The sequence below is a fragment of the Xiphophorus hellerii genome, unplaced genomic scaffold (genome assembly GCF_003331165.1).
Source record: "Xiphophorus hellerii strain 12219 unplaced genomic scaffold, Xiphophorus_hellerii-4.1 PGA_scaffold_73__1_contigs__length_124999, whole genome shotgun sequence".
Classification (NCBI taxonomy): Eukaryota; Metazoa; Chordata; class Actinopteri; order Cyprinodontiformes; family Poeciliidae; genus Xiphophorus; species Xiphophorus hellerii.
Window position 1 is genome coordinate 52,590 of NW_022587648.1, and position 72,089 is coordinate 124,678.

At 36.6% G+C, this 72,089-nt stretch overlaps 3 protein-coding genes and 1 long non-coding RNA gene across 4 annotated transcripts; 2 read left to right on the forward strand and 2 right to left on the reverse strand.

Annotated features, from left to right (window-relative positions):
- Positions 1 to 18,847: 18,847 nt before the first annotated feature.
- Positions 18,848 to 20,446, reverse strand: LOC116716608 (gastrula zinc finger protein XlCGF8.2DB-like). The gene has a single exon (XM_032557431.1). It carries the CDS (start codon positions 20,378 to 20,380, stop codon positions 19,454 to 19,456), a length of 927 nt encoding a protein of 308 aa, XP_032413322.1. The 5' UTR covers positions 20,381 to 20,446; the 3' UTR covers positions 18,848 to 19,453.
- A 592-nt stretch (positions 20,447 to 21,038) lies between these two features.
- LOC116716609 (uncharacterized) lies at positions 21,039 to 22,039 on the forward strand. Its single transcript, XR_004338560.1, has 3 exons — positions 21,039 to 21,292; positions 21,376 to 21,767; positions 21,953 to 22,039. It is a non-coding gene; the product is annotated as an uncharacterized LOC116716609 (long non-coding RNA).
- Positions 22,040 to 33,948: 11,909 nt separating this feature from the next.
- On the forward strand, positions 33,949 to 35,271 carry LOC116716607 (uncharacterized). The gene is made up of 2 exons (XM_032557429.1): positions 33,949 to 34,161; positions 34,347 to 35,271. The coding sequence occupies exons 1-2, from the start codon at positions 34,051 to 34,053 to the stop codon at positions 35,160 to 35,162; spliced, it is 927 nt and encodes a 308-aa protein (XP_032413320.1). The 5' UTR covers positions 33,949 to 34,050; the 3' UTR covers positions 35,163 to 35,271.
- A 1,467-nt stretch (positions 35,272 to 36,738) lies between these two features.
- Positions 36,739 to 38,534, reverse strand: LOC116716606 (gastrula zinc finger protein XlCGF57.1-like). Its single transcript, XM_032557428.1, has one exon. The coding sequence runs from the start codon at positions 38,532 to 38,534 to the stop codon at positions 36,825 to 36,827; it is 1,710 nt and encodes a 569-aa protein (XP_032413319.1). The 3' UTR covers positions 36,739 to 36,824.
- Positions 38,535 to 72,089: the final 33,555 nt, after the last annotated feature.

Consider the following 72,089-nt stretch of genomic DNA (forward strand, 5'->3'; position numbering starts at 1 on the left):
TTTAACATGTCTTTGCTTAGTGGTGTGTTTCCTTGTCTTTTCAAACATGCCATTGTGGAGCCACAGTTAAAGAAAACGGGACTGGACTCTTCCGAACTCAAGAATTTCCGGCCAATATCCAAGACCCCTTTCTTGGCCAAAGTCCTGGAAAAGGTGGTCTGCACCCAACTTAGATCATTTTTGCAGGTAAATGACATTTATGACACTTTTCAATCTGGGTATCGTGAGTTTCACTCCACTGAAACAGCCCTGTTGAAGGTGTTTAGTGATATTATGATGGCAGCTGACACCGGTAAATGTTCTGTGCTGGTTTTGTTGGATCTGTCATCGGCGTTTGATACAGTGGACCATGGCATCCTGATAAACAGGCTCCAACATTTGGTTGGAATGTCGGGTTGCGTTTTGAAATGGTTCACCTCTTACCTGGTTGGCAGAACTTTTAGTGTGTCAGTGAGAAATGCAGTGTCTGATTCTGCAGAGCTTTTGTGGGGTGTGCCGCAGGGATCGGTCTTGGGACCTGTTCTGTTCCTGCTGTACCTACTTCCTCTGAGCAGGGTCATCCAGAAGTTCAGTGATGTGTCCTATCATCTGTACGCCGATGATCTGCAACTGTACTGCTCTTTCAAGCCAAGTGAGCCACATAAACTTTGCACTCTCACTAGTTGCTTGGCCGAAGTGACAAAATGGCTCACTGAAAACAGCCTGTTATTGAACTCCAACAAGACCGAGACCTTGATTGTTGCTCCTGACAGTGGTGTGCCTGGAATTAAGCAGCACCTCGGAAACTTGAGCTGCACAGTTAAAAGCAACCTGCGCAACCTGGGTGTTTTCATGGATGGAGCGATGTCTATGGAGCGGCACATAAATCAGCTTGTTAGGAACTGCTTTTTCCAAATTCGGAACATTTCTAAACTTCGTAAGATGGTGACTTATGGTGAGCTTGAGATGATTGTTCATGCTTTTGTCTCATCGAGATTGGATTATTGTAACAGTCTGTTCACATGTCTTAACAAGAGGGAGTTTGCGCGTCTGCAGGTTGTACAAATCTCTGCTGCACGCCTGCTCACTCGCACTCACAGGAGGGAACATATTACACCCATCCTCAAAAGCTTGCACTGGCTGCCTGTATCTTACAGGATGCACTACAAAATCCTGGTACTGACTTTTAGAGCTCTTCATGGACAGGCGCCAGACTATATTAAGAACCTCATCCAGCCTTATGTTTCGACTAGGAGCCTCAGGTCGTCCAATCTGAACTTGCTGATGGTTCCTCGGACCCTTTTTAAGACTCGAGGAGACAGATCTTTTAAAGCTGTGGCGCCTCGCCTCTGGAATGAGCTACCTTGTACCATTCGATCTCTGGATTGTATAGACACTTTTAGGAAACAACTTAAGACCCACTTTTTTAAACTTGCTTTTTAGCTTAATACTGTGTTTTATTGTTTTGTATGTTGCTTTTAATTTATTTATTTTTTATACTTTGTGCAGCACTTTGTGACCCTGGTACGGTGGCCGACAGGTGCAAATGCGCAGCAAAAGAGAAAACATGCAAACAAAAAAAAAACACGCGCACAAATTAAATGCGGCAAGCAAAAAGCGAATAAAATGCAGCAAACAAAAAGAGAGACGCAAACAAAAAAGAAGACACCCCCGAATGAAATGCAGCAAACAAAAAGTGAGACACAAACAAAAAAGACACAAAGTCTATCACGCTACCCATAAATTATTCTGTTATTCTTTAATATTATAAAAAACGGCATATCTGAAAAGAAATATAGTAATACGTACCTTTACTTTCTTTCAAATTTCTTTCTCTGAATCTTGCATCTGGTCCCATAGAAATGAATACTATTTTCTTTGACTCCCCCTAGTGGTCTGGAGCACTTCCGTTTTCAACACTTTTTGTTTGCTGCATTTCATTCGGGGGTGTCTTCTTTTTTGTTTGCGTCTCTCTTTTTGTTTGCTGCATTTTATTCGCTTTTTGCTTGCCGCATTTAATTTGTGCGCGTGTTTTTTTTTGTTTGCATGTTTTCTCTTTTGCTGCGCATTTGCACCTGTCGGCCACCGTAACCTGGTCTGTGAAAAGCGCTATAGAAATAAAGTTTACTTACTTACTTACTTACTTACAACCAGTTTAGTTGTAGTACCACCATCTACTGGGTTCAAGTATGAGGCATAACATACACTAAAAGAAAACTCAAAACTTTTAATCTTCAATGAAATGTTACACTTTAACTTCTTTCTAAAATACATATATAAATACACATAAAAATTGTTTCAACATAAATGCATGCAGCAAAAAAGAGCAAAATATTACAGCTAAAACTAGAGAAAAAAAGCAAATAATTGAAAATAATCACATGTACTTTGTGCAATCAATGCATGAAAATTAGTTTGTGGTGAATCTTGCATTTTCTTTAAAGTACAAATGCGTTTTCTTTCATTTGAAAAGATTTTAATTAGGTAGAGTAAAACTGGTCACAATAATTTGAAAGAAATCTCATTTTACTTTAAAGACAAAACTATCACAAATACTTTTTTTGCAGATGTTTTGAAAACACTCAATTCTGTACATTCTATTGTTGATTTTAAAAACTACAAAAATAAACCCCACAAACTCTCTATGGTACAGAATAATACAAATCAATCCCTCAAGTCCAATCATGTGAGAATGTTCTGGAAGGGAGTCCATGTCCGGTCAAACTCTGTTAATGCATGAAATAGTCAGTGGGCCCCCAAGCCTCTTCATCTATCAGCATCAGTACTGGCACTCCTCAGGGCTGTGTGCTGAGCCCTCTGCTCTTCACGTTGTACACACACAACATACAGTTTGACATAAACTGTATGTTAATACAATAACATACAGTTTATCATTATTGTTTATTGATACAGAATATACCAGAAAGAACAAGAAAGCATCTCTGAAGGAAAATGTGTCATGGTTGCACATCTACAAGTATCCAAATGATCACATTTAACAAATACAACAATTTTCAGCTTTATAGACATGAAACTCCTCCAGTCTTTCATTCTAGTTTTAAACCAAATCAGTTCTATAGTGAACCTCAACATAGAACATGTATGGAAAATACTTCTACTGCTTTTCACCTGTGTGACGCCTCAAGTGGTGAATTAAACTCACCTTGTGACGAAAACTTTCTCCACAGGTCACACATGAAAACGGCTTTTCACCAGTGTGAATCATCATGTGCTGAGTTAAAACCTGTTTTTGACAAAAACCTTTTCCACAGGTCACACATGAAAACGGCTTTTCACCAGTGTGAATCATCATGTGTTCAGTTAAACTAAGTTTTCGACTAAAACCTTTTCCACAGTTCACACATGAAAACGGCTTTTCACCAGTGTGAATCATCATGTGCCGAGTTAAATGCTGTTTGTGACTAAAACTTTTTCCACAGTTCACACATGAAAACGGCTTTTCACCAGTGTGAATCATCATGTGTTCAGTTAAACTAAGTTTTCGACTAAAACCTTTTCCACAGTTCACACATGAAAACGGCTTTTCACCAGTGTGAATCATCATGTGTTCAGTTAAACTAAGTTTTCGACTAAAACCTTTTCCACAGTTCACACATGAAAATGGCTTTTCACCAGTGTGAATCATCATGTGTTCAGTTAAACTACGTTTTCGACTAAAACCTTTTGCACAGTTCACACATGAAAACGGCTTTTCACCTGCGTGAATCATCATGTGCAGAGTTAAATGCTGTTTTTGACAAAAACCTCTTCCACAGGTCACACATGAAAACGGCTTTTCACCAGTGTGAATCATCATGTGTTCAGTTAAACTAAGTTTTCGACTAAAACCTTTTCCACAGTTCACACATGAAAACGGCTTTTCACCAGTGTGAATCATCATGTGTTCAGTTAAACTAAGTTTTCGACTAAAACCTTTTCCACAGTTCACACATGAAAACGGCTTTTCACCTGTGTGAATCATCATGTGCCGAGTTAAATGCTGTTTTTGACAAAAACGTTTTCCACAGGTCACACATGAAAACGGCTTTTCACCAGTGTGAATCATCATGTGCCGAGTTAAATCCTGTTTTTGACTAAAACCTTTTCCACAGTTCACACATGAAAACGGCTTTTCACCCGTATGAGTTCTCATGTGAGCATCAAAAACAGATTTCAAAGTCAAACGCTTTTTACAGATGACACATGAGAAAGGTTTTCTTCTTTCCTGATTTTGGTTCTTAGCTTCCTGGAAGATGACTTGGTTCCTGTTTGGTTCTGATTCAATTTGGTCTGTTTGCTCATCAACAGGAACCACCATGCAGGTATCAGTCTCCTGTTTCAATTCAATCTGTTCTTCAGCCTGACTGCAGAAAACTTCTTTCTCTTCCACTTTTATCTGATGATCTTCTGGCTCTTCCTGTTCTTGTTTCACCTGCACAGGTTCTAACTCCTCCTGGTCCAGAGTGGATCTCCTCTCCTGGTTATAAACGCTACACTTCAGGGAATCTGGAGAAGAAAATAGAGAAAAAGAGTAATTGTTAACTTTACTGAAGTAAATCGTTTAAGGCAGAAATGAACAAAAAACCCTTTGAAAATTCAAGACCGTAGACAGAGATATAGATGAATCGACATATCCAGCTGACATTTGGAGAATTCTCAAATGAACGGATTTTAAACAAATACTATAAATTATATTCAAATTTCATTTTAGTCCACTTTTTTAAAAGCCCTGAGGAACTCCATCCAATCATTCGACTCATGAGCCGATGCACCGCGGTGCTTCATTTGCTCTACTGCGACATCAACTGGACAATATATGTAAACTAGAAAATTTCTGAAGAAATTTAACCGGGGCCTGCCAAAGCGTGTCCGTCGGTATGGGCCCGGCGTTATCATGCTAGAAATTAGCATCGATGCTAAAGAACTCTGCAATGTAATCAATAGCATGTGGAGAATCACAAGAACGTTAAGTAAGGTGGACGTGCACCATTCAGTATGATTTAAAATTTGTCAAGGCTTTTATTTTGGAATTTTTGTTAAACTTCATTTCAAAGGGCCAAACTAATCCCATGTGTAATAGTCATTGGGTTAAATCAGTTATATAATGCTCAAAACACAAGTAGTTGATGTAAAAATATTCAAGGCTTTTATTTTGAAATTTTTGTTAAGCTTCATTTCAAAGCACCAATCTAATCCTATGTGTATCAGTGCTTTGGATAAAAAATTCACATAATGCCCAAAAGAGCAAATACCTGATCTAAAAATTTTCAAGGCTTTTAATTTGAAATTTTCAGTATGCTTTATTTGAAAGGGCCAAACTAATACCATGTATAACAGTCATTGGATAAAATCAGTTATATAATGCTCAAAAGAGCAATAATCTTATGTAAAAATTATCAAGGCTTTTATTTTGAAATTTTTGTTAAGCTTCATTTCAAAGGGCCAACCTAATCCCATGTATAACAGTCATTGGATAAAATCAGTTATATAATGCTCAAAAGAGCAATAATCTCATGTAAAAATTGTCAAGGCTTTTATTTTGAAATTTTTTGTTGAGCTTCATTTCAAAGGTCCAAACTAATCCCATGTATAACAGTCATTGGGTTAAATCAGTTATATAATGCTCAACAGAGCAATTACCTGATTTAAAAATATTCAAGGCTTTTATTTTGAAATTATTATTATGCTTCATTTTAAAGTTTTGAACTAATCCCATGTGTAACAGTTACTGAGTTAAATCAGTTATATACAGCCCATAGCAGCAAGTAGTTCTAAAGGCCAGTTCAGTCCTGATCTGTTTCAACTGAGTATTCCACTATAGTTAGAACTACAGTGATGCGTATTTGTAGTCCTAATCAGCAGCCAATAGCCTCTTGAGTTCCGTTGCTATGGTAAATAATTTTCTCAGCAAAGTGTGAACTGTTAGTGAGAGAGGCTGGGGCAGAGAATACTCTCTTTGAGCCAGCCAGTTTTACTGAAAAAAGCATTGGAAACAACTCCTTTCCATTCGGGAACCGTAATACATATTCAAAAACCGTTTGAAGCGTATGAGAGGGCAATGTGTCTTCTGCGATAGTCCCGAGATTCATATCTCTACCTCACTCAGAGCATTTACAGCGATGAGAGAAAGAAATGGTTTGCCCAGATCTGAAATGTTTGAGAAATATATGGGAGAGAGCCTGAGACAGCCTGAGAAAATCCTGTCGAAATGACTTTGCTCTGAAGCACCGTGACAGAAAACCGTACGGTCTAGATAAATTTCGAAAACATTTTACCGGAGCAGACATGCGTATCAATGTCAGGACCGATTTTGATACCAATCGTGCAATATTTGTGGGCGTGATGGCGATTTCAAAATTATTTTGGGGTGAAAAATTCTCTTCATTTCTCACTCTAGCGGAGATCTAAAGGCCCTGACTCTCACTCTAATTTTAGGAAAAATGAAAAACTTTGGGTCGCTTAGAGACAAATTGTGGACAAACCGTAATTGGTATCGACGAGCCGTCTTCACTTTCGAAGAGATCACAGACGTATCTACAAAATGAAATTTGAATGGCATTTCTACGTGAATTCGTGACGACACAGAAAATCCTCAAAAATAGGGTATTTGAAGGATTTTTCCCATTGACTTATAATGGGGTTTTTTTCGTAGTTTTTTGCGAATTATGTCGCCATGTTAACCCCGAATCCCACCAAAAGTAATAGCTCCAATGGCGTGAATTTTCTGCACGTTTTGATACCTCATTTGTAGGTGTGCACGCAGCGGTATGAGCCGCATTAACGGTTACGGATGAAAAATAAAGAATTGGGAAAATAGTAATAGGTTTCTGCCATTGCTTTGCATGGCAGGCCCCAAATAGGCAACGTGAAAACAACATGAAGCTTTACAATGAATAAACAAGTTTAAAATCTTTGTGATTCTGATACATAAATTCTGATTAATCTGGTTGTATGAAACAATGGCTGGATCCAAAAGAAAACTAGAAACAAAAAGAAAAGAGGGTTGTGATTGGCTTGTTACTCGCTATGTCACCAGGGACAACGATTTATTACTAAAAAATAAAAACTTTAACTGCTCAGGTTTAGGTGAGTTCTCTGTCTTACCCGCTTCATTACTCAACACATCACTAATGAAAAGTTTGATCTTTGTTATTTGCTTGTCAAACGGGAAAAAATAAACTATAAAAGCAATTTTCAAGTTTTTTGGACATTGAACTTCTTTTATTTATGTAACTGGGTGGGATATTAGTTGAAAAATGTGTTTACATGAAGTAGCTGTAAATTCCCACCCATATTGGGCCCATGAATGCACCTTTGCCCATAGTCATTGTGCCCCTTTTCCCCATAGACTATAAATAAACGCCTCATGGACCGCTCTTGCCTATTGTTACTGAAGAGATTTAAGGCGGCCATCTTGGAGCGGTCGACCGTTCCACTCAGCTTTATGTTTAACAGACTCAATGACGTATCAGCGCATTTATCAATCATAACTCGCTAAATACTAAACAGATATTTACCAATTTTTCTGTAAACCTTATTAAAAGGTTAGCAACATTTACAAGGAAATGATTTTTAAAGTATTTTTGAATGACTGATATAAGGTTGAGCATATTTAACTATTCTTAGTGGGGAAAACAGATTAAAGTCAGAATAGAATGTGTTGATATTTCTGTATTATGATTATTTTACAAAGCACACAACCAGTCATAATTTTTAAATATGTTATTTAGTAATATCAATACATATTCATATAAATATACAAACACAAAATAATACAATCAGAGAGAAATAAAGATGCTTAAATAATTATTAATGCTGAATAATATGCACTAAACTACACATATTTATATGGACATGCGTATATACATAATATCTATATAGGTTTTATTCATGTTTTCCAGCTGAGGAGGAGCTTAAGAGAGATTCAGCAGCTGAGATTCATCAGTGCAGTGAATCCGTCTCTCCTTAAAGACATTCCCCACTTCTTCCTCACATGGTCTTTATGAAACATTCAAAACAAAAACAGGAGCTATTTTACTTTAGACAGAGTGAAAGAATTCCATATAAATAAGAGTCTTTGCCACCTTGTGTGGAATAATCTAAATCAATGTTAGGGAATATTTAAAACTTTTTAAGATTTACAAAATCTCGGTTAGCCTTCATAGCGGGGCTGAACCCCGGTATTACACTAAGCTGATAGCTAATATTAGCTGTTGATTTGTCAGTGGACATAAATACAGTATATTAATATTCTAATCACAAAATATAAACTGTAATATGTCCATCGTACTTGTGAAACGTTATCGCCCGAGATCTCGCGTCATTAGTCTGTCGATCTGAACACAAATATCTGGCAGTGCTGAGGCATCTTCTGCTGTTTTGGTTTAGCCAAGTAGGAGGGACGACCGCTCCAAGATGGCCGCCGTATTTCCTTTTTCGCCAGAGCAGCCATGCGGTGTCTACTCATTATATTATGTCTATGCTTTTCCCCACCTTCACTTCCAGTTCACAGCATTGTCGGGCTTATTAGTGCAGATAGGCACCGGGTGTGGCAGCCAAGCTATGAGTGTTGTTGTGTGCAGTTGGATGTCTGTCGGATGAGCGCTGGCGCCGCAGGATCATCAATATATGTGCTGCTGGTAGGATAAATGGATTTTTGATGTGTAACTTATGGCTGGTTCTGTGTAACGTCAGTGTCGCTTTTTATATTGTTGCTACTAGGCCTGTCACGATAACAAATTTTGCTGAACGATTAATCGTCTCAAAAATTATTGCGATAAACGATAATATTGTTTGAAGACCATTTTACACTGATTTAATGGAAATGACGTAATAATGCATGCGATTTTCTGCCAAAGATAGATACACTTTATTTTCAAAAGAACACTAAACACTGGAACTGATGAACAAAATAAACAAAACAACCAAAACCATAAATAACATGGATTCTCAGTCTCCATTAATAAAAAATCTACTTGAACAAAAATTAAACAACATAAAGCCAAAGTGGAAATAAATACTGCATTCAACCAAAAGAGTGCAGATTATAAAGTCTGTATATCATGTTGCCCTATAGTAATAATTAGATTTAAATAGAGAAGATGGGCACATCGACTACCCGATGCAATAGTTCACACTACACAATCCCCCCCCTCTCCATACGACAATTTTAGAACGTTGATCGTTCTCTAAGATTGTCGCTTGCGATTTCATAACCGATCATCCTGTAGTGTGTGGTGTGTGCTACTAATTTGGTTTGCAGTTGTTTTAAGTCTCAGACTGCTCCTAGTGTTTGTTCTGGGTTGCTGTGCTTCATTGGGTTTTAAATTAGAATAATAAAGTCTATTTTTAATATTATAAAAGTATGTATAAATAAAATATATTTTGTATACTACTTCTGTTTCATAATTTCAAGCCAGACTTGCCTGGGTACTTTTAATAGGGAGAGCCTAGGCCACTTGATATTATTTGAAACTCCACGTCGTCTGTCACGATCCGGGTTTTCTCATGTGTTACACCTACGTATGAAACATCACCTCAATGCTGCAGTGGCTTGTTGATTGGACTTTTATATGAGGTTTAGTTTGACAGATAATAACACCTCTATTATTGTTTCATGCAGTTTGCTTTGCAAGGCTTTACTAGCTTATATATGCACGTTCCAATTAGTAATTACCTGAGATCATTGGACGAAGCTGAAGTTGGTTTCCGATTCCAGCTTCTGATTCAGGAAATGGCTAAAGGGCGAGTCCACTTAATTTCTCACTACCTTCCACATCTTTAATAGACTCTAGTTTAAAAACTACAACAGCTAGACTCTTCTGACCTGGACTGGGTTAATCTGCTCTCACAGCAGAATATTTATAACCATGTTTCTGATTTGTGAAACTTTTATCCGATTTGTGGAACTTCAATAAAATGCCATTTTTACCCATCTTAGCATCCAGCTCATATTAAAACTGCTCTAATGCCAAAACTACAACAACTACGTATTTCAAACTTGGACTAGATTATTCTTCTCTAATAGCAGAATATTTTAATTCATGTTTGGGATTTGTGAAACTTCACTAAAGCTTAGATTACTATTCACACTTGTTCCATGCAGTTTTTTAAAATTCCAATTCAATTCTAATTCAAAACCACTTTATTAATCCTAATGGGAAATTAAATGTTGGTGTAACTCATGAATTCTTCCAAGAGTTATTGTAGATGGAGATGGTTGTTGGAAGGAAAGATCTTCTGCAGCCGCCTGTTACATAAAGTTTCACAAATCAGAAAAAAGTTTCACAAATCCCAAACATGGATTTAAATATTCTGCTATTAGAGCAGATTAATCCAGTCCAGGTTTTGAAGAGTGTAGTTCTTGCAGTTTTTAAACCAGAGTCTATTAAAGATGCGAAAGGAAGTGAAAAATTAGGTGGAATCGGAAACCAACTTCAGCTTCGTGTAGTTAAAGGAGGAAAAGCCATAAAAAAGGTTATTGGCTCCATTTTCTCTCTACATCAATAAGCCATTTTCACAGCGTAATTGTGATTCCTGCGTTCATTTACCGGTTAACAAAACATTTATACGGGAAAAGAACATTTACTAAAATGATCCTCATACAGAAAGGTGCAGACATTTAGACCTTAACCTGCATCCAAACGCTGGTAGTTCCTACCTATTCGGTGTAAGATTATCTGGGGCCTCCGGGAGAAATCCAGCAGTCTGCGATGATCATCCATCTCTTCCTCCGACTTGACGATGATTTCTTTAAACTCTGTGAATGTTTCTTCAGCAGCAGTTAACGGCTCGTTGATAAACTCGTTTAGAGAAACAGTCGAACATTCAACCAAACAGACCATGCGCCATTTTCTTTGTCTTCTTCTTCTTCTTTGGGATTTTATGACTGTCGTTCATTCATGTCATTGCATTACCGCCACCTTGTGGATCTTACGATCATCACATCTAAAGATTTCTCATACAGTGCCAGTTCTCTTTGAAAGACGTAAAATCTTTTCTTCCACTTTATCTAAATAAAACAAATACAATATTAGTATTCCAGTTTTCCACAAATCCAAAGTTAATATTGTCTTCTGATTCGTATCTCCTACATCCCGCAACATGTTTCACAGTTTCTTCACTCCACCAGATCAGAACCTTTCCTATAGTTTCCGTATATCCACAATGATCGCTGCTGCTTTGTTCGGAGTTACCGCTGGTTCCGCCCATCCTGTGGCTTATTGAGAGCCGATCAGCACCGGCTTGTTCACTGAATTGTGCGGTGCTGGTGGTCGAGTGTAAAAGACTTTTAACGGTTTTATCTATTTGATTTTTCTACCGGTATTTTAATAATAGTTTGTATTTTTTTTCTTATTTAGCTCTGAGGATTGAAGGTGGTGCGTTTGGCCCAGATGGTGGCGCCCCCTGTTGCTGTGGCTGTCCCGTGATCAACATAAATCGATTGAGGGAAATCCAACGAGTGTGTGACGTCACGGTGTTTGGTGATTCTGTTTTTTTTTTTTTTTCTTAAACTTTATTTATTGTAATAAACAATACAAATGTACTGTGAACAAATCTCAGGAAGATAATAACAATAATTTTCCAGGGGGAGCATAAAATAAAGCAAGAAGATAAGAAAACGACAATAAATATAAATATGTATAAAGGAAATAGCACAAATTGTGATATGTGTGCCAGATGTCACAGTGCATTAACTTAAAAGATAATCCAAAATTCCAAGTTGATTACAAGCCCGTATTGTTGATTCTGCTTTTTGATTAGTGGAGGAATGAATTGTTGATAAATAATGTTTAAGTTCGATCAAAAAAACTAAAAAATTTGGTTTTTTCTTCAAAAATTTGCATTTATGTAGGTGAAATTTAGCCTTAATAATTAGTAAATTGATAAGGAGACTCTTTACATTCATTCCTCCATTTTGTTGAAATCCAAATAAGACATTTTCCCAATATAAGTGAAAGCCTGCTGAAATTTTGGAATCAACAAAGTTACAAAAATGTTGCCAAAATATTTTAGAATGAGGGCACAACCAGAACAAATGAGTGACCGATTCTGGGCAAACAACACAGAAGGAACAGTTCACATCAATGTTAGAATTGAATTTCTTTAAATAGACTTTAACGGGGTAGATTCGGTGAATGAGTTTAAAAGAAACTTCCTTTATCTTGTTAGAGAGAAGAAAGTGATTAGGGAGCAGCCAGATAAATTTCCAAGACACAGTAATATGAAAGCGATTCCAATAATGAACGACCACAGGAGTAGAGGTCACGTCCTTCAGAAACAGGGATCTGATTGACTTATTATTGTTACAAGGAAAAGGATTCAAACAAATTTTGCCAACAGGAGAATGTATGGGAGATAAAATGGGAGAGTGATAAACGATTCTCGGCTTCTGCCGAAATAACATACAGATCTTTGTAGAAATGGCACCAAAGACTTTGGCATATTCTCCAGGAGAGACAGGAAAACTGAACTTACAGAGAAATTCTTCATAAGTCAATAACAGACCATCACTGTTGAACAATTGGTCAACCAAAACAATGTTATTATTAAACCAAGAATCAAAAAATATAGTTTTCCTCTTATATAGAATGTCCTTATTATTCCAAATAAAGTATCGGTGAGGAGAGAAGTTATGCTTGTAGATGAGTAACCATGATAAAAAGGCCTGCCGATGAAAATTAGAGAGTTTAATTGGTAGTTTCGTTATATCAAAATTACAAATTAGAAAGAACTTTAGACCACCGAATTTGGAAAAAATATGAAAGGGTATAATATTCCAGAAAGACGCTGGAGAATTAAAAAAATTACGGATCCAATTTATTTTAAAAGTATTATTTAAGATAGAGAAAGATAAGCAGTTAAGTCCTCCGTTTTCATATGAATTCATTAGAGTAGATTTTTTAATATAGTGAGTCTTATTTTTCCATATGAAGTTGAATAGCAGTTTGTCAATTTCCTTCTCATTTTTCTTGTCAATGTCTAATGACTGTGCAGCATAAATTAGTCTGGAGAGGCCTTCAGCCTTTGTAAGCAGAATACGGCCACGCAAAGAAAGATCTCTAACTAACCATTGATTAAGTCTTTTTTTAGTCTTTTGAATTAGCGGGTCGAAGTTTAGGGAGCTTCTTTTTATTTGATCCTTCGTGATGTTTATACCTAAATAAATAACCTCATTCTTAACTGGTATAGCTTCAATTGAGGCTATAGAACAGTCCTTAATGGCCATTATCTCACATTTTTTAAGGTTAAGAGAAAGACCTGAAGCTTTGGAGAAAGTACCAATCTCCTTAATAGCTAAAGAGATTTGGCTCTGGTCTTTTAAAAATAAAGTAGTGTCATCTGCCAGTTGTGTTAAAGTAACCACTCTATCAGCAACAGTGATCCCTTTTAAAGGACCAGTTTTAATATGATCGGCCAGAAGTTGAGCCACTAAAAGGAACAAATATGGGGAGACGGGGCATCCTTGTCTGATTCCTCTGCAGAGGTTGAATCTAGGAGAGGAGCCGTTTCTTAATTTGATGGAGCTGTTGCTGTTTTGATATAAGGTTTTAACAACAGAAGTAAAGAATTTCCCAAACCCAAATTTATTTAGACTCTGAAAAATAAACTCATGTTCGACCGTATCAAAAGCTTTATAAAAGTCTAGAAATAAAATAAAACCATTATCACAGACAAGATCAGGATAATCTAAAATATCTAAAACAAATCTTATATTATTTGTGATATGCCTATTTTTCATAAAACCGGATTGAGTTTCATCGATAATTGAATGAAGGACAGATTTTAATCTTTTAGCTACAACTAAAGCAAAAATTTTGTAATCATTGTTAAGAAGACAAATGGGACGCCAATTATCTAGAAGTAAAGGGTCTTTTTTTGGTTTTGGTATCAGAGTGGTTAAACCCTGAGTGAGGGTTGTAGGGAGCGAACCGTTTTCTATACTTTCATTAAAAACTTGCAAAAGAAAGGGAGCGAGGTCGAACAAAAAGTGTTTGTAAAACTCAGCACTCAGTCCATCAATTCCAGGGGATTTGTTCATTTTGAGATGTGAGATGGCGTCCACAATCTCTTGTAAAGAGATTGACTCTTCACAGCATTCTCGTTCACTATTAGAAATTTTATTAACTGATAAATTGGTCAACAGGGCATCAGCTGAGGCCTGACAGAAGTTGGAGAGATAAAGAGTTTCATAAAAGGAACTGCAATATCTAGCTATATCATCAAGGTTATCTGTAACAACATTGTTAATCTTTAGACTGGTAATAGAATTAGTGGTTGAATTGTGTTTTTCTAGATTAAAAAAATAATGAGTGTTTTGTTCTCCCTCTTCTAACCATTTTCTCCTTGATCTAATAAACGCACCTTTACTCTTATTAATGTAAAAATGATCCAATTTAAGTTGTAATTCAGTTAACTCTTGTAGTTCGAAGTCATTTAAATTAGAAGGATTCGACTGAGTGAGTTCAAATATTCTCGTTACAATTTTGGTTTCTTCATTTCTATTTGTCTTAGCCTTGTTACTACCAAATTTTCTTAGAAATTTTCCAGATTCAAATTTAAAAAGTTCCCAATTAATACCATAAAGATTATCTGCTTGAGCTTTATGCCAGAAGAATTTCAATAATTTGTTTATCTTTATAGTGACCTCTTTATAGTTTAATAAAGAATTATTCAATTTCCAGTATGAAGGAGAATAACTAGAATATTTACCATCTGAGAGTGTTATAATTATTTCAACAACTTTATGGTCCGTAAGGGGAGTAGGTAAAGTATTAACAGTCACAGATTCTTTCTTTATTGAATCTGAGATCAGCCAGAAATCTATCCTAGATTGTTGAGATAATGACTTATTACTCCAGGTAAATAAATAGTCATGTGGATGTTCAGTTCTCCAAATGTCAATTAGATTAAATTTTTCCATAAAATCTTTAATAGTCGGGCTTGAGGCATTTGGTCGACCAGGAGGCCATTTATCAAGGTTACCATCCAGGACAGTGTTGAAATCACCTCCCATAAGAATTATAGCATTTGGCCATTTTCTTAACCATTCTATAAGGATCTTTTCAGCTGTGATAAACAGCTTATCGTTATCTCTTTTATTATTGTAACCATAAATATTGGCACAAATGAAATGACGATTTTCATAGAAAAAGAGTTGAAAAATAAAGTGACCCAGCGAATCACATTCAGTAGAAATAATATTCCCATTAAATCTATGTTTTAAAGTCATGACTCCTGCAGAGCGCTCAGACCCATGAGAAAGCCAAACAGAATTACCCCACTGGGATTTCCAAAAAGTAACATCATCAACTGTAGAGTGACATTCCTGAAAAAAACAGAAATCAGATTTAAAATTTTTGGCAAACAAGAATAATGCTTTTCTTTTTAACATATTGCGCAACCCCCTGGCATTAAGAGAAATAAGCGAAAGAGATAACATATAAACAACAGAAAAAGTAACTTAATGAATGAAGGTATTTATAGACGACATGAACACCGTGAGTCAGTACCTTATTAAAGTTCCAGATCTCAGTTTGCAACCTAGGGTAAAGTTCCAAAATAGTGGACCCATCAATGAGAATAGACTTGCAATTATTCTAGCATTGGAGTAAACACTACGGGTATCTCCACCCCGTTGATAAAACCACGACCTCCTACGAAGTAGGCAGATTTTCCCTCTTCACGAGCCTTCTGGATACATGGCCAAAGCTTCTGCCGGGATTCGCGGTCTTCTTTACAAAGGTCTTCGGTAAAATGGAGACCATTTCTCTTCAGGAAGTCATTTCCCTTAGCCGCTTTCCATATGGAATCACGATATCTCCTCGCAATGAAGCGAATGATGATAGAACGAGGGCGGGAGTTGGCAGCGACCTTTCTACCAACTCGATGAGCGACATCAATGAAGATCTGAAGCCTTTCTTTATCCTTCGGAAGAATCTCCTGGCACACCCGCAACACCTCCTCCCGCACATCCTCCTTCTCGGTCTCAGCGACTCCATGAAGTCTGAGGTTCCAACGACGACCATAGCGCTCCATCTCAGTAACACGGATTAAGCAGGACGTTGTATCTTTTTCATTGCGCTCCACTCGTTTTTCCACTGAGTTAATTTTCATTTTAATATCTTTGATTTCTTCTAGCATACTTCCCAGCTTTGTTTCTAAAGCATCACTTCTCGTGTTGATCAGGTTAGCAAGCATAGCAATAGCATCATCAGGATTTGAGTTGCTATTTGTTCGTAACATATTTGGAAAAGGCTTCTTGGCAACAGGAGGCTTACTTGGAGTTACCGGGAGCGGCGGGAAATCCTCTTCACCAATCTCGGGTTGGAGAGCCGGACCGACATAGTCGTGGTCTTTCTCATCAATACCAGTGCAGGTTTTTTCCAACTTGCTGTGGTCACTAGTTCTTTTTTGGGCTGTTTTAGGCATCTTCCCGAGAGTAAAGTAAACTTACAAAGTAGAAAAGTACTCGACTGAGCGCTTGTACACTCAGGAAAATTGCAGAATAAGAGTGCTAGCACTGAGAGCACGGCATAGAGTGACTTACGCTGCCGCCATCTCGAGTTCATTCGTGTTTGGTGATTCTTTGCTCGGGAGCCTCCGATTCAGAACCTGTCAGCACCTACCGCCAAGCCTCGGCAACTCAGCTTAGTTTTTCCTAACTTCTTCTCATCTACATAGAGGTATTATTTAATTTTACTGTTTTTATTTTAATAAATTATTATAACTTTGAAACAGTGTCTATTGCAATTCACTCTAAATTTCCCCTCTCGCTGCTCCTCTTTTTATTCAGACTTGGGAAACCCTAGTTACAGAAGTTAACAGCTGCTAGAAAAAGCAAATTAAAGTAAGATAAATGAGTACATATGAAAATAAGAAATTTAAAATCTAACAAATAGCTAAAAATTGTAATTTATACCAGGTGAGTCTTTCTCCCCTACAATGTGGACCGGTACCAGTACTGGACTGATTCTGATCCTTCAAATGATTTTAACATAACTTAGAAGTTGATGTAAAAATAATGTTTGTTTTGGCCACAAAATGATTATGCTCAGCAGCAAACAACAAATCACCAACTACAGCATAGAGCAGCTCATCCATGTAGCAGCTATGTAGCCTGACGTAAAAACATTTTGCTAGACAATGTCAAACATTGAGAAGTTTAAGTTATTTTTATCAAACCTTATCAAACACGGAGTTTTGAAGCCAAAAATACATGAGAAATATACAGAGCCAACCATGAGAATCAACTCGTTTAAAGTTTACACTCAGTTTCACACAAACACAAAGACCCTATAAATGTTGGGCTGTTGAACTGGACCATTCAAGCTAATTTTCTGTTAGCAGCTTTACAAATCTTTTACATGACATTACCAAGACACATTAAAACAAACCTTTATCTTGGCTTTTTTCTATTCTTCCTTTCTTTTCTCCCTCCCTGAAGGATAAGTCCTTTTTGGAGACATTGTTTTGCTGACTTGTCTTCTGACCGGAGCTTTTCACGTTTGGATGAGGCTCATGTTACCAGCGAAGCGTGCGGTACCTACCGCGGCCACCAGGGGCCGCCAAGAGCATATTGTTTCTTTCTATCAATAAAAATATAATTTCTACATACATTATCAAATATATATTATTGTAAAAACAAACCACTTAATAGTGACATTGTGTGGTTTTGATATTATGACAGAAATTATTACTAAGAAAAATAAATAAAATCAGCTCCACTGAGGGGGCCCCCTAGTGGCCCTGGGGCCCTTAGTGGCTGCTTAGTTTGCTATGCCTTGTGCCGGCTCTGGCAATCAAAGCAGGAAAATTAATTTGTGGTGAATCTTGCATTTTCCTTCAAGTACAAATCCATCTTATTTCATTTGAAAAGATTTTAATCATCTGGTTAATATAATTTGAAAGAAAACTCAATCTCATTTTACTTTAAAGACAAAACTATCGCAAATATTTGTTTCCAGATTTAAAAAAAACCCCCACTCAATTCTGTACATTCTAGTTTTGATTTTAAAAACTTTTAAAATAAACCCCACTAACTCTCTCTATTGTACAGAATAATACAAATCAATCCCTCAAGTCCAATCATGTGAGAATGTTCTGGAAGGGAGTCCATGTCCGGTCAAACTCTGTTAATGCATGAAATAGTCAGTGGGCCCCCAAGCCTCTTCATCTATCAGCATCAGTACTGGCACTCCTCAGGGCTGTGTGCTGAGCCCTCTGCTCTTCATGTTGTACACACACAACATACAGTTTGACATAAACTGTATGTTAATACAATAACATACAGTTTATCATTATTGTTTTTTGATAAAGAATATGCCAAAAAAAACAAGAAAGCATCTCTGAAGGAAAATGTGTCATGGTTGCACATCTCCAATTATCCAAATGATCACATTTAACAAATACAACAATTTTCAGCTTTATAGACATGAAACCCCTCCAGTCTTTCATTCTAGTTTTAAACCAAATCTGTTCTATAGTGAACCTCAACATAGAACATGTATGGAAAATACTTCTACTGCTTTTCACCTGTGTGAATCCTCATGTGCTGAATTAAATTACCTTTTTGACAAAAACTTTTTCCACAGGTCACACAAGAAAACGGCTTTTCACCAGTGTGAATCCTCATGTGATGAGTAAAATGTTGTTTTTGACTAAATCTTTTTCCACAGTTCACACACACACATATATATATATATATATATATATATATATATATATATATATATATATATATATGATTAAATAACCCAGTGTTTTAAAAAAAAAGATCTAATTAATAATTAATTGATTTCTAACAGAATTTATTTCCTAAAAGATTTATCATAGAAAATCCTATTTTCTCTCTATTTAGCATTGAATTTAAGTGCTGACGTTCCTCTGAATACTTATTACATTCTAATAAAACATGTTCCACTGTTTCCATCTGATTACAATAATTACAAGTCCCTATTTCATGTTTCCCTATTCTGAAAAGAGAACTATTAAGTCCAGTTTGACCAATTCTAAGTCGAGATAAGACTACCTCTTCTTTCCGTCTTCCATTCATACAACTCTTAACTCCCACAGTTTTTTAAATCCGTAGTTGCCGTTCCATTCATGTTGAACTTTAGCAGGAGAGACAGTTTTTACATGAAGAAGCTGGTGTTTATTTAGATATGCTTGAATTTGCTTAGTATGACCTAATGTCACTCTAAAGTGAACCTCTGTGTGTGTGTAAGAGCAAACAGTAGTTTTATTCTTTCCTTATAGCTCTTACTGTGTGTTCAACACAAGATTGTTCTGAAGACCCGTTCATTCATTAGAGATGTAAACATTGTTCAGACACGGATGCTACGGATTTTTACATTTCAGTAACCAAGAAGTAAAATCAGAAAAAATATGTGAGGGGATGATTTAAAGTTCACAGCTGTATAAAATGCTTCTTGCTCCTTAAACTGAGACACTTCCCACAGGTCACACAGGACGTCTATCTTGTGTGAATTCTCAGGTGTTTTTTTAAACGACTTCTTCGACTGAAGGTTTTTCCACAGGTGCTACATGGAAACGGCCTCTCACCTGTGTGAATTCGCATGTGAACTGTCAAATGGCCTTTCTGACTGTAACTTTTTCCACATGTCAGACATGAAAATGGCTTCTCACCTGTGTGAGTTCTCATGTGATCAGTTAGGTGACCTTTGTGGCTGTAACTTTTCCCACAGGTCACGCATGAAAAAGGTCGGTCACCCGTGTGACTTCTCATGTGAAGCGTTACTTGACTTCTTTGACTGAAACTTTTACCGCAGGTCACACATGAGAAAGGCTTCTCGCCCGTGTGGATTCTCAGGTGCTGCTTCAGATTGCTTTTTAGATTAAAAGATTTATCACAAGCGTTGCACGGAAACGGTTTCTCACCTGTGTGAATTCTCATGTGATCCGTCAACTTATGTTTGAGAGTGAAACTTTTTCCACAGGTCAGACATGAGAAGGGCTTTTCGCCTGTGTGGATTCTCAGGTGATTGTTCACAATACTTTCTCGACTGAAACATTTTCCACAAAACTTGCATGAGAAAGGCTTCTCACCTGTGTGCGTTCTCATGTGGTAGATCAAGTGAGTCTTTTGAGAAAACAATTTATCACACATCGTACATGAATACAGATTTTTATCTTTGTGCGTTTTCTTCTGCTCTTTTTGTTTTAATTTGTCAGAATTGTTATCATACCCTCTGGTTTTCTGACATCTGTTATTTTGTTTCGGTTCTTCATCGCTGCTTATTTCTGTGTCTTCATCATTGCTTTCTTCCTGATTTCGGTCCTCAGCATCACAGCTGTCCTGAGAGACGAGTTGCTCCCTGTTTGGTTCGGGTTCACTGCAGCTTATTTCTACACTGGTAGGAGATGCAGGAAAGGTTTTCATCTCCTGCTTCTTCACCACAAGTTGTTCTTCATCCTGATTGATGCAGAGGTCATTCTCAATTTATAAATACACATAAAAATAATTTGAACATAAAAAGACAGTAATCTAAATGCGCAGCAGAAAAGAGCCAATAATTACAGCTTTAAACTTCCAGATTATGTTTTTTGAGAAGTGGTTTAACTTGAATTGAATACTTTGGCAAGAGCAGTTTCAGTACTGTGATGTTGACAGAAGCCTGATTGATGGACATCAAAACAGTTGTTCAGGGCTAGAAAGCCTTTTATCTGTTGAAAAATATTTTTTTCTAATATTTTAGCCAAAAAAGGTACATTTGATATTGGTTGATGATTGCTTAGAATGGATGAGTCTAGATTACGTTTTTTGAGAAGTGGTTTATCCACCGCAGTCTTAAAAGCCTGAGGGAAGACTCCAGAGGAGAGTGACTTAATAATTTTTTGTAAAAGATCAGGAGCAAAAACATAAAAGACCTTTAGGAATAAACTTGTGGGTATAAAGTCAAGGGAACAGATGGATGACTTTAATCAGTTTCATGAGAAAGGTTTGTTATTTATTTAACACCTGTGTGGGGCATGGGCATTATTCTTTTCAATGTATGTCTATTTAACACATATTTTACACATTTGAGGTAAGTAAAAAGAGTAATCCATTGTATTTTCATTAATATGTTTCATACTAATCACATGATCCATATCAAGTAACTGTTAGTTTACAAAAATCCAGCTAATTACAGAATTAGGCTCTAAATCTTGCCTCGTTTTTTCAGTCATTGAACGATTTTGCCTGCCACCTGAAGGCAAAGTTACATACAAACAGGTACTGAAGTTGACGAAGAAATATTCAGTGACCTCCTTAGACAAGGCAATGTGGTACTGACAGTTTTCTGCTATGATGGTGAGATACCAAAGCAAATTAAATCAACTGTTATACAGATTTGACCAAAGAATGTCACTGATGTCTATTGTCTCTTTCTTCAGAGTTCTCAGAATGGTCATCTGCTTCTGAGTCTGACTCGAGCTTCGACTCAAATGCATCAACATCAACAATACTAATGGATGAGATACCACGCAAGAAGCAAAAACCTGAGAATCCTAATAACTCAATGTCTGCTAAGAATGTAACAATATTTTTTGTCTGCTAACACATCTAGTAAGTACCTAGATATATCTGAAGATAGTTGACTGTTCAGAGTACTCATAAAGTTCTGATATTATATCTGAAAACTTTTATAAATTTGTCCTCAGGCTATGACCAAGAAACGGCCTCGCTGTTACTGCTCTTACATCTCCTTCCACCGCAACCAGGAGGACAGAAGTCTCCAAAAATCAGTGCAAGTGATGCAGTTGAGAGACTTGTTGTCTTTCATAAGGTAATTGAAATTTAAAATATGCAAAATTATCTGTCTATTTCCTTTTATAGACATGCATATATACAGATGTTTGAATGACAGCTTTGAAGATGTCTGGGCATACTTACATTTATTTTCGATGTAACGTGTATCATAAAGCTGTATGTTTTGTTTCTTATGTTTGGTGTATATCTTTTTAATTTTAGTCATGCTGGAGTTTAGAGGAGCATCTCCGGGGTCAACAGGGTCTGCAGCCATACCTCCTTGCTGTTGGGCGTCAGAGAAGCAAAATTGACAGCTTCTACATCGTCATGGATAAGTGCCTCATCCCATGCCAGACAAACGGTTCTCTTGGAGCATTTGATGAGCTATTCAAAGCACATTTTGTGAACATTGTCTTTTCTCCTATTCTCCCTATGGGTATGACGATGTATTTGAAGCATTTGATTGTTGAACACCATAAACTCTTTAAGTTCTTATATTCACATCGAAATTTGATACCTAAGCATCATTTTATGATCCACTATCCATCTTCCATTAGGAAAATAGGTCCATTGTTACATATGTGGTCTATGAGGTTTGAGGCTAAACACAAAATGTTTAAAGAATATTTTAAAAACTTTAAAAATATAACCAAATCACTTGCGAAAAAGCATCAGATGGCCACAGCTTATCATTGGGAAACAATAAGTATTAAAGAAAATGAGCATGGGCCTCTCAAACCATTTTCACTTAAAGATGAAGATGTGGTCAACAAAGAAATGCTTCAAATGATTTCATCAGGAGATGTTTTCTCAACCAGCTGGGTTAGAGTTGAGGGTGTTGAATACAGACCAGGACTTGCTGTTTGCAGCACAATTCAAGATGAGATGCCAGTGTTTTGTCAGATAAGTGATGTACTTTTAGTTGACAATACCTTTCTTTTGTTACCTAAACAGCTATTAACAGAAACATTTGATGGTCATCATCATGTTTTCAGGATTGTTCAAAGTGAAGAAAGGCATTTAGTAAAGAAAACTTAAATTTCATAAGCCTTTTGATATTCAAAACTCTTATGGCGTTTCTAATGAATGCTTGTTCATCGTACCACAATTTAAAATGTTGGAAACACAGCTGCAAAAATAAAGTGTTCAAAATTGATGTACTTGTGTCAAAATTTTTTCTTAATAATTATAATTAATCATAATCATAAAGTAACTTTTTTTGGAGTAAATAACACTTGAAAGTGTTAAATCAACACTAAAAGTGGTACATTTTGTTCTTGGATCAGTGTTATCCTTTATATGGATGAACCCTGTTTTGTGAGTTAAATAAGTAACTCTGATAAAGTGTTAAAATTTTAACTATATTGAAAGTGTTAATTTAACTCTGAAGAGTGTGGACTATATAAACACTGAAAAAGTGTTAAAATCCACTCTGTGGGAGTTAAATTAACACTGGGCTTTTTGCTGGGATCCTAGGTAAGTCCTGTTTGGTGGAAAATATAGTTAATTGTTTCCTAACGACAGACACAGAGGAGTTCACTGTCTCCCTTATTTTCACCGTTTTATTAATGAAAGAGGTGGTCAATTTGTCACAGGCCTCAGAGGAGAAAAATTTACAGTTAACAGAAGAAGGTGGATTTGTCAATCTGTCAACAATCAAGAACAGAGCACGAGAGTTGTTGACAGAGGTAGAGATGACATTTGGAAAAAAAAAAAAAAAAAACCTTGCATTTCTCAGTTTATCTTTGAAGATATCTAAATGGGTTTGTACTTTAGTTTTACGCCACCGACGTTCTGCTTTCCGGGACTCTTTTTTTTCCCCCTTTTCTAACTGACTCAAAATTTCTCCAAGGTGGTTTACGTTTCCCAGAGATTACTTTTGTAGTAACAGGAGCAATGGTGTCAATAACCTTCTGAATTGTAAAAATAAACTTGTCTGTTAAATCACTCAGAGAAGTACAGGAGTGTATAGCAGTTGAAGGAACAGCCTGAATAAATCGATCGGCAGTAGTTTCTGTAACGCATCTTTTTGAAATAACTTGTGTATGGTTGTCTTTTTGAGCAGGGCAGACTGATAGAAGCTGCTACACAATGGGCGCCATCGGACTTCTCACTAACAGCAGGCAAGGCAGGTTTGGTGCCTTGCTCAAGGACTCAACAACTGAGATGGATGTGGGGAGTTTGAACCGGCAACCCATCAGTTACAGGAACCACAGTGGCTACAACCAGTTTAGCTGTAGTACCACCATCTACTGGGTTCAAGTATGAGGCATAACATACACTAAAGGAAAACTCAAAACTTTTAATCTTCAATGAAATGTTACACTTTAACTTCTTTCTAAAATACATATATAAATACACATAAAAATTGTTTCAACAAAATTCATGCAGCAAAAAAGAGCAAAATATTACAGCTAAAACTAGAGAAAAAAAGTAAATAATTGAAAATAATCACATGTACTTTGTGCAATCAATGCATGAAAATTAGTTTGTGGTGAATGTTGCATTTTCTTTAAAGTACAAATGTGTTTTCTTTCATTTGAAAAGATTTTAATTAGGTAGAGTAAAACTGCTCACAATAATTTCAAAGAAATCTCATTTTACTTTAAAGACAAAACTATCACAAATACTTTTTTTGCAGATGTTTTGAAAACACTCAATTCTGTACATTCTATTGTTGATTTTAAAAACTACAAAAATAAACCCCACTAACTCTCTATGGTACAGAATAATACAAATCAATCCCCCAAGTCCAATTATGTGAGAATGTTCTGGAAGGGAGTCCATGTCCGGTCAAACTCTGTTAATGCATGAAATAGTCAGTGGGCCCCCAAGCCTCTTCATCTATCAGCATCAGTACTGGCACTCCTCAGGGCTGTGTGCTGAGCCCTCTGCTCTTCACGTTGTACACACACAACATACAGTTTGACATAAACTGTAAGTTAATACAATAACATACAGTTTATCATTATTGTTCTTTGATACAGAATATGCCAAAAAAAAAACAAGAAAGCAACTCTGAAGGAAAATGTGTCATGGTTGCACATCTCTAAGTATCCAAATGATCACATTTAACAAATACAACAATTTTCAGCTTTATAGACATGAAACCCCTCCAGTCTTTCATTCTAGTTTTAAACCAAATCAGTTCTATAGTGAACCTCAACAAAGGACATGTATGGAAAATACTTCTACTGCTTTTCACCTGTGTGACGCCTCAAGTGGTGAATTAAACTCACCTTGTGACGAAAACTTTCTCCACAGTTCACACATGAAAACGGCTTTTCACCAGTGTGAATCATCATGTGCTGAGTTAAAACCTGTTTTTGACTAAAACTTTTTCCACAGTTCACACATGAAAACGGCTTTTCACCAGTATGAATCATCATGTGCCAAGTTAAATGCTGTTTTTGACTAAAACTTTTTCCACAGTTCACACATGAAAACGGCTTTTCACCAGTATGAATCATCATGTGCCAAGTTAAATGCTGTTTTTGACTAAAACTTTTTCCACATTTCACACATGAAAATGGCTTTTCACCAGTGTGAATCCTCATGTGCCGAGTTAAAGTCTGTTTTTGACTAAAACTTTTTCCACAGTTCACACATGAAAACGGCTTTTCACCAGTGTGAATCATCATGTGCTTAGTTAAATCCTGTTTTTGACAAAAACTTTTTCCACATTTCACACATGAAAACGGCTTTTCACCCGTATGAGTTCTCATGTGAGCATCAAAAACAGATTTGAAAGACAAACACTTTTTACAGATGTCACATGAGAAAGGTTTTCTTCTTTCCTGATTTTGGTTCTCAGCTTCAGCAGCTTCCTGGAAGATGTCTTGGTTCCTGTTTGGTTCTGATTCAGTGTGGTCTGTTTGCTCATCAACAGGAACCATCATGCAGGTATCAGTCTCCTGTTTTAATTCAATCTGTTCTTCATCTTCACTGCAGTAAACTTCTTTCTCTTCCACTTTTATCTGATGATCTTCTGGCTCTTCCTGTTCTTGTTTCACCTGCACAGGTTCTAACTCCTCCTGGTCCAGAGTGGATCTCCTCTCCTGGTTATAAACGTTACACTTCAGGGAATCTGGAGAAGAAAACAGAGAAAAAGAGTAATTGTTAACTTTACTGGAGTAAATCGTTTAAGGCGGAAATGAACAAAAATCCATTTGAAAATTCAAGAGCGTAGACAGAGATATAGATGAATCGACATATCCAGCTGGCATTTGGAGAATTCTCAAATGAACGGATTTTAAACAAATACTATAAATTATATTCAAATTTCATTTTAGTCCACATTTTTAAAAGCCCTGAGGAACTCCATCCAATCATTCGACTCATGAGCCGATGCACCGCGGTGCTTCATTTGCTCTACTGTGACATCAACTGGACAATATATGTAAAATAGGCAACGTGAAAACAACATGAAGCTTTACAATGAATAAACAAGTAAAAAATGTTTGTGATTCTGATACACAAATTCTGATTAATCTGGTTGTATGAAACAATGGCTGGATCCAAAAGAAACTAGAAACAAAAAGAAAAGAGGGTTGTGATTGGCTTGTTACTCGCTATGTCACCAGGGACAACGATTTATTACTAAAAAATAAAAACTTTAACTGCTCAGGTTTAGGTGAGTTCTCTGTCTTACCCGCTTCATTACTCAACACATCACTAATGAAAAGTTTGATCTTTGTTATTTGCTTGTCAAACGGGAAAAAATAAACTATAAAAGCAATCTTCAAGTTTTTTGGACATTGAACTTCTTTTATTTATGTAACTGTTTGGTGTATTAGTTGAAAAATGTGTTTACATGAAGTAGCTGTAAATTCCCACCCATATTGGGCCCATGAATGCACCTTTGCCCATAGTCATTGTGCCCTTTTTCCCCATAGACTATAAATAAACGCCTCATGGACCGCTCTTGCCTATTGTTACTGAAGAGATTTAAGGCGGCCATCTTGGAGCGGTCGACCGTTCCACTCAGCTTTATGTTTAACAGACTCAATGACGTATCAGCGCATTTATCAATCATAACTCGCTAAATACTAAACAGATATTTACCAATTTTTCTGTAAACCTTAATAAAAGGTTAGCAACATTTACAAGGAAATGATTTTTAAAGTATTTTTGAATGACTGATATAAGGTTGAGCATATTTAACTATTCTTAGTGGGGAAAACAGAATAGAGTCAGAATAGAATGTGTTGATATTTCTGTATTATGATTATTTTACAAAGCACACAACCAGTCATAATCTTTTAAATATATTATTTAGTAATATCAATACATATTTATATAAATATACAAACACAAAATAATACAATCAGAGAGAAATAAAGATGCTTAAATAATTATTAATGCTGAATAATATGCATTAAACTACACATATTTATATGGACATGCGTATATACATAATATCTATATAGGTTTTATTCATGTTTTCCAGCCGAGGAGGAGCTTAAGAGAGATTCAGCAGCTGAGATTCATCAGTGCAGTGAATCCGTCTCTCCTTAAAGACATTCCCCACTTCTTCCTCACATGGTCTTTATGAAACATTCAAAACAAAAACAGGAGCTATTTTACTTTAGACAGAGTGAAAGAATTTCATATAAATAAGAGTCTTTGCCACTTTGTGTGGAATAATCTAAATCAATGTTAGGGAATATTTAAAACTTTTTAAGATTTACAAAATCTCGGTTAGCCTTCATAGCGGGGCTGAACCCCGGTATTACACTAAGCTGATAGCTAATATTAGCTGTTGTTTTGTCAGTGGACATAAATACAGTATAGTAATATTCTAATCACAAAATATAAACTGTAATATGTCCATCTTACTTGTGAAACGTTATCCCCCGAGATCTCGCGTCATTAGTCTGTCGATCTGAACACAAATATCTGGCAGTGCTGAGGCATCTTCTGCTGTTTTGGTTTAGCCAAGTAGGAGGGACGACCGCTCCAAGATGGCCGCCGTATTTCCTACGCCAGAGCAGCCATGCGGGGTCTACTCATTATATTATGTCTATGCTTTTCCCCACCTTCACTTCCGGTTCACAGCATTGTCGGGCTTATTAGTGCAGATAGGCACCGAGTGTGGCAGCCAAGCTATGAGTGTTGTGTGCAGTTGGATGTCTGTCGGATGAGCGCTGGCGCCGCAGGATCATCAATATATGTGCTACTGGTAGGATAAATGGATTTTTGATGTGTAACTTATGGCTGGTTCTGTGTAACGTCAGTGTCGCTTTTTATAATGTTGCTACTAGGCCTGTCACGATAACAAATTTTGCTGAACGATTAATCGTCTCAAAAATTATTGCGATAAATGATAATATTGTTTGAAGACCATTTTACACTGATTTAATGGAAATGACGTAATAATGCATGCGATTTTCTGCCAAAGATAGATACACTTTATTTTCAAAAGAACATTTAACACTGGAACTGATGAACAAAACAAAACAACCAAAACCATAAATAACATGGATTCTCAGTCTCCATTAATAAAAAATCTACTTGAACAAAAATTAAACAACATAAAGCCAAAGTGGAAATAAATACTGCATTCAACCAAAAGAGTGCAGATTATAAAGTCTGTATATCATGTTGCCCTATAGTAATAATTAGATTTAAATAGAGAAGATGGGCACATCGACTACCCGATGCAATAGTTCACACTACACAATCCCCCCCCTCTCCATACGACAATTTTAGAACGTTGATCGTTCTCTAAGATTGTCGCTTGCGATTTCGTAACCGATCATCCTGTAGTGTGTGGTGTGTGCTACTAATTTGGTTTGCAGTTGTTTTAAGTCTCAGACTGCTCCTAGTGTTTGTTCTGGGTTGCTGTGCTTCATTGGGTTTTAAATTAGAATAATAAAGTCTATTTTTAATATTATAAAAGTATGTATAAATAAAATATATTTTGTATACTACTTCTGTTTCATAATTTTAAGCCAGACTTGCCTGGGTACTTTTAATAGGGAGAGCCTAGGCCACTTGATATTATTTGAAACTCCACGTCGTCTGTCACGATCCGGGTTTTCTCATGTGTTACACCTACGTATGAAACATCACCTCAATGCAGCAGTGGCTTGTTGATTGGACTTTTATATGAGGTTTAGTTTGACAGATAATAACACCTCTATTATTGTTTCATGCTGTTTGCATTGCAAGGCTTTACTAGCTTATATATGCACGTTCCAATTAGTAATTACCTGAGATCATTGGACGAAGCTGAAGTTGGTTTCCGATTCCAGCTTCTGATTCAGGAAATGGCTAAAGGGCGAGTCCACTTAATTTTTCACTACCTTCCACATCTTTAATAGAGTCTAGTTTAAAAACTACAACAGCTAGACTCTTCTGACCTGGACTGGGTTAATCTGCTCTCACAGCAGAATATTTATAACCATGTTTCTGATTTGTGAAACTTCAATAAAGGTTGATTTCACCACTTTTTAATCTCTGTTATAGTATAACTGCTCAAATTCCCAAACTACCATAACACCTAAACTCTTGAAACCTGGACAAGATTATTTTCAACTAACAGCAGAATATTTAAAACCATGTTTGTGATTTGTGAAACTTTTATCCGATTTGTGGAACTTCAATAAAATGCCATTTTTACCCATCTTTGCATCCAGCTCATATTAAAACTGGTCTAATGCCAAAACTACAACAACTACGTATTTCAAACTTGGACTAGACTATTCTTCTCTAATAGCAGAATATTTTAATTTATGTTTGGGATTTGTGAAACTTCACTAAAGTTTAGATTACTATTCACACTTGTTCCATGCAGTTTTTTAAAATTCCAATTCAATTCTAATTCAAAACCACTTAATTAATCCTAATGGGAAATTAAATGTTGGTGTTACTCATGAATTCTTCCAAGAGTTATTGTAGATGGAGATGGTTGTTGGAAGGAAAGATCTTCTGCAGCCGTCTGTTACATAAAGTTTCACAAATCAGAAAAAAGTTTCACAAATCCCAAACATGGATTTAAATATTCTGCTATTAGAGCAGAATAATCCAGTCCAGGTTTTGAAGAGTGTAGTTCTTGCAGTTTTTAAACCAGAGTCTATTAAAGATGCGAAAGGAAGTGAAAAATTAGGTGGAATCGGAAACCAACTTCAGCTTCGTGTAGTTAAAGGAGGAAAAGCCATAAAAAAGGTTTTTGGCTCCATTTTCTCTCTACATCAATAAGCCATTTTCACAGCGTAATTGTGATTCCTGCGTTCATTTACCGGTTAACAAAACATTTATACGGGAAAAGAACATTTACTAAAATGATCCTCATACAGAAAGGTGCAGACATTTAGACCTTAACCTGCATCCAAACGCTGGTGGTTCCTACCTATTCGGTGTAAGATTATCTGGGGCCTCCGGGAGAAATCCAGCAGTCTGCGATGATCATCCATCTCTTCCTCCGACTTGACGATGATTTCTTTAAACTCTGTGAATGTTTCTTCAGCAGCAGTTAACGGCTCGTTGATAAACTCGTTTAGAGAAACAGTCGAACATTCAACCAAACAGACCATGCGCCATTTTCTGTTTTTCTTTCCGTTTCCTCGTCCTTCTTCTTCTTCTTCTTTTCTATTATGGCGGATCACAAGCAACTTTAAGGTGCATACCGCCACCTACTGTACATGAGTGTGTAGCAGCATTACTTCACATCTATTAAATTCTATTTTTTAATTTTGTATTCTTAAGATAAATAAACAATGCTTTCCTTAATTTGTGAATATCTGTTATGTTTCCTTCATTTCCTAATATACCTTTAAGATTCCATTCATGCCCTATATTTCTAACTATTCTCTTTAATTCTTCCCTTTCGAGTTCATTTGACTTACAGTTCATCAATATGTGTTCTACATTTTCTTTCTCTCCACATCTCTCACATTTATCATAATTTTTCCTCCCTATTGTATAAAGCATGTCATTTAAGTAGGTATGACCTACTCTTAATCTACTAATTATTATTTCTTCTCTTCTGTTTCGTTCATTAATGCTTCGAATTCGAACTGACTTTTGTACTTCATATAATCTTCTTCCTTTCTTATCTTCATTCCACATTTTTTGCCATTTCTCCATTTCTTTACTTTTAATAAGTGATTTCCCTTCCCCTTTCCCAAAAGGAATTGAAATTGTTATTTCCCCCTCTAAAGCCCTTTTAGCTAATTTATCTGCCTTTTCATTGCCTTTTACTCCTACATGTGCTGGCACCCAACAAAACCAAACATCAATGCCACCCCTATATAATCTAAATAAAATATGATGAATTTCTAATACTAAATCTTTTCTATCGTTTCCTTCTCCCTTAATACTTTCTACTACTGCTTTGGAATCTGTGCACACCACCACCCTGTCTGGTCGGACCTCCTCAACCCATTGCAAGCTTAATATAACTGCCACCATTTCTGCTGTAAAAACCGTCGATCTGATATTCTTTTAGAAATAAATTTATTAAACTCTGATATATATATTCCTATTCCCACATATCCTTTTAAATTCTTAGAACCATCTGTATAAATTTTAAGATAATTGTTATATGTATTTCTTCAATAAATATCAGTCTTGATCCCTATTTCATTTAAATTCCAATCATTTTTCATTGTATTAATTTTTAAATCTACATTAACCTCTGGTATTAGCCATGGAGGAATAACGCTAATTGGATTAAAATGAGCTATTTCCTTGTCCTCTAATCTATACATTTTAATCCATTTCCTAACCATCCATCCAAATCCATTACTTTGGAACTTCAAATATTCCCAACAATTCTGTAAAATAATTGAATTCACATTATCATCTTTATTACTTTTGATTTTCATCCAATATGCTAAAGCTAATTTAATTCTCCTCATTTCCAGTGGAGTTTCCCCAGTTTCAATTAAAAGAGCATTAATAGGTGTTGTTTTTACTGCTCCTGTACATATACGTAAAGCCCTACACTGTAATCTTTCTATTTTTTGTAATGATGTTTTAGCTACTGCTCCATATATTATACTGCCATAATCTATTATTGATCTCATGAGAGCCCTGTATATGTTTAATAATGACTGTCTATCTGCACCCCAATTATTTCCAGCCACAGCCTTTAATAGATTAATAACTTTTTTTACACTTGGTTTCTAAGTTATCTAAATGTGTTTTCCATGAATACAAACTATCCAACCATAAACCTAGATATTTATATTCTGTTACTCTTTCTAACGTTTGTCCATATAATGTTATTGTTTCTATATTAATATTTCTCTTCTTTGTGACAACCATATAACAAGACTTGCTTGCTGATAATTTAAAACCCCATTCATAAGACCATTTTTCTACTTTACTAATTGCTTTTTTAATATTTCCTACCACATATTTAATATTTTTCCCCTTCATCCATATGACCCCATCATCTGCATATGGTGCAGATTTTATACATTTATCAGTATCATAGAAAATATCATTGATCATAATATTAAATAAAATTGGACTAATTACACTACCTTGAGGTATTCCATTTTCAACATTAAATTCTTTTGAATAATCATTCCCAATTTTTACTCTTATTTTTCTATCTAGCAGAAAATTTGCTATCCAATTATACATTCTCCCACCTATTCCCATCTGTTTCATTTTTATAAGTAATCCTTCTTTCCATAGTGAGTCATACGCTTTTTCTATATCAAAAAATACTATAATCATTAGTTCCTTCATTTTTAAAGCTTTCTCTATTTCATTACTGACTCTAGTTAGAGCATCCATTGTTGATCTTCCTGTTCTGAATCCACATTGATATCCATTAATTAGATTATTCTTCTCAAGAAAGTATCCAAGTCTATTTACTATTATTTTCTCCATCCATTTACTGAAATGAGAAGTTAGAGCAATTGGTCTGTAATTATTTGGACAGGTAGGATCTTTACCTGGCTTATTAAATGGTAATATTATTGCCCTTTTCCAACTATTTGGTATCGATCCTTCTTTCCATATTTTATTAAATAATTTTAATATTAATTTCAGTGTTACTTCTGGCATCTGTCGGAACATAGCATAACATAATTGATCCTCCCCTGGAGCTGAATATCCTGTCCCTTTCAATACTGTTTTTATTTCTTTCATGGTTATATTCATATCTAATGTTGACAAATATTTTTGATATTTTTCTAGTGAATTTTTATGATTTCCAATTTTTTTAATCATCTGCCTTCTATGAGTATCTGTCAACTGATCACCACTATGAACTGCCGCAAATGTCTCACCTAACAACTCTGCTTTATCTTTATTTAAAACCAATACCTCCTGTCCTCTAACTAATGATGGAATATTAACATTATTCTTTTTCCCCATCATTTTTCTAAACATTAACCAAACATTCTGTAATTTTATTTCTGAACCTATTGATGAACAATAATCTCTCCATGTTTTCTTTTTTGCATCCTTTATAGTTTTCCGAGCCTTTGCTATTTTCCTTTTATAATCAATAAGGCTTTCAATTGTTAAATTTTTCTGTAATATTTTAAAAGCTTTATTACGATCTTTAATTGTTTTACTACATTCATTATTCCACCAAGGAACTACTTTCTTCTGACCTTCCACTTTTATTTTTGGTATACTATAATTTGCAGCATTTAAGATATGTTCTGTTATTTGATTTGTACATTCTTCAATATTACCTTTTAATGTTACTACATGACTTGTTTCTTCACATTTTGTTTTAAATTTAAACCAATTAGCTTTATTAAAGCACCATCTTATTAATGTTAACTCTTCTTGTCTATTTATATTGTCATCAATTATTGTACTTACTGGAAAATGATCACTCCCTATTGTAGACTCCCAATTAACATCCCATTCACATGCATTAACAAGACAGTCTGATATTAATGTAATATCAAGACATGAAACTGCATTTTTATGTATATTTACTCTTGTACCTTTTCCATTATTAAGACAAACTAATGACCTTTCATCCATTAATTCTTCCACTATTTCACCATTATGATCTGTCTTCTTGCTACCCCATAGACTATTGTGAGCATTAAAATCTCCACACCAAACTTCTCTTCTATGTATTTTCCCTATTTCCTTAAATATTTCATTATCAAGATTTTGACATGGATTATAATAATTTATAATTTTAATATTTCCATAAAACTGAGAATCCTAATAACTCAATGTCTGCTAAGAATGTAACAATATTTTTTGTCTGCTAACACATCTAGCAAGTACCTAGATATATCTGAAGATAGTTGACTGTTCAGAGTACTCATAAAGTTCTGATATTATATCTGAAAACTTTTATAAATTTGTCCTCAGGCTATGACCAAGAAATGGCCTCGCTGTTACTTCTCTTACATCTCCTTCCACCGCAACCAGGAGGACAGAAGTCTCCAAAAATCAGTGCAAGTGATGCAGTTGAGAGACTTGTTGTCTTTCATAAGGTAATTGAAATTTAAAATATGCAAAATTATCTGTCTATTTCCTTTTATAGACATGCATAAATACAGATGTTTGAATGACAGCTTTGAAGATGTCTGGGCATACTTACATTTATTTTCGATGTAACGTGTATCGTAAAGCTGTATGTTTTGTTTCTTATGTTTGGTGTATATCTTTTTAATTTTAGTCATGCTGCAGTTTAGAGGAGCATCTCCGGGGTCAACAGGGTCTGCAGCCATACCTCCTTGCTGTTGGGCGTCAGAGAAGCAAGATTGACAGCTTCTACATCGTCATGGATAAGTGCCTCATCCCATGCCAGACAAACGGTTCTCTTGGAGCATTTGATGAGCTATTCAAAGCACATTTTGTGAACATTGTCTTTTCTCCTATTCTCACTATGGGTATGACGATATATTTGAAGCATTTGATTGTTGAACACCATAAACTCTTTAAGTTCTTATATTCACATCGAAATTTGATACCTAAGCATCATTTTATGATCCACTATCCATCTTCCATTAGGAAAATAGGTCCATTGTTACATATGTGGTCTATGAGGTTTGAGGCTAAACACAAAATGTTTATAGAATATTTTAAAAACTTTAAAAATATAACCAAATCACTTGCGAAAAAGCATCAGATGGCCACAGCTTATCATTGGGAAACAATAAGTATTAAAGAAAATGAGCATGGGCCTCTCAAACCATTTTCACTTAAAGATGAAGATGTGGTCAACAAAGAAATGCTTCAAATGATTTCATCAGGAGATGTTTTCTCAACCAGCTGGGTTAGAGTTGAGGGTGTTGAATACAGACCAGGACTTGCTGTTTGCAGCACAATTCAAGATGAGATGCCAGTGTTTTGTCAGATAAGTGATGTACTTTTAGTTGACAATACCTTTCTTTTGTTACCTAAACAGCTATTCACAGAAACATTTGATGATCATCATCATGCTTTCAGGATTGTTCAAAGTGAAGAAAGGCATTTAGTAAAGAAAACTTAAATTTCATAAGCCTTTTGATATTCAAAACTCTTATGGCGTTTCTAATGAATGCTTGTTCATCGTACCACAATTTAAAATGTTGGAAACACAGCTGCAAAAATAAAGTGCTCAAAATTGATGTACTTGTGTCAAATGTTTTTTCTTAAAAATTATTATAATTAATCATAATCATAAAGTAACTTTTTTTGAAGTAAATAACACTTGAAAGTGTTAAATCAACACTAAAAGTGGTACATTTTGTTCTTGGATCAGTGTTATCCATTATATGGATGAACCCTGTTTTGTGAGTTAAATAAGTAACTCTGATAAAGTGTTAAAATTTTAACTATATTGAAAGTGTTAATTTAACTCTGAAGAGTGTGGACTATATGAACACTGAAAAAGTGTTAAAATCCACTCTGTGGGAGTTAAATTAACACTGGGCTTTTTGCTGTGATCCTAGGTAAGTCCTGTTTGGTGGAAAATATAGTTAATTGTTTCCTAACAACAGACACAGAGGAGTTCACTGTCTCCCTTATTTTCACCGTTTTATTAATGAAAAAGGTGGTCAATTTGTCACAGGCCTCAGAGGAGAAAAATTTACAGTTAACAGAAGAAGATGGCTTTGTCAATCTGTCAATAATCAAGAACAACTTAGATGGATGTGGGGAGTTTGAACCGGCAACCCATCAGTTACAGGAACCACAGTGGCTACAACCAGTTTAGCTGTAGTACCACCATCTACTGGGTTCAAGTATGAGGCATAACATACACTAAAGGAAAACTCAAAACTTTTAATCTTCAATGAAATGTTACACTTTAACTTCTTTCTAAAATACATATATAAATACACATAAAAATTGTTTCAACATAAATGCATGCAGCAAAAAAGAGCAAAATATTACAGCTAAAACTAGAGAAAAAAAGCAAAATATTAAAAATAATCACATGTACTTTGTGCAATCAATGCATGAAAATTAGTTTGTGGTGAATCTTGCATTTTCTTTAAAGTACAAATGAGTTTTCTTTCATTTGAAAAGATTTTAATTAGGTAGAGTAAAACTGCTCACAATAATTTGAAAGAAATCTCATTTTACTTTAAAGACAAAACTATCACAAATACTTTTTTTTGCAGATGTTTTGAAAACACTCAATTCTGTACATTCTATTGTTGATCTAAAAAACTACAAAAATAAACCCCACAAACTCTCTATGGTACAGAATAATACAAATCAATCCCTCAAGTCCAATCATGTGAGAATGTTCTGGAAGGGAGTCCATGTCCGGTCAAACTCTGTTAATGCATGAAACAGTCAGTGGGCCCCCAAGCCTCTTCATCTATCAGCATCAGTACTGGCACTCCTCAGGGCTGTGTGCTGAGCCCTCTGCTCTTCACGTTGTACACACACAACATACAGTTTGACATAAACTGTATGTTAATACAATAATATACAGTTTATCATTATTGTTCTTTTATACAGAATATACCAAAAAAAACAAGAAAGCATCTCTGAAGGAAAATGTGTCATGGTTGCACATCTCCAAGTATCCAAATGATCACATTTAACAAATACAACAATTTTCAGCTTTATAGACATGAAACCCCTCCAGTCTTTCATTCTAGTTTTAAACCAAATCAGTTCTATAGTGAACCTCAACATAGAACATGTATGGAAAATACTTCTACTGCTTTTCACCTGTGTGACGCCTCAAGTGGTGAATTAAACTCACCTTGTGACGAAAACTTTCTCCACAGGTCACACATGAAAATGGTTTTTCACCAGTGTGAATCATCATGTGTTCAGTTAAAATCCGTTTGTGACAAAAACTTTTTCCACATTTCACACATGAAAACGGCTTTTCACCAGTGTGAATCATCATGTGCTGAGTTAAATCCTGTTTTTGACTAAAACTTTTTCCACATTTCACACATGAAAACGGCTTTTCACCAGTGTGAATCTTCATGTGCTGAGTTAAAATCCGTTTTTGACCAAAACTTTTTCCACAGTTCACACATGAAAACGGCTTTTCACCAGTGTGAATCTTCATGTGCTGAGTTAAAATCCGTTTGTGACTAAAACATTTTCCACATTTCACACATGAAAACGGCTTTTCACCAGTGTGAATCATCATGTGCTGAGTTAAAACCTGTTTGTGACTAAAACTTTTTCCACATTTCACACATGAAAACGGCTTTTCACCAGTGTGAATCATCATGTGCTGAGTTAAATTACCTTTTTGACTAAAACTTTTTCCACAGTTCACACATGAAAACGGCTTTTCACCAGTGTGAATCATCATGTGCAGAGTTAATTTCTGTTTTTGACTACAACCTTTTCCACAGTTCACACATGAAAACGGCTTTTCACCAGTGTGAATCATCATGTGTTCAGTTAAACTAAGTTTTCGACTAAAACCTTTTCCACATTTCACACATGAAAACGGCTTTTCACCAGTGTGAATCATCATGTGCTGAGTTAAATGCTGTTTTTGACTAAAATTTTTTCCACATTTCACACATGAAAACGGCTTTTCACCAGTGTGAATCATCATGTGCCGAGTTAAAACCTGTTTGTGACTAAAACCTTTTCCACAGTTCACACATGAAAACGGCTTTTCACCAGTGTGAATCATCATGTGTTCAGTTAAACTAAGTTTTCGACTAAAACCTTTTCCACATTTCACACATGAAAACGGCTTTTCACCAGTGTGAATCTTCATGTGCCGAGTTAAAATCCGTTTGTGACTAAAACATTTTCCACATTTCACACATGAAAACGGCTTTTCACCAGTGTGAATCATCATGTGCAGAGTTAAATTCTGTTTTTGACTAAAACATTTTCCACATTTCACACATGAAAACGGCTTTTCACCAGTGTGAATCATCATGTGTTCAGTTAAATGCTGTTTTTGACTAAAACTTTTTCCACATTTCACACATGAAAACGGCTTTTCACCAGTGTGAATCATCATGTGCCGAGTTAAAACCTGTTTGTGACTAAAACCTTTTCCACAGTTCACACATGAAAACGGCTTTTCACCAGTGTGAATCATCATATGCTTAGTTAAATGCTGTTTGTGACTAAAACTTTTTCCACAGGTCACACATGAAAACGGCTTTTCACCAGTGTGAATCATCATGTGCTGAGTTAAATGCTGTTTGTGACTAAAACTTTTTCCACAGGTCATACATGAAAACGGCTTTTCACCAGTGTGAATCATCATGTGCCGAGTTAAAACCTGTTTGTGACTAAAACCTTTTCCACAGGTCACACATGAAAACGGCTTTTCACCAGTGTGAATCATCATGTGCTGAGTTAAATGCTGTTTTTGACTAAAACCTTTTCCACAGTTCACACATGAAAACGGCTTTTCACCCGTATGAGTTCTCATGTGAGCATCAAAAGCAGATTTGAAAGCAAAACGCTTTTTACAGATGTCACATGAGAAAGGTTTTCTTCTTTCCTGATTTTGGTTCTCAGCTTCAGCTGCTTCCTGGAAGATGACTTGGTTCCTGTTTGGTTCTGATTCAGTGTGGTCTGTTTGCCCATCAACAGGAACCATCATGCAGGTATCAGTCTCCTGTTTTAATCCAATCTGTTCTTCATCCTGACTGCAGTAAACTTCTTTCTCTTCCACTTTTATCTGATGATCTTCAGGCTCTTCCTGTTCTTGTTTCACCTGCACAGGTTCTAACTCCTCCTGGTCCAGAGTGGATCTCCTCTCCAGGTTATAAACGTTACACTTCAGGGAATCTGGAGAAGAAAACAGAGAAAAAGAGTAATTGTTAACTTTACTGAAGTAAATCGTTTAAGGCAGAAATGAACAAAAAACCATTTGAAAATTCAAGAGCGCAGACAGAGATATAGATGAATCGACATATCCAGCTGACATTTGGAGAATTCTCAAATGAATGGATTTTAAACAAATACTATAAATTATATTCAAATTTAATTTTAGTCCACTTTTTTAAAAGCCCTGAGGAACTCCATCCAATCATTCGACTCATGAGCCGATGCACCGCGGTGCTTCATTTGCTCTACTGTGACATCAACTGGACAATATATGTAAAATAGGCAACGTGAAAACAACATGAAGCTTTACAATGAATAAACAAGTTTAAAATGTTTGTGATTCTGATACATAAATTCTGATTAATCTGGTTGTATGAAACAATGGCTGGATCCAAAAGAAAACTAGAAACAAATAGAAAAGAGAGATGTGATTGGTTTGTTACTCGCTATGTCACCAGGGACAACGATTTATTATTTAAAAATAAAAACTTTAACTGCTCAGGTTTAGGTGAGTTCTCTGTCTTACCCGCTTCATTACTCAACACATCACTAATGAAAAGTTTGATCTTTGTTATTTGCTTGTCAAACGGGAAAAAATAAACTATAAAAGCAATTTTCAAGATTTTTGGACATTGAACTTCTTTTATTTATGTAACTGTTTGGTGTATTAGTTGAAAAATGTGTTTACATGAAGTAGCTGTAAATTCCCACCCATATTGGGCCCATGAATGCACCTTTGCCCATACGTCATTGTGCCCCTTTTCCCCATAGACATATATAAAGAATAAACGCCTCATAGCGGGGCTGAACCCCGGTATTACACTAAGCTGATAGCTAATATTAGCTGTTATTTTGTCAGTGGACATAAATACAGTATAGTAATATTCTAATCACAAAATATAAACTGTAATATGTCCATCTTACTTGTGAAACGTTATCCCCCGAGATCTCGCGTCATTAGTCTGTCGATCTGAACACAAATATCTGGCAGGATATGGAATAATCTAAATCAATGTTAGGGAATATTTAAAACTCATCTGTCGGATGAGCGCTGGCGCCGCAGGATCATCAATATATGTGCTGCTGGTAGGATAAATGGATTTTTGATGTGTCACTTGTGGCTGGTTCAGTGTAACGTCAGTGTCGCTTTTTATATTGTTGCTACTAGGCCTGTCACGATAACAAATTTTGCTGAACGATTAATCGTCTCAAAAATTATTGCGATAAACGATAATATTGTTTGAAGACCATTTTACACTGATTTAATGGAAATGACGTAATAATGCATGCGATTTCCTGCCAAAGATAGATACACTTTATTTTCAAAAGAACATTTAACACTGGAACTGATGAACAAAACAAAACAACCAAAACCATAAATAACATGGATTCTCAGTCTCCATTAATAAAAAATCTACTTGAACAAAAATTAAACAACATAAAGCCAAAGTGGAAATAAATACTGCATTCAACCAAAAGAGTGCAGATTATAAAGTCTGTATATCATGTTGCCCTATAGTAATAATTAGATTTAAATAGAGAAGATGGGCACATCGACTACCCGATGCAATAGTTCACACTACACAATCCCCCCCCTCTCCATACGACAATTTTAGAACGTTGATCGTTCTCTAAGATTGTCGCTTGCGATTTCGTAACCGATCATCCTGTAGTGTGTGGTGTGTGCTACTAATTTGGTTTGCAGTTGTTTTAAGTCTCAGACTGCTCCTAGTGTTTGTTCTGGGTTGCTGTGCTTCATTGGGTTTTAAATTAGAATAATAAAGTCTATTTTTAATATTATAAAAGTATGTATAAATAAAATATATTTTGTATACTACTTCTGTTTCATAATTTTAAGCCAGACTTGCCTGGGTACTTTTAATAGGGAGAGCCTAGGCCACTTGATATTATTTGAAACTCCACGTCGTCTGTCACGATCCGGGTTTTCTCATGTGTTACACCTACGTATGAAACATCACCTCAATGCAGCAGTGGCTTGTTGATTGGACTTTTATATGAGGTTTAGTTTGACAGATAATAACACCTCTATTATTGTTTCATGCTGTTTGCATTGCAAGGCTTTACTAGCTTATATATGCACGTTCCAATTAGTAATTACCTGAGATCATTGGACGAAGCTGAAGTTGGTTTCCGATTCCAGCTTCTGATTCAGGAAATGGCTAAAGGGCGAGTCCACTTAATTTTTCACTACCTTCCACATCTTTAATAGAGTCTAGTTTAAAAACTACAACAGCTAGACTCTTCTAACCTGGACTGGGTTAATCTGCTCTCACAGCAGAATATTTATAACCATGTTTCTGATTTGTGAAACTTCAATAAAGGTTGATTTCACCACTTTTTAATCTCTGTTATAGTATAACTGCTCAAATTCCCAAACTACCATAACACCTAAACTCTTGAAACCTGGACAAGATTATTTTCAACTAACAGCAGAATATTTAAAACCATCTTTGTGATTTGTGAAACTTTTATCCGATTTGTGGAACTTCAATAAAATGCCATTTTTACCCATTTTTGCATCCAGCTCATATTAAAACTGCTCTAATGCCAAAACTACAACAACTACGTATTTAAAACTTGGACTAGATTATTCTTCTCTAATAGCAGAATATTTTAATTCATGTTTGGGATTTGTGAAACTTCACTAAAGTTTAGATTACTATTCACACTTGTTCCATGCAGTTTTTTAAAATTCCAATTCAATTCTAATTCAAAACCACTTAATTAATCCTAATGGGAAATTAAATGTTGGTGTTACTCATGAATTCTTCCAAGAGTTATTGTAGATGGAGATGGTTGTTGGAAGGAAAGATCTTCTGCAGCCGTCTGTTACATAAAGTTTCACAAATCAGAAAAAAGTTTCACAAATCCCAAACATGGATTTAAATATTCTGCTATTAGAGCAGAATAATCCAGTCCAGGTTTTGAAGAGTGTAGTTCTTGCAGTTTTTAAACCAGAGTCTATTAAAGATGCGAAAGGAAGTGAAAAATTAGGTGGAATCGGAAACCAACTTCAGCTTCGTGTAGTTAAAGGAGGAAAAGCCATAAAAAGGTCATTTTATTTCTACATCAATAAGCCATTTTCACAGCGTAATTGTGATTCCTGCGTTCATTTACCGGTTAACAAAACATTTATACGGGAAAAGAACATTTACTAAAATGATCCTCATACAGAAAGGTGCAGACATTTAGACCTTAACCTGCATCCAAACGCTGGTGGTTCCTACCTATTCGGTGTAAGATTATCTGGGGCCTCCGGGAGAAATCCAGCAGTCTGCGATGATCATCCATCTCTTCCTCCGACTTGACGATGATTTCTTTAAACTCTGTGAATGTTTCTTCAGCAGCAGTTAACGGCTCGTTGATAAACTCGTTTAGAGAAACAGTCGAACATTCAACCAAACAGACCATGCGCCATTTTCTTTGTCTTCTTCTTCTTCTTTGGGATTTTATGACTGTCGTTCATTCATGTCATTGCATTACCGCCACCTTGTGGATCTTACGATCATCACATCTAAAGATTTCTCATACAGTGCCAGTTCTCTTTGAAAGACGTAAAATCTTTTCTTCCACTTTATCTAAATAAAACAAATACAATATTAGTATTCCAGTTTTCCACAAATCCAAAGTTAATATTGTCTTCTGATTCGTATCTCCTACATACCGCAACATGTTTCACAGTTTCTTCACTCCACCAGATCAGAACCTTTCCTATAGTTTCCGTATATCCACAATGATCGCTGCTGCTTTGTTCGGAGTTACCGCTGGTTCCGCCCATCCTGTGGCTTATTGAGAGCCGATCAGCACCGGCTTGTTCACTGAATTGTGCGGTGCTGGTGGTCGAGTGTAAACGACTCTTAACGGTTTTATCTACTTGATTTTTCTGCCGGTATTTTAATAATAGTTTGTATTTATTTCTTTTTTAGCTCTGAGGATTGAAGGTGGTGCGTTTGGCCCAGATGGTGGCGCCCCCTGTTGCTGTGGCTGTCCCGTGATCAACATAAATCGATTGAGGGAAATCCAAAGAGTGTGTGACGTCACGGTGTTTGGTGATTCTTTGCTCGGGAGCCTCCGATCCAGAACCTGTCAGCACCTACCGCCAAGCGTCGGCAACTCAGCTTAGTTTTTCCTAACTTCTTCTCATCTACATAGAGGTATTGTTTAATTTTACTGTTTTTATTTTAATAAATTATTATAACATTGAAACAGTGTCTATTGCAATTCACTCTAAATTTCCCCTCTCGCTGCTCCTCTTTTTATTCAGACTTGGGAAACCCTAGTTACAGAAGTTAACAGCTGCTAGAAAAAGCAAATTAAAGTAAGATAAATGAGTACATATGAAAATAAGAAATTTAAAATCTAACAAATAGCTAAAAATTGTAATTTATACCAGGTGAGTCTTTCTCCCCTACAATGTGGACCGGTACCAGTACTGGACTGATTCTGATCCTTCAAATGATTTTAACATAACTTAGAAGTTGATGTAAAAATAATGTTTGTTTTAGCCACAAAATGATTATGCTCAGCAGCAAACAACAAATCACCAACTACAGCATAGAGCAGCTCATTCATGTAGCAGCTATGTAGCCTGACGTAAAAACATTTTGCTAGACAATGTCAAACATTGAGAAGTTTAAGTTATTTTTATCAAACCTTATCAAACACGGAGTTTTGAAGCCAAAAATACCTGAGAAATATACAGAGCCAACCATGAGAATCAACTCGTTTAAAGTTTAAACTCAGTTTCACACAAACACAAAGACCCTATAAATGTTGGGCTGTTGAACTGGACCATTCAAGCTAATTTTCTGTTAGCAGCTTTACAAATCTTTTACATGACATTACCAAGACACATTAAAACAAACCTTTACCTTGGCTTTTTTCTATTCTTCCTTTCTTTTCTCCCTCCCTGAAGGATAAGTCCTTTTTGGAGACATTGTTTTGCTGACTTGTCTTCTGACCGGAGCTTTTCACGTTTGGATGAGGCTCATGTTACCAGCGAAGCGTGCGGTACCTACCGCAGCCACCAGGGGCCGCCAAGAGCATATTGTTTCTTTCTATCAATAAAAAATAATTTCTACATACATTATCAAATATATATTATTGTAAAAACAAACCACTTAATAGTGACATTGTGTGGTTTTGATATTATGACAGAAATTATTACTAAGAAAAATAAATAAAATCAGCTCCACTGAGGGGGCCCCTTAGTGGCCCTGGGGCCCTTAGTGGCTGCTTAGTTTGCTAATGCCTTGTGCCGGCTCTGGCAATCAAAGCAGGAAAATTAATTTGTGGTGAATCTTGCATTTTCCTTCAAGTACAAATCCATCTTATTTCATTTGAAAAGATTTTAATCAGAGTAAAACTGGTTAATATAATTTGAAAGAAAACTCAATCTCATTTTACTTTAAAGACAAAACTATCACAAATACTTTTTTGCAGATTTTTAAAAAAAAACACTCAATTCTGTACATTCTAGTTTTGATTTTAAAAACTTTTAAAATAAACCCCACTAACTCTCTCTATTGTACAGAATAATACAAATCAATCCCTCAAGTCCAATCATGTGAGAATGTTCTGGAAGGGAGTCCATGTCCGGTCAAACTCTGTTAATGCATGAAATAGTCAGTGGGCCCCCAAGCCTCTTCATCTATCAGCATCAGTACTGGCACTCCTCAGGGCTGTGTGCTGAGCCCTCTGCTCTTCATGTTGTACACACACAACATACAGTTTGACATAAACAGTAAGTTAATACAATAACATACAGTTTATCATTATTGTTTATTGATACAGAATACACCAAAAAGAACAAGAAAGCATCTCTGAAGGAAAATGTGTCATGGTTGCACATCTCCAAGTATCCAAATGATCACATTTAACAAATACAACAATTTTCAGCTTTATAGACATGAAACCCCTCCAGTCTATCATTCTAGTTTTAAACCAAATCAGTTCTATAGTGAACCTCAACATAGAACATGTATGGAAAATACTTCTACTGCTTTTCACCTGTGTGACGCCTCAAGTGGTGAATTAAACTCACCTTGTGACGAAAACTTTCTCCACATTTCACACATGAAAATGGCTTTTCACCAGTGTGAATCCTCATGTGCTGAGTTAAATTCTGTTTTTGACTAAAACCTTTTCCACATTTCACACATGAAAACGGCTTTTCACCAGTGTGAATCCTCATGGGCTTGGTTAAATTCTGTTTTTGACTAAAACCTTTTCCACAGGTCACACATGAAAACGGCTTTTCACCAGTGTGAATCCTCATGTGCTTGGTTAAATTCCGTTTTTGACTAAAACGTTTTCCACAGTTCACACATGAAAACGGCTTTTCACCAGTGTGAATCATCATGTGCCGAGTTAAAGCCTGTTTTTGACTAAAACCTTTTCCACAATTCACACATGAAAACGGCTTTTCACCAGTGTGAATCATCATGTGCTGAGTTAAATTAACTTTTTGACTAAAACCTTTTCCACAATTCACACATGAAAACGGCTTTTCACCAGTGTGAATCATCATGTGCTGAGTTAAATTAACTTTTTGACTAAAACTTTTTCCACAGTTCACACATGAAAACGGCTTTTCACCCGTATGAGTTCTCATGTGAGCATCAAAAGCAGATTTGAAAGCAAAACACTTTTTACAGATGTCACATGAGAAAGGTTTTCTTCTTTCCTGATTTTGGTTCTCAGCTTCAGCAGCTTCCTGGAAGATGTCTTGGTTCCTGTTTGGTTCTGATTCAGTGTGGTCTGTATGCTCATCAACAGGAACCAACATGCAGGTATCAGTCTCCTGTTTTAATCCAATCTGTTCTTCAGCCTGACTGCAGTAAACTTCTTTCTCTTCCACTTTTATCTGATGATCTTCTGGCTCTTCCTGTTCTTGTTTCACCTGCACAGGTTCTAACTCCTCCTGGTCCAGAGTGGATCTCCTCTCCTGGTTATAAACGTTACACTTCAGGGAATCTGGAGAAGAAAACAGAGAAAAAGAGTAATTGTTAACTTTACTGAAGTAAAACGTTTAAGGCAGAAATGAACAAAAATCCATTTGAAAATTCAAGAGCGTAGACAGAGATATAGATGAATCGACATATCCAGCTGACATTTGGAGAATTCTCAAATGAACGGATTTTAAACAAATACTATAAATTATATTCAAATTTCATTTTAGTCCACTTTTTTAAAAGCCCTGAGGAACTCCATCCAATCATTCGACTCATGAGCCGATGCACCGCGGTGCTTCATTTGCTCTACTGTGACATCAACTGGACAATATATGTAAACTAGAAAATTTCTGAAGAAATTTAACCGGGGCCTGCCAAAGCGTGTCCGTCGGTATGGGCCCGGCGTTATCATGCTAGAAATTAGCATCGATGCTAAAGAACTCTGCAATGTAATTAATAGCATGTGGAGAATCACAAGAACGTTAAGTAAGGTGGACGTGCACCATTCAGTATGATTTAAAATTTGTCAAGGCTTTTATTTTGCAATTTTTGTTAAACTTCATTTCAAAGGGCCAAACTAATCCCATGTATAACAGTCATTGGGTTAAATCAGTTATATAATGCTCAACAGAGCAATTACCTGATTTAAAAATATTCAAGGCTTTTATTTTGAAATTATTATTATGCTTCATTTTAAAGTTTTGAACTAATCCCATGTGTAACAGTTACTGAGTAAAATCAGTTATATACAGCCCATAGCAGCAAGTAGTTCTAAAGGCCAGTTCAGTCCTGATCTGTTTCAACTGAGTGTTCCACTATAGTTAGAACTACAGTGATGCGTATTTGTAGTCCTAATCATACGGTGGCCCTGAGGTGCAAAGCACAACAACATTAACGAAGCACAATTACAAATTCAAAAACACAACAACATTAACGAAAGCACAACAACATTAACGAAAACACAACGACATTAACGAAAACACAACAACATTAACAAAAACACAACGGAAAAGGTATGTCCCAGTGGGAGACCTAAGAAATCGCTGATTGGACTACAACTCGTTTTACTTTTGAACCGGAAGTTATTCTGGTGTGCTTCCTTTTAATGAGAAGCGGGCATACGGTCACAATGTTTTGCCCAAACTGCGGGAAAGAGCTGGTTGAGCCGTCACCAAACTTCTGCAGCAATTGTGGCAAGAGGCTTCAACGTCAGGAAATATTTATGGAAGATACTCCACAATGTTCAAGTAAGTTAATAAGCATAAAGAAATATTTATGTTTCTTATGGATGTAGCAACTTGCTAACGTTAGTGGTCTCCAGACCGTGTCCACTGTTATTTAGTTCTTCATTGTAAATGCAGTTAAAAGTACACAAACTCGATATAATACAGCAGCATGGTATTAGCCATATATAGAAAAAGCCCATCTAGGAACAAGTGCTGCGAATTAGCTGTTGCTATTGCACTATGATGTAAACATGAGACTGCTGTTTTGTTCAGTTTGTCTATGTCGCTGTATGTCTGTCCCTACCAAATAAACCAATTAAATTAAATTAAAAATAGTAAGGTCCGTTACAGCCTTAGGCACTGCTTAAGGCTGTGGTCCGTTAAGGTCCGTTACAGCCTTAAGTAATTTGTGTCGTTCGTAATACATATCGTCTGTTTGCATGAATGTGATGTGCAACATTTTTTCTTTACTTTACTTCTAGCACAACAGCCTGTTCCCTCCTGCCCTGCACCAGCCCTCAGCACCTTCCTTGAATACAGAAAAAAGAAAAATGAGGAGCGACAAAAGTATTCTCTTGGGAAAAAGGGGTTAAAGCAAAAGGAAAAAATGAAAGTTCGGGTAGGTCCGGTTTTGTTCCGACCAAAAACAAGCAGCTTTTAAGTACCATAATAGACTTGCTTAAAGAAAGTTCCAGGTAGCAAAACTATACAGAATAATTGTTTAACAGCAACAGCAAACTGTCAATTAATGATAAGTCAAAACAGTAAATCATCTACTGATTAATTATTGCATAATAATTTTCCAATCATTGTTCTGTTTGCATCAGTTCAATAGTAAAAGCTTGAAAATGACTGATAATAGTTAATGGATCTATTTGGATGTTATTGTAACATAATACAGGAGGAATTAAAAACAAAAAGAAAACAACAGAGTATTCTCTAAAACAAAACATTGCTCAGTCTTCCGCATAATTTTTTTTTTGTTTTCAGATAAATATTGGCTTGATGACCATTCACAAGGATGGTCTAAAGCCACAGCGTGGAAAAACCATTTTCCTTGCAACAGATCCAGATGTCTCTGCCACACCTCTGCTCAGTCTTGCTGCTAAAAAAATGAAGGACTTCAACAAAGATATAAAAGATGGACCTTTCCTCCTTCTGTACCCAGATGGGACAGAGGTTATTAATATCCCTGGGACACAAACACCGTTTACTCTTGCAGCTTATAAGGCTGAAATTGGCAAGTCATACCAAAGGATCTCTCTTTTCCTCTGCTTGAAAAGGGACTTTGAAGAAGGTAAGCTCAGCTGTTTGTGTGTATTGTTTGGCACATTGCACTAACTTCAATAAATGTACATATTAAAACTGTGCAATTAAGCATTGGTGGCATGAACCAATCAAGTAAAAAGTATACATAGATTGGCTCCTAAATGTAAACTTACTTCCTGGAAACTTGATAGCTAGACACTCAGTTATTAGTTTTTACCAGTGCTGTGTTTATGCTTCCAGATACAATGTAATATAGTTGACCGAACACGGTACTATCACTTAGTAGAAGTTAAATTGGCTTGTTTTGTCTTTTTTTCCTTATCAGTTGGAAAATTGTCAGACTCGCCCGATTCCGACCCAGAGGTTGTTATTAGAAAAAACTCAGAGTTTGATCTTGCTGATACACTGGTAAGTACAACTTAAAATGTATTTGGTCTTTTGTTTTTATTTGGTTGAGTGACCACAACAAGAGCATTTTACCTAAGCTTCATAGGACTGTGCCGATGTTTTTATGTGAAATTGTGTTTCATTTTCTTCAGCCATGGGAACCTATGGATGAAAGCAGTCCTTTGCAAAAGGTGGCAGAAACAGAGTAAGTTATATTTTAGGTACATGCCATAGCATGGTGTGTATCAAAAGTATTATAGCCTTCAGTGAATTTTCATACAGTATGTACTGGTGACATGTTGAATGTGGATATTTTTAAATTATGTGGTTATGGGAACATGTCCTGGGAAGTATTTGTATTTTTTTTCAAGATGTTTGTTTTTAAATGTTGAATATACTGGCGTGGAAATAATTATTACACTACCCTTGCTTTCTTCAATCTCTTATACATTTTACAAGTATACAGTTGTTTAGATAAATATAACAAAAAGGTTCACAAGAGTTTCAGTAAATAACTTTTGTCAAATAGTTTTGCATGTTTTTTGCGATAATGAGTAAAATCGCTTTGCTTCTATAAAGATGGCATTGTACTGCCAAAACTGCTTTTAGGCATTCCATGTTTTAAGTTATGTCTGTTTTAGTCAGATGACGGACAGAGGAGTTACAGTGCAATAAAATGATTGAGACATTGAAGAAAACTGGGTGATCCCATCATTTATACTTTGACAGCATATGCTAAAAATACCCAGTAATATGTTTTTTCATTGTCCTCTAAGGAATGGTGTTGGGGATCTTGTACTTGCAAATGAAGTACAACAAGTACAAACTTTTTATTATCTCACACAACAATCCACAGATTTTTATCTCAAACCTTTAAGTAAAATATTTAAATATTAAAATAACTGCAGATTAGTCAATCATTAAGTTTTACTCTTGTCTTTTCTCTGTTTTCAGGTTATGGACTTGGATAACAATGGCAACAATCCAGGCACCAGTCAATGTCTCACTGTCCAGAGCTCCTGTTACAGGTGTGTAGGGGCTTCTGTCATAAAAAAGAAGTGTGTTTGTAGTGTCATCATGACAAAGTAATACCGATACATCTATTGTAAATTTATGTACTTTGGATGTTGTATATGTAATTTCTGACATAAATTTAATGTTTTGTGAAGAAAAGTTGGAAGTACACCTTTATGCTTTTTTTTTTTTACCTCATCTATATTGTGCATGTTTTTTCTCCACAGAGACTACACCACTCTCTTTGAGCCCATTGTTATTGATGATGATGATGAGATTGAATATTTTACAGAAGACAAAAAGCAGGACCTGCCCCCAGAAGAACATTTGTTAGTAATTTTAATATTTTGTATTAAATTAATCTGCATCCTGGTCCTGAACGTAATTACATAATGCTAAGTGTGATCAATCAACTGTTTTAAAATAAGTTTATTTTTTTCTAGACAAACAAACGTGCAGCCACATGATATTATTGCAGAACTGGCCAAGAATATTGACCACAAGAAAGTCAGCCGGTTCAACATATGTCGTACTGATGTGTGGGATGGAGCTGTTCGGGGCTTTCAGAGGAGCACATACTCCGACAAGAATGACATGTTCATCAAATTTAACGATGATGCTGGCTGTTTGGAGGAAGGGTTGGACACAGGTGGCCCGAGGCGTGAGTTTCTCACGCTTCTTATGGCCATTCTGAGAAATCGTCCTATCTTTGATGGACCCCCAGAAGCTCGTTACGTTGGGTGCAATTCGAGAGGTGAGTCATTTTTGGGTTAGTGAACCTAACTAACCTTAGTTAGTGAAGTGGTAGTACTTCTAAAATAAAAATTTGCAGAAACATGTGCTTATGTGTCTGTCATAAGCAGATCTAAGATTTAATTACCCACCGTAATAATTTGCTCTGTACAACAGCTGCCAGGGAAGATGAGTATTTTTTAGCAGGAAAGATGATTGCTGTATCGATTGTACATGGGGGACCGGCACCACATTTTCTCTCAAAGAACCTGGTCAACTACATGATAGGGAATCCAAGTTTCAGCGCCACTGTTGAAGATGTTCAAGATGAGGAGATAGGGAACGTTCTAAAGCAGGTAGGAAATGACCTAGGTTTAGGAAATAGATTTATTGTATGCCAACTGGAGATTATTTTCACGTTCAGATTAAGATTAGGAAATTATTATAACAAAATAGTAATTTCGTTTTCTCAAAGCTTGACAAATCTTTTTGTTTTCAGCCTATCTCAAGAAATGTGAAATCACAATTGCACAAAATGTTTATGCTATTTTTGTATTCATAACGAAGAAGTTGTCTAATTGATAGTTCTGTACTTCTTCTTATAATAAACTGCTTGTTTTATAGGTCCTGGAAGCTGAATCAGATGAATCTCTGCTAAATATAATTTTTCAAAACAGCAGGATGTTCCAAACTGCTGGTTGCTTCAGAAGTGTGAAGACTTCTGAGAAGAAAGCTTTTGTAGAGGAGTATCTCAGATGGTACATCCTTGACAGAAACCACAGTGCCATTCAACGGTAATTACTAAACAGTGAGCTATTAATATTATATTATGTTATAAAGATTTTAAAACTATTCTAAAGTTCAATGCTCAATACTCAAGATCAATGACATATTTCCAGTTGTTCACACCTGCCACTGATATCATGACGTTGTAATTTACTATGAAAAACTAATTGGGTATAAAAAATTGTGATCAAATTATAGATATGAAATTACTTGATCAGATATCAAATTTAACAAGCTTCTTTCCTTAATTGATTTTGTTTTTTATCGTTGGTTGTTAACCTCTTTGTGTGTCCTTCTGAAAAATTATGTGAAATGTTGTAATATATTGAGCAATACTTTCCAAATTCTGAGTTTCACCACTTTTATCATCCATTCAGAATTTTATGTACAATAGGTATAATCTTCTTTTGTCATCATAAATATATATATATTTTTAATCATTGTCAGATTAATCATAGGTATGGCACATAAATAATTTTTCAATGTGATTTCTAAAAATATACTGTTGCATGACACAATTTTGTTTTTTTTGCAGTGAAAACATTTTTTTTTTAAGTTTGAAATGATAAATTTTTACTTTTAATGATGATTTTTGAGCACTGTGAAAGGTTAGCTTTACTTTGTATATTTAATTTTCTTTTCTTTTTAGACATATTGTACTACAATGTGGTTCACATTTACACAGGACTTAGAATACTTCATATCTATGCTATGAATAAAGTGCAGTGCGTATGTTTTTATCCTTAACAGATTCAAAGATGGACTGGCAAGTCTGGGGTTTTTCGCTGCACTGCAACAGCATTCCAGTGTCCTGTCCCCAGTCCTATGTTTCTCTGCCAAGGCCCTGACTGCTTCAGACTTGGAGACCATGTTCAAACCAGATCTCAGCCCAGTAGGAACCAATAGGCGGCAAAAGGAGGGCAAAACAATCGTCTTCTGGGCAGATTATTTGCTTGATCGCGAAGGTTAGTAAGGACAGATTGTGTTTTATTCTAAAATGGTTTTTTTTCCTTTGTTTTATTAGGAGGAAAGCATACATAAAAATAAATCATTTGTGCAATGCATTATCTATTAACTACATTGTTTTTAATTTTTCTGAGAAAAACACTGCTGTATGTCTAGAGGAAGTCCTGATGTTTGCTACAGGTCTGACAGCGATTCCACCAGCAGGCATGATGCCATCCCCACATCTTGAGTTTTTGAGTGATTCACCCTTTCCTGTTGCAAACACCTGTGCAAATATACTGAAACTGCCACTTTTGGAATCTTACGCTGCTTTTAGGGCTAACATGGACTTTGGAATACAAAATGCTCCGGGATTCGGATGCTACTGAAACTGAAAGAAGAGATTTCTTGGCAGTCTTGTTCTAATGCTGTTGGCATTCAGCTAATTTTGTGAATGTGAATACAGGGTCCATGTTGTTCTCCATTTCTGGGTGGCAAAGCCTTGCCATAATTTCTGAAAAGATTAGATAATATGATGTCCTTTTCAAAGTGATAGCTTTGAAAGGGACATCAGCTCATGAAGTCAACAATCCGTTAGGGCAAATTCTGTATTTTTTTTTTAGAGTGGTGTATGTCTGGTTTAGGTTCACGGTCCGGGCATTTGTAATATGTCCATAATATAGTTTTTTTGTATCATCTTTAAAGGGGATACACTCGGCTTTCATTTAAGCCAAGTTTTGAATCTGACCAACTCAGGTCACCAGAGCTTGTTAAAACAAAATAATATGAATCCTTTTCGCTTAACCAAAAACATTGTTTGTAATCCAATGGTATCTAGGGACACAAGAGTTGACAACTGAAATACTCAGACTAAGAAATCCTGAAATGTACCAAATCTATACTACCATGCAGTCATGTTCTTATGTGGTTATTATGGATTACATAATGGTAGGCTAATCTAAAAAACAGTATATGGTATACATTTCCAGATTTCTTAGTCTGAGTATTTCAGTTGTCAACTCTTGTGTCCCTGATGTCCCTGGATACCACTGGACTAAAAACAATGTTTCTTGGTAAGGCAAAAAGAGTTTGTGTTATTTCTGTTTAACAAGCTGTGGTGACCTCTGAGTTGGTCAGATTCGAAGCTTGGCTTAAATGAAAGCCGAGTGTATTCCCTTTTAAAATGATACAAAATTTTATATTGTAGAGCTTTGACAAATGCCCGTATCGTGAGCCTAAACCAGACATACACCAGTCTCAAATAACAGAATTTGCCCAAAGGGATTGTTGACTTCATGAGCTGATAACTATGAATAAACTGCCACTTTAGAAGGGCTATCCTTCTAAAGTGGCAGTTTATTCATAGTTATCAGCATGATTTCATATGATTTTGCTATCATATGAAAATATCTAAAAATAGATAATATTTTATGTTATATGTTCTTACCATAACAATGAGTTTTCATTTGAGTAAAATGAACAGGACACAAAATATATAAAAAAAATTTATTCAGGTTGTTTGTGTCTACAGCCTTGCTATGTGTTTGAGGAATAAATACTACGGTGGCCGACAGGTGCAAATGCGCAGCAAAAGAGAAACATGCAAACAAAAAAAAAAACACGCGCACAAATTAAATGCGGCAAGCAAAAAGCGAATAAAATGCAGCAAACAAAAAGAGAGACGCAAACAAAAAAGAAGACACCCCCGAATGAAATGCAGCAAACAAAAAGAGAGACGCAAACACCCCCGAATGAAATGCAGCAAACAAAAAGTGTTGAAAACGGAAGTGCTCCAGACCACTAGGGGGAGTCAAAGAAAATAGTATTCATTTCTATGGGACCAGATGCAAGATTCTTCTTCTTCTTCTTGGTATTTATTGGCGGTTGGCAACAAACTTACAGTAGCATTACCGCCACTTACCAGTATGGAGTGTGGTTCGAGATGGTCTATAAACTTTCACTTTCTACCTTTTCCCTCCATTAACTCCTGATTAAACATACCCCCACACATACACACCTGCTTATATTATCCAACTTGCTTATAGCTTTATATACCCCTCTTTGATATTCTTTACACACTCACACCCAACTTGCTCTACTCATATCCTATGAAATAGCTTTGTTTTTTTAAGATACCGAATAATTATTTGAATATGTCTACTCCCGAAATCTCTCCTCAAAAATTCTATTAAATTAAACCTTTCTTTAATACCTACACACTCTCTCAGCATGCATCTTCTCTCTTCTTCATACTTACAACACTCTAAAATAACATGCTCTATTGTTTCAGACTTCTCACAATAATCACACTTTCCAGATGCAAGATTCAGAGAGATACCTTTACTTTCTTTCAAATTTCTTTCTCTGAATCTTGCATTTGGCCCCATAGAAATGAATACTATTTTCTTTGACTCCCCCTAGTGGTCTGGAGCACTTCCGTTTTCAACACTTTTTGTTTGCTGCATTTCATTCGGGGGTGTTTGCGTCTCTCTTTTTGTTTGCTGCATTTCATTCGGGGGTGTTTGCGTCTCTCTTTTTGTTTGCTGCATTTCATTCGGGGGTGTCTTCTTTTTTGTTTGCGTCTCTCTTTTTGTTTGCTGCATTTTATTCGCTTTTTGCTTGCCGCATTTAATTTGTGCGCGTGTTTTTTTTTTTGTTTGCATGTTTCTCTTTTGCTGCGCATTTGCACCTGTCGGCCACCGTAAAATACAGTTCCATAGCTGACTCCCAGTTTTGTGACTGCTGTTGTGCATGTTGTTGCATGACTTGCTGTAGGTATTCCTCGATGTCTTTATCACCACACAACTCTGTCACCTGACTTGCTTCTGGGAAAACATCCAGATCACTGTCCTCAACAGGAAATCCACAATCTCTTGAACCATATCTGCAAAGTCAGAATATAATTAGTAATAGAATTGTGACAGATATTTTATATATTTAGTACAAGTACTTGTAATTGTCAGTTTTTTGGGGGGGGGTTGCTGGCTGTGTGACACAGTATAAGTGAGCACTATCAGTGACAGCTTATACAGTGTATCACAAAGTGAGTACACCCCTCACATTTCTGCAGATATTTAAGTATATATTTTTATGGGATAACACTGACAAAATGACGCTTTGACACAATGAAAAGTAGTCTGAGTGCAGCATATATAAGAATGTAAATTTATTCTTCCCGCAAACTAACTATATACAGCCATTAATGTCTAAACTAATGGCAACTAATGTGAGTACACCCTTAGTGAAGATTTCTATAGTGTCAATATTTTGTGTGGCCACCATTATTTACCAAAACTGCCTTAACTCTCCTGGGCTTGGAGGACATGTCAAAGATGTTTTAATGGGTTTAGGTGTGGAGACATGCTTGGCAAGTCCATCACCTTCACCCTCAGCCTCTTCAGTAAAGCAGTGGTCGTCTTAGAGGTGTGTTTGGGGGCTTTATCATGCTGGAACGCTACTCTGTGACCCAGTTTCCAGAGGGAAGGGATCATGCTCTGCTTCAGTATTTCACAGTACATATTCGGGTTCATGAAATGTAACTCCCCAACACCTGCTACACTCCTGCAGCCCGAGACCATGGCATTCCCACCACCATGCTTGACTGTAGGCATCACACACTTCTCTTTGTACTCCTCACCTGACAGCTGCCACACATGCTGGAGACCATCTGAACCAAACAAATTAATTTTGGTCTCATCAGACCATAAGACCTGGTTCCAATAATCCATGTCCTTTGTTGATATGTCTTCAGCAAACTGTTTGCGGGCTGTCTTGTGTACAGACTTAAGAGCTTCCTTCTGGGGTGACAGCCATGCAGACTAATTTGATGTAGTGTGCGGCGTTTGGCGAGTACTCTTAGGGACCTCTTAGGGGTGTACTCACTTTTGTTGCTGGTGGTTTAGACATCAATGCCTTTACATAGAGTTATTTTGTGGGAAGAATAAATTTACACTGTTATATAAGCTGTAATCAGACTACTTTTCATTGTGTCAAAGTGTCATTTTGTTGGTGTCATCCCATATACTTCAATACCTGCAGAAATGTGAGGGGTGTACTTACTTTTGTGATACACTATACATTAACAGTTATAGGTTACTTGTACATAGATAATAGATGTCCTAACTTGTGCTAACAGCACTTCTGCATTATTATGTAATGTCAAGCATTATTTCTATTTGTGAAGATGTCAATTACCTGTGAGGCAAGAGATGGAGTTCGTTTGGAATCCCCCCAGGACATGATGCAAGTCTGCTTGGCCGGATCCTGTGGTTATTCCAGAGATTTTTGCATTCATCCAGGTCTTTCTGCAGAACTCTGGTGAAGCAGAATCTGAGCAAGCACTGGTGCTCAACACTTCCGTTGAAGTTTCCGGAGTCTCTTAAATCTCCAAACAAGTCCATCCAAAACTGAGACCTGAGGATACATTGAATTAGAAACGGTTCTGTTCTTTTTCATATTAAAATGATTAAAAGATTGTCTGTCTTTCTCCATGTCCATAACATTGAAAGCATGCTCTAAATCTATGTCAAACTGAATATCGCATCCTAATTTTCCACGTACAAACTAAAAATTTGTATAGCATCTGTAACCAAACAATGAAAAATTCTAATTTGGAAACAAAATATTTGCTAAAGCCTTATGAAAATAAATGTTTGAAACTAATTCAATATGGCATGTTAACTGGCAAAACGACAGCTATGTGACTGCCAACTCCATAGGCACTTCCTATGGAGTTGCCATGACAACAATAAACAAACCACAAGCTTAGAAGTAGCTTTCACCTCATCCCTTATTTATAAACAGTAAAAGTATGTAACGTCTATTACTCCATAACGATTTTTGAGTACTCTACCCACCTGTGTGTAATACTAAAATTAATATCACAAATATGTATTGTAGTACTTACTGCAGAACCTGCAAAATTTGCTTAACTAACATAGAGCTTATGTGTACTGTATGTTACTAAAGTCACCAGAACCTTGTTTTTCACACGAAGAGTTTGGACCTACTTTACAAATCGTTTTTAAACTCAGACTGTATGCTTCCACGGATTTCAGACCGTGATCAGCTTTCGCTGTACTTGACATCTGAAAAACACATATGTACCCACCTTCCTCTTCTGAAAAAAGACCACCATGACTCGATGCGTTGATTCCCTGTGGATGATCCGTAACTGTGGCTTGATGACCCAGCATAATAATCCGTATGCGCATGGCGGAGGGTACACTGTATTGCTGCCACAGTCCCGTTCTCTGTGCCGAGGTCTGTTCGTAGTCTCATTGGTATCACTCCAAGACTCTTGACACAGTTTATATAATGCTGGGCAATGACAGAAGGATTGTTGTTTGTTGCCCCACAAACAAGCCACATCATTCTTCTCGAAAATCCATCAATGCATCCTGAGATGGCCAAGCCGAATGGCTTCAGTTTGTCGTAGCCGTTGTTAAGGAAAATGATTATTTTAGTGCTAAAAATATACTTAATCTTACAACATGTGTAAAACTATATTAAGCACTTTTATTTGAAAAAAAACAGGCTTTGTGTGACCCTTCGAGAGAGGCCCGAAGGAGACAAGCAGACGCCTTCCACTGTCTGTTTAAGAGCATACAAAAGCCATAAAATTAGCATCTCCATGGAAACGGCAGCTGGAATGTGGGAGGAAGAAACTCCAGGGGAGTCGGCGAGATTTATAGCAGGACTTCGGTCCTGGGGACATTCGTGCGTGGTACGCACAGGATTAAGGGGTTTCCCTCCGGTTTGGCTTGATAGAGAACAGAGCACCTTCGAAGCTGAGCTGTAAGGAGGGGAGTTTCCAAGTTTCTTTGGGGGCCGAACAGGTCTCTGAGTGGTCGAACAACAGAACGCCTTCTTTGCATATATTAAAGTGAGGAAACACCCACTCAGTATAAAGTTACATGTAGCGCTAAAATAGAGAGAGTTTTTTCCATCTTTTCTCCACGTGGGCGCCTTTGTCTGTCTTTGTGTTCGTTTGTCTTCCCTTGTGTGTCTTATTTTGTGATAAAATGCATATCTCTGTACCTCTGCAGCTTTGTTAACTGATTCATGCGTTGCTTTGCATGAATTAAACTCTGTGATCTGTGACGTCATTGTGCCTCGCCGTCTTCTTGCAGCCGTGACGACATCCGCTCGGGACCCGGGCTAACAGGAGGAAAAGAGAGCCATGCTTTTTTCCAAAATTTAAGCTAACCTAATAAATTTCCTCCTTAATACCGTCTACATGCCATATGTAATTGGGCCCCATAGAGTGATAGGTGCGCCTTGTAAATCTCCTGCGAGTCCTCAGAGTGATGCCTTGAGGGTTCAGCTGCCTCAGCAGTCTCATTACAACATCACGTTTGACACACAGGTTGTGTTTTTGTTTGAGAACTTGCCACATGGTCCGATAGCCAAATAATTGCCCTGGTCCTCTCAGCTCGGCCGTAATGGCACGCCTCACTTCCCGAAGTGGAGAGTAGTTGCCTCTTCTATGTAGCCCCGCTTCTTTTAAATAAGTCTTTAGTGAACGCATACTAACTGACACTTTGTGGTTGGTCCGAAGCATGTCCAGTATCACCTCATATGTATGTCCTGAGTCAAAAGACTCGAATAGCAGTAGTAAGGTTTGGATCACCGAGAACATTCATGTTATTAAAAAACACGTTGTAGCCAGAATAACTTCCGGTTCAAAAGTAAAACGAGCTGTAGTCCAATCAGCGATTTCTTAGGTCTCCCACTGGGACATACCTTTTCCGTTGTGTTTTCGTTAATGTCGTTGTGTTTTCGTTAATGTCGTTGTGTTTTCGTTAATGTCGTTGTGTTTTCGTTAATGTCGTTGTGTTTTCGTTAATGTCGTGCTTCGTTAATGTTGTTGTGCTTTGCACCTCAGGGCCACCGTATAATCAGCAGCCAATAGCCTCTTGAGTTCCGTTGCTATGGTAAATAATTTTCTCAGCAAAGTGTGAACTGTTAGTGAGAGAGGCTGGGGCAGAGAATACTCTCTTTGAGCCAGCCAGTTTTACTGAAAAAAAGCATTGAAAACAACTCCTTTCCATTCGGGAACCGTAATACATATTCAAAAACCGTTTGAAGCGTATGAGAGGGCAATGTGTCTTCTGCGATAGTCCCGAGATTCATATCTCTACCTCACTCAGAGCATTTACAGCGATGAGAGAAAGAAATGGTTTGCCCAGATCTGAAATGTTTGAGAAATATATGGGAGAGAGCCTGAGACAGCCTGAGAAAATCCTGTCAAAATGACTTTGCTCTGAAGCACCGTGACAGAAAACCGTACGGTCTAGATAAATTTCGAAAACATTTTACCGGAGCAGACATGCGAATCAATGTCAGGACCGATTTTGATACCAATCGTGCGATATTTGTGGGCGTGATGGCGATTTCAAAATTATTTTGGGGTGAAAAATTCTCTTCATTTCTCACTCTAGCGGAGATCTAAAGGCCCTGACTCTCACTCTAATTTTAGGAAAAATGAAAAACTTTGGGTCGCTTAGAGACAAATTGTGGACAAACCGTAATTGGTATCGACGTGCCGTCTTCACTTTCGAAGAGATCACAGACGTATTTACAAAATGAAATTTGAATGGCATTTCTACGTGAATTCGTGACGACACAGAAAATCCTCAAAAATAGGGTATTTGAAGGATTTTTCCCATTGACTTATAATGGGGTTTTTTTAGTAGTTTTTTGCGAATTATGTCGCCATGTTAACCCCGAATCCCACCAAAAGTAATAGCTCCAATGGCGTGAATTTTCTGCACGTTTTGATACCTCATTTGTAGGTGTTAATAAAAAAGAGGATTTTTTAATGCTAGCTTTGGATAAAACGTTTGGCTCCTTTTTTCCTCTTTTGTCTCCCGAGTCCTTGGCGAATGACGTTCTCCGTGGGCCACGTGCAGCGACGGCGTGCTGCTAAAACGAAACAACAACAAAGCGTGTTGACGTCACAGATCACAGAGTTTAATTCCATACCAAGCAATGAACAACAAAGCTGCAGAGGAACAGAGATATGCATTTTTCTCATAAAAAATAAAGACACACAAGGGGGAAGACAGACAAACACAAAACAAATACAAAAAGGCAAAAAAATAGCGGCCGCTCTCTCTCGGCGTGCTCCGTGTACGTAATTTTATACCAAATAGGTGTTTCCCTATTTAATGTATGCAGTCAAGGCGTTCCGTTCTTTGACCAATTAGAAACTCCCTCAGGGACTCAGAAAAACTTGGAAACTCCCCTCATTATGGCAAAGGTGTCTGTTTTTTGTCCAAGCAAAAGGGCCGACCACTCCGTGCTCATCTCCGTCTGATACGGGGAGAGGTGCCAAGAAGTCTCTTGCGCCCCGCATCGGAATGTAAATTTTATTGCTGTGCTGTCAGCGGGGGAGGAAAAAAGGGCCCTGCTTTGTCTGCTTACCGCATCTCAGACGAGACCTGTTCCAAATAAGAGTATTGCATATAACTGTTACACATGTCGTATATTAGCTGTATTAAACACCAAAAAATAATCATTTTTCTTAACAGTGTGCACGCAGCGGTATGAGCCGCATTAACGGTTACGGAAGAAAAATAAAGAATTGGGAGAATAGTAATAGGTTCCTGCCATTGCTTTGCATGGAAGGCCCCAAATAGGCAACGTGAAAACAACACGAAGCTTTACAATGAATAAACAAGTTTAAAATGTTTGTGATTCTGATACATAAATTCTGATTAATCTGGTTGTATGAAACAATGGCTGGATCCAAAAGAAAACTAGAAACAAAAAGAAAAGAGAGAGTTGTGATTGGCTTGTTACTCGCTATGTCACCAGGGACAACGATTTATTACTAAAAAATAAAAACTTTAACTGTGCTCAGGTTTAGGTGAGTTCTCTGTCTTACCCGCTTCATTACTCAACACATCACTAATGAAAAGTTTGATCTTTGTTATTTGCTTGTCAAACGGGAAAAAATAAACTATAAAAGCAATTTTCAAGATTTTTGGACATTGAACTTCTTTTATTTATGTAACTGGGTGGTATATTAGTTGAAAAATGTGTTTACATTGTCAAGAAAATCCGAGCTCATCCCACTTCCCCATGCTGGAGATTTTAGTTTAACAGTAATAATAAATAAAGTTATCTTTAAAATGAATCACTCAAGTGACATCAAGGCCCAACAGTAGACTTAGGTGTCAATAAAATAAATCTGGTTGTGTGTGTTGTTGTTGTCTAAAGCAAACTTTGCTTTAATTCTACTTTTTTCTATCTAATCATAAGAAATCATAGTCAGACAGAGAGAGTCATTAAACAGGAAAAGCAGGTTTCCTGGAAAAAGAGGAAGTAAGTTTCCAGCCTGCAGATTTATAAAAATAGCTGAGACTATTCCTTAGTTTAAAGCATGAAAGTTTTAAAGAATGAAATCTAAACATTTTTGAGTAATTTCATAAGATTCAAAGTAAAATACTTATATTAATATTGGTTTACTTGTAATAATACTTACACTTATATTTGTGGGAACACTTACAAGAAAAACAAGTAACTGTAACTTTAGTATTAAATAATTAGAATCATGGATTATTCTTGGTTTCTTTTCAGAAAAACATCTGTAATAACTCACATTAAGATTATAATAAGGATAATTAATAAGTATTGGTTATAAAATCATAAATGAATGATAAATCAGAGAAGCTGAAGAAAATAAATGTGATATAAGTTATGGTTATAAAATTATAAATGAATGCTAAATCAGAGAAGCTAAAGAAAATAAATGTGATAAATGTGATTTTGACATTGAACTTGAAATGGTGTAAAAAGGTGTAACTGCAATTAAACATCACTGATATGTTGTAGGTAGATAGTAGGTGAAAGGTGAACGGTTAAGGGAAAAAGGGGAACTAACAGGAGAGCAGAGATGATCAGCGCCTTATTTAGAGAAAAGGTCGTGCAGGCAATCTACATAGGAGGTTGAGCAACCCTGAGACATTAGCACAGACATTAGGACATAATGTCTGTAAGACAGTGATGGATATGAGATCATCTGTCTGAGCAGTCAGAAACCCTATAAAAGGTGGGTGCAAAAGAGGAACCTTTTGTTGGATCCTCCGGGCAGCTTCGAGCCAAGAGATGGACAAAGAACTCTGCAGCTGAAGAAGAGCCGGGGCCACAGAGCCGGAGACTGTCCTGCCATGGGGACCAACCCGTCAGGCCCACAACATGTGGCTTCGAATCGCACTTCTCTCATCGGCTGGGTTCAGACCCCAAAGACAAAGATGAAGACAAAGGCAAAGACAAAGAAGAAGAACTGGTGCCTTTTTTCCTGCCAGCACCAAGTCCTGTGTGACCTCACCATCCATGCGGAGAAGAAGCTCATCAGACCTACAGAGATTCCTGCCTTCGCCGATCAACATCTTCCTCCTGCTGCAACACCTTCTTCATCATCAGGCCAGGTCTGGGGTTCGAAACGCCAAACTCCGTCCGTCTCTCTCAAAGGTTCCGTTTTTTAGTTCTCAGTATCAGCAGTAGGGAAAGATAGACTAGATGATTGATTTTACTTATTTGATTATTTCTGCTACTGAATTAAGCTGTACTGACCCTTGCAAAACTGCCTTACTAATAAAATATTTAGCATAAAGAAAATCTAAAAGATGTTGTGGACATTCAGTTAATGAGTCACCTTAAAGTTTTTTGATGGTTGTAAAATAGCTGTGATGTTTGATTCTGGAGAGGAAAAAGTTTAAAATGTTTTTAGGTTGCTGGTAGCCCAAATTTAAAACGTCATCCTTGGGACTCGCCCGAGTCACTAAAACCTACCTGGTTCAATAACAAATGCAAGTTGTAAAATAGAGAACGAGCGACCGTTAACAGGTGTGCTCTGTGAAACTAGTTGGCTGTAGGCTGCTCAGTCTGGCTAATTCACAGGGGGAAGAAGGGTGGGACACCTGGATGTAGGCCGTCAGAAAACCAGGCGAATCGTTTCTCGAAACCAGCTTAAACAGAGTTTACTTCAGTTCTGGACAGGGTAAATCCCGGCAGATTTAGGAAACTCAATTAACCCGTTAGAAGGAGAGCTGGTAGCACATCTCCCCTCTCAGAAGAGGAAGCAGAGAGTACGAGAGGCAGAGAGTGAGAGAAAGGAGAAAGGAGGGGGGGGGTGTTGCGCAACAACAACATGAAGTAGCTGTAAATTCCCACCCATATTGGGCCCATGAATGCACCTTTGCCCATAGTCATTGTGCCCTTTTCCCCATAGACTATAAATAAACGCCTCATGGACCGCTCTTGCCTATTGTTACTGAAGAGATTTAAGGCGGCCAACTTGGAGCGGTCGACCGTTCCACTCAGCTTTATGTTTAACAGACTCAATGACGTATCAGCGCATTTATCAATCATAACTCGCTAAATACTAAACAGATATTTACCAATTTTTCTGTAAACCTTATTAAAAGGTTAGCAACATTTACAAGGAAATGATTTTAAAGTATTTTTGAATGACTGATATAAGGTTGAGCATATTTAACTATTCTTAGTGGGGAAAACAGAATAGAGTCAGAATAGAATGTGTTGATATTTCTGTATTATGATTATTTTACAAAGCACACAACCAGTCATAATTTTTTAAATATGTTATTTAGTAATACCAATACATATTTGTATAAATATACAAACACAAAATAATACTATCAGAGAAATAAAGATGCTTAAATAATTATTAATGCTGAATAATATGCATTAAACTACACATAATTATATGGACATGCGTATATACATAATATCTATATAGGTTTTATTCATGTTTTCCAGCTGAGGAGGAGCTTAAGAGAGATTCAGCAGCTGAGATTCATCAGTGCAGTGAATCCGTCTCTCCTTAAAGACATTCCCCACTTCTTCCTCACATGGTCTTTATGAAACCTTCAAAACAAAAACAGGAGCTATTTTACTTTAGACAGAGTGAAAGAATTTCATATAAATAAGAGTCTTTGCCACCTTGTGTGGAATAATCTAAATCAATGTTAGGGAATATTTAAAACTTTTTAAGATTTACAAAATCTCGGTTAGCCTTCATAGCGGGGCTGAACCCCGGTATTACACTAAGCTGATAGCTAATATTAGCTGTTGTTTTGTCAGTGGACATAAATACAGTATAGTAATATTCTAATCACAAAATATAAACTGTAATATGTCCATCTTACTTGTGAAACGTTATCGTCCGAGATCTCGCGTCATTAGTCTGTCGATCTGAACACAAATATCTGGCAGTGCTGAGGCATCTTCTGCTGTTTTGGTTTAGCCAAGTAGGAGGGACGACCGCTCCAAGATGGCCGCCGTATTTCCTACGCCAGAGCAGCCATGCGGGGTCTACTCATTATATTATGTCTATGCTTTTCCCCACCTTCACTTCCGGTTCACAGCATTGTCGGGCTTATTAGCGCAGATAGGCACCGAGTGTGGCTGCCAAGCTATGAGTGTTGTTGTGTGCAGTTGGATGTCTGTCGGATGAGCGCTGGCGCCGCAGGATCATCAATATATCCTGCTGGTAGGATAAATGGATTTTTGATGTGTCACTTATGGCTGGTTTTGTGTAACGTCAGTGTCGCTTTTTATATTGTTGCTACTAGGCCTGTCACGATAACAAATTATGCTGAACGATTAATCGTCTCAAAAATTATTGCGATAAACGATAATATTGTTTGAAGACCATTTTACACTGATTTAATGGAAATGACGTAATAATGCATGCGATTTCCTGCCAAAGATAGATACACTTTATTTTCAAAAGAACACTAAACACTGGAGCTGATGAACAAAACAAAACAACCAAAACCATAAATAACATGGATTCTCAGTCTCCATTAATAAAAAATCTACTTGAACAAAAATTAAACAACATAAAGCCAAAGTGGAAATAAATACTGCATTCAACCAAAAGAGTGCAGATTATAAAGTCTGTATATCATGTTGCCCTATAGTAATAATTAGATTTAAATAGAGAAGATGGGCACATCGACTACCCGATGCAATAGTTCACACTACACAATCCCCCCCCCTCTCCATAAGACAATTTTAGAACGTTGATCGTTCTCTAAGATTGTCGCTTGCGATTTCATAACCGATCATCCTGTAGTGTGTGGTGTGTGCTACTAATTTGGTTTGCAGTTGTTTTAAGTCTCAGACTGCTCCTAGTGTTTGTTCTGGGTTGCTGTGCTTCATTAGGTTTTAAATTAGAATAATAAAGTCTATTTTTAATATTATAAAAGTATGTATAAATAAAATATATTTTGTATACTACTTCTGTTTCATAATTTTAAGCCAGACTTGCCTGGGTACTTTTAATAGGGAGAGCCTAGGCCACTTGATATTATTTGAAACTCCACGTCGTCTGTCACGATCCGGGTTTTCTCATGTGTTACACCTACGTATGAAACATCACCTCAATGCAGCAGTGGCTTGTTGATTGGACTTTTATATGAGGTTTAGTTTGACAGATAATAACACCTCTATTATTGTTTCATGCTGTTTGCTTTGCAAGGCTTTACTAGCTTATATATGCACGTTCCAATTAGTAATTACCTGAGATCATTGGACGAAGCTGAAGTTGGTTTCCGATTCCAGCTTCTGATTCAGGAAATGGCTAAAGGGCGAGTCCACTTAATTTTTCACTACCTTCCACATCTTTAATAGACTCTAGTTTAAAAACTGCGACAGCTAGACTCTTCTGACCTGGACTGGGTTAATCTGCTCTCACAGCAGAATATTTATAACCATGTTTCTGATTTGTGAAACTTCAATAAAGGTTGATTTCACCACTTTTTAATCTCTGTTATAGTATAACTGCTCAAATTCCCAAACTACCATAACACCTAAACTCTTGAAACCTGGACAAGATTATTTTCAACTAACAGCAGAATATTTAAAACCATCTTTGTGATTTGTGAAACTTTTATCCGATTTGTGGAACTTCAATAAAATGCCATTTTTACCCATCTTTGCATCCAGCTCATATTAAAACTGCTCTAATGCCAAAACTACAACAACTACGTATTTCAAACTTGGACTAGATTATTCTTCTCTAATAGCAGAATATTTTAATTCATGTTTGGGATTTGTGAAACTTCACTAAAGTTTAGATTACTATTCACACTTGTTCCATGCAGTTTTTTAAAATTCCAATTCAATTCTAATTCAAAACCACTTAATTAATCCTAATGGGAAATTAAATGTTGGTGTAACTCATGAATTCTTCCAAGAGTTATTGTAGATGGAGATGGTTTGTGGAAGGAAAGATCTTCTACAGCCGTCTGTTACATAAAGTTTCACAAATCAGAAAAAAGTTTCACAAATCAGAAAAAAGTTTCACAAATCCCAAACATGGATTTAAATATTCTGCTATTAGAGCAGAATAATCCAGTCCAGGTTTTGAAGAGTGTAGTTCTTGCAGTTTTTAAACCAGAGTCTATTAAAGATGCGAAAGGAAGTGAAAAATTAGGTGGAATCGGAAACCAACTTCAGCTTCGTGTAGTTAAAGGAGAAAAAGCCATAAAAGGTCATTTTATTTCTACATCAATAAGCCATTTTCACAGCGTAATTGTGATTCCTGCGTTCATTTACCGGTTAACAAAACATTTATACGGGAAAAGAACATTTACTAAAATGATCCTCATACAGAAAGGTGCAGACATTTAGACCTTAACCTGCATCCAAACGCTGGTGGTTCCTACCTATTCGGTGTAAGATTATCTGGGGCCTCCGGGAGAAATCCAGCAGTCTGCGATGATCATCCATCTCTTCCTCCGACTTGACGATGATTTCTTTAAACTCTGTGAATGTTTCTTCAGCAGCAGTTAACGGCTCGTTGATAAACTCGTTTAGAGAAACAGTCGAACATTCAACAAAACAGACCATGCGCCATTTTCTTTGTCTTCTTCTTCTTCTTTGGGATTTTATGACTGTCGTTTATTCATGTCATTGCATTACCGCCACCTTGTGGATCTTACGATCATCACATCTAAAGATTTCTCATACAGTGCCAGTTCTCTTTGAAAGACGTAAAATCTTTTCTTCCACTTTATCTAAATAAAACAAATACAATATTAGTATTCCAGTTTTCCACAAATCCAAAGTTAATATTGTCTTCTGATTCGTATCTCCTACATCCCGCAACATGTTTCACAGTTTCTTCACTCCACCAGATCAGAACCTTTCCTATAGTTTCCGTATATCCACAATGATCGCTGCTGCTTTGTTCGGAGTTACCGCTGGTTCCGCCCATCCTGTGGCTTATTGAGAGCCGATCAGCACCGGCTTGTTCACTGAATTGTGCGGTGCTGGTGGTCGAGTGTAAAAGACTTTTAACGGTTTTATCTATTTGATTTTTCTACCGGTATTTTAATAATAGTTTGTATTTTTTTATTTTTTAGCCCTCAGGATTGAAGGTGGTGCGTTTGGCCCAGATGGTGGCGCCCCCTGTTGCTGTGGCTGTCCCGTGATCAACATAAATCGATTGAGGGAAATCCAAAGAGTGTGTGACGTCACGGTGTTTGGTGATTCTTTGCTCGGGAGCCTCCGATCCAGAACCTGTCAGCACCTACCGCCAAGCCTCGGCAACTCAGCTTAGTTTTTCCTAACTTCTTCTCATCTACATAGAGGTATTATTTAATTTTACTGTTTTTATTTTAATAAATTATTATAACTTTGAAACAGTGTCTATTGCAATTCACTCTAAATTTCCCCTCTCGCTGCTCCTCTTTTTATTCAGACTTGGGAAACCCTAGTTACAGAAGTTAACAGCTGCTAGAAAAAGCAAATTAAAGTAAGATAAATGAGTACATATGAAAATAAGAAATTTAAAATCTAACACATAGCTAAAAATTGTAATTTATACCAGGTGAGTCTTTCTCCCCTACAATGTGGACCGGTACCAGTACTGGACTGATTCTGATCCTTCAAATGATTTTAACATAACTTAGAAGTTGATGTAAAAATAATGTTTGTTTTAGCCACAAAATGATTATGCTCAGCAGCAAACAACAAATCACCAACTACAGCATAGAGCAGCTCATCCATGTAGCAGCTATGTAGCCTGACGTAAAAACATTTTGCTAGACAATGTCAAACATTGAGAAGTTTAAGTTATTGTTATCAAACCTTATCAAACACGGAGTTTTGAAGCCAAAAGTACCTCAGAAATATACAGAGCCAACCATGAGAATCAACTCGTTTAAAGTTTAAACTCAGGTTCACACAAACACAAAGACCCTATAAATGTTGGGCTGTTGAACTGGACCATTCAAGCTAATTTTCTGTTAGCAGCTTTACAAATCGTTTACATGACATTATCAAGACACATTAAAACAAACCTTTATCTTGGCTTTTTTCTATTCTTCCTTTCTTTTCTCCCTTCCTGAAGGATAAGTCCTTTTTGGAGACATTGTTTTGCTGACTTGTCTTCCAGAGGTGTGACCAAGTCACTGTGTTGCAAGTCTCAAGTAAGTCTCAAGTCTCTGTCCTCAAGTCCGAGTCAAGTCTCAAGTAAAGACAGGCAAAAGTCGAGTCAAGTCTCAAGTCAGGAACCTTTAATTTCAAGTCATTTCGAGTCGTTTTTATTTTATTTTTTTTAATAATTTGCAATTATACATAAAATTCAAATAATAGACCATTTGTTCTTTTTAAAATATGTATTTATCTCAAATGATAGAAATCTGGAAATGGGTTCTGTGCAACATGTGACAGTCACGCCGGTCAGTGCATTAAGTCAAAAACAGTTGACTTAATGCACTGACTGCAGTAAACAATATATTGTCAATATAATTTTCCAACGTAGATGTCTTCAAATACACCAACCATCCTTAGATGATACTAGACCCGGCTCATCATCATGATGGGACAGAGAGACTCTGTTCCCTGTGTTCAGGTCCAGAATCTGCTTTCTGTTCCGGAGCCCCGCTCACTATCCACCGGCTTCCTGAGCTAACACGGTGCACATTATTTGTGGAGGCATTTGAAGGACCGGATTTATGGTAAATCATCACCAATTTAACCCGGAGTACACATGCTAACACGAAGTTAGCTAAAGTCAACTATCTTACAGCAAAAGAAAAGTGCCACCTACCGATCTTTGTGAAGCTTCAAATGCCGGACAAAGTTGGACGTCGTGGCATCTCCATCCGATATTCTCTTCTTGCATGTTTTACAAGTTGCAGTTCGTTTTTTAGTCGAAAGTTCATAACCTACGTAGCCAAAAGAAATTACTCGCGGAAGCATATTCGAGCGGTTATTTCGTATTTCGTTCCCTGAGCTCTGCAGCTTTGCCGCGTTTTTTTAAACGTCCAAATCCTGTTAATTTGATTGGTTGTGCTGCAGCTACGTACACATACATACATAAGGAGAGAGGAAAACCATAGTGACGGTCTGCGCATATTGATACGGAATGAGTGAAATTAATTAATGACGCCACTTTATAAATAATGTGTTTTAAATTTTAAGACTTTGAGTAAAAAATATCAAGTCTTTACAAGTAAACAGCTTCAAGTCGAGTCAAGTCCCAAGTCAATGGCATGAAAGTCAAAGTCAAGTCCGAGTCTTTGAGCATTTTTTCAAGTCAAGTCTCAAGTCGTGATTTTAATGACTCGAGTCTGACTCGAGTCCAAGTCATGTGACTCGAGTCCCCACCTCTGTTGTCTTCTGACCGGAGCTTTTCACGTTTGGATGAGGCTCATGTTACCAGCGAAGCGTGCGGTACCTACCGCGGCCACCAGGGGCCGCCAAGAGCATATTGTTTCTTTCTATCAATAAAAATATAATTTCTACATACATTATCAAATATATATTATTGTAAAAACAAACCACTTAATAGTGACATTGTGTGGTTTTGATATTATGACAGAAATTATTACTAAGAAAAATAAATAAAATCAGCTCCACTGAGGGGCCCCTTAGTGGCCCTGGGGCCCTTAGTGGCTGCTTAGTTTGCTATGCCTTGTGCCGGCTCTGGCAATCAAAGCAGGAAAATTAATTTGTGGTGAATCTTGCATTTTCCTTCAAGTACAAATCCATTTTATTTCATTTGAAAAGATTTTAATCAGAGTAAAACTGGTTAATATAATTTGAAAGAAAACTCAATCTCATTTTACTTTAAAGACAAAACTATCGCAAATATTTTTTTCCAGATTTAAAAAAAAAAAAACACTCAATTCTGTACATTCTAGTTTTGATTTTAAAAACTTTTAAAATAAACCCCACTAACTCTCTCTATTGTACAGAATAATACAAATCAATCCCTCAAGTCCAATCATGTGAGAATGTTCTGGAAGGGAGTCCATGTCCGGTCAAACTCTGTTAATGCATGAAATAGTCAGTGGGCCCCCAAGCCTCTTCATCTATCAGCATCAGTACTGGCACTCCTCAGGGCTGTGTGCTGAGCCCTCTGCTCTTCACGTTGTACACACACAACATACAGTTTGACATAAACAGTAAGTTAATACAACAACATACAGTTTATCATTATTGTTTTTTGATGAAGAATATGCCAAAAAAAAACAAGAAAGCATCTCTGAAGGAAAATGTGTCATGGTTGCACATCTACAAGTATCCAAATGATCACATTTAACAAATACAACAATTTTCAGCTTTATAGACATGAAACCCCTCTAGTCTTTCATTCTAGTTTTAAACCAAATCAGTTCTATAGTGAACCTCAACATAGAACATGTATGGAAAATACTTCTACTGCTTTTCACCTATGTGACGCCTCAAGTGGTGAATTAAACTCACCTTGTGACGAAAACTTTTTCCACAGGTCACACATGAAAATGGTTTTTCACCAGTGTGAATCATCATGTGCCGAGTTAAATCCTGTTTTCGACTAAAACATTTTCCACAGATCGCACATAAAAACGGCTTTTCATCAGTGTGAATCATCATGTGTTCAGTTAAAATCCGTTTTTGACTAAAACATTTTCCACAGATCGCACATAAAAACGGCTTTTCATCAGTGTGAATCATCATGTGTTCAGTTAAAATCCGTTTTTGACTAAAACATTTTCCACAGATCGCACATAAAACCGGCTTTTCACCTGTATGAATCATCATGTGGTGAGTTAAACTAACTTTTCGACTAAAACTTTTTCCACAGGTCACACATGAAAACAGCTTTTCACCTGTGTGAATCATCATGTGGTGAGTTAAATACTGTTTTCGACTAAAACACTTTCCACAGATCGCACAGGAAAACGGCTTTTCACCAGTGTGAATCATCATGTGCCGAGTTAAATCCTGTTTTTGACTAAAACATTTTCCACAGATCGCACATAAAACCGGCTTTTCACCAGTGTGAATCATCATGTGCCGAGTTAAATCCTGTTTTTGACTAAAACATTTTCCACAGGTCACACATGAAAACAGCTTTTCACCTGTGTGAATCATCATGTGGTGAGTTAAATACTGTTTTCGACTAAAACATTTTCCACAGATTGCACATGAAAACGGCTTTTCATCAGTGTGAATCATCATGTGGTGAGTTAAATCCTGTTTTCGACTAAAACATTTTCCACAGATTGCACATGAAAACGGCTTTTCATCAGTGTGAATCATCATGTGCCGAGATAAATACTGTTTTCGACTAAAACCTTTCCCACAGTTCACACATGAAAACGGCTTTTTACCTGTGTGAATCATCATGTGCCGAGTTAAATACTGTTTTCGACTAAAACCTTTTCCACAGGTCACACATGAAAACGGCTTTTCACCAGTGTGAATCATCATGTGCCGAGTTAAATACTGTTTTTGACTAAAACATTTTCCACAGGTCACACATGAAAACGGCTTTTCATCAGTATG

Excerpts from the sequence above, each read along its gene's own strand:
- LOC116716608 (XM_032557431.1), bottom strand. The coding sequence starts at position 20,380 with ATGAAAACCTTTCCTGCATCTCCTACCAGTGTAGAAATAAGCTGCAGT.
- LOC116716607 (XM_032557429.1), top strand. The coding sequence starts at position 34,051 with ATGGCCTCGCTGTTACTTCTCTTACATCTCCTTCCACCGCAACCAGGA. Across the intron at positions 34,162-34,346 it reads GACTTGTTGTCTTTCATAAG|TCATGCTGCAGTTTAGAGGA; the intron begins GTAATTGAAATT and ends TTTTAATTTTAG.
- LOC116716606 (XM_032557428.1), bottom strand. The coding sequence starts at position 38,534 with ATGAGAACTCATACGGGTGAAAAGCCGTTTTCATGTGTGAACTGTGGA.